Genomic DNA, 72,089 nt, shown 5'->3' with positions numbered 1-72,089 from the left:
TATTCAAAATAAACTCATGAAATGAGAAGAAAACAAATTGATTACGGAGTGTCTATCGAAAATTTCATAAAATTGCTAACTAATTACCGGAATACGTTTTAGAAATTAAAATTTTAAATTTAATGAAAAAATTGGATTCCTAAATCAAATTTGCATTTATATTATATGGCAACCCTTTATTTGTAGATAAAATAAAACAAATGTAATTTAAATTCATAAATATCAACGTACATACATACACAGAAAAAAAAGAGTAGAACATTTAGCTAAAACAATAGTATAAATCACCTAATGAAATGCTTGATTTTCAGCCTCCTAAACTATTTAGCTACATTGCCTAATTTAAATTAGCTGAATTTACTTTTTAATAATTAGGAAAATTAACCAAATAAATTTGCTGATTTATCTACAATACTAGCTAAAATACCTAAAAATTTAGGTGGATTGCAACTAAGCAAATAGTCGGTTCACCTAATCATTTAGTTGATTTATTTTAAAACCTTTTTGAAATTTAACTAAAGAAATAGGAATTTCACCTAAATAAATAGTTAAAAAATATTCTCAACAATAGATAATATACCTAATTATTTAGTTAGAGAATAGAAAATATAACTATTTTTTAGTTAATTATAATAGGGTTTTTACCTATTATATTAGAAAAAGTATCTAAACAAATTAGGCTCTTCTCTAAATTTATTTAGATTTAACCCTGAAAATAAAAGAATGTTATAAATTAAAAATTAAGTTTTGCTTCATTTACGAGTAATTTTATTTTGTTGTTTATTTTTTTAGATATTTCACATTATTTTTAATGTAAAAACATGAACGTTCTTCTAAACAGCCAACAACAATGATGATAGGTTCTGTATTGTTAAATTTTTTGGCAAGTTAGTATTCCTCCTTTATATAATAAAAAATTTTCTTATCACGTTTCGTAACAAGTAATGCAAAAGATTTCTGTCCATCTACAATAAATTGAAGTTTGCCATTGCTTTTTTGTTTCGGCCACGTATGTAAAATTTTATCGTTTGTGGTTTCAAAATAGTATTATATTCTATTTATAGTATAGTCGTAGTATAATTTTTACAATCTATAAATCAAAAATAATAATTGTTATAGAACTTTTAAAAATTAGTCAAAATTTATTTTTCAAATTACCTTCGAATATCTTGTTATAAAATTGATAAAAGCTTAATGTTTTTCTGGTTCTTCCTTTGTGAAGTGAAAATGTTTTCTCGAAGTCAAAATTCAATCTAAAATACAATTGAATATTTTTGGTTAGTTAAACAAAATAACTTGATTATATAAAAACTTACCAAAGAAGCTCCAAAATTTATTTCACAAAATCTTGAAAATGTAAACTATGCTTGTTTACTATACCAATATTCACCATATACTAGCTTCTTTTCAAATACTTTAAAAATTAGAATACAAAACAAGTAGCGGTACTTTGAATTTTTTTCTTGATAAAACAAGTGTTTTTTTCTAAATTCAGCTAATGTTTCCGATATTTCAACTAATGTTTTAGTTAACTCCTTTTTAAGTAAAATAATGTGGCCGAATTAACTGAAGTTATAGCTAAAATATCTAGAAAAGTAGTTATTGAAGAAGAAATTTAGCGGTACTTTGTTTTTTTTTTCTAAATAAAACATTTTGATCTTTTCATAACTCAACTAATGTTTTCGGTAGTTCAGCTAATGTTTTAGTCAATCTTTTGATATAAAATGAAATAGCTGAATCAACTAAAGTTGTAGTCAAAATATTTAAAAATGTAGTCATTGATTAGGAATTTACATAAAAACTGTAAACTTATTTTTTTGTTTTCTTTTCTAAAATAACTAAATGTTTAGGTGAAATATCTAATTAAATTAGTTGAACTTTTTCAACTATTTATTTTAGATAATACATCTAAATGAGTAGACAAATCACCTAATCTTTTTAATATTGCATTCAACTAATTCCAAATAGTTGAGCCAGCTAATAGTGAATTTTAAAACAGCTAAAGGAGTTGTCAATACTTCTAATTGTTTATATAAAACACCTAATTTGAAACCAGCTAATTACGATTAGTTGAAAAATCTAATTCATTTTTTTCTGTGTATATGAATTAAAATTATAAAGAAGAAACAAAGGATTTTTATTTTTTCATTTAATTTTTTTTTTATTTATAATGAATTAAATGCCGCAATAGTCAGTCGCCTGACCGACCAACCGACTAAGATAAAAGTCAATTTTTTTTTTTTGTTTTTTCTTTTGTACTATTTTATTTTTTGTGCTTAAACTAGTAATATGTATATACTTATATTCATATGTAGTTTAATAATATGTAATTTTAACCTTTAGATTTCAGAGTACATAAGTGTAATAAAAAAATTATTTTCGTTCTGTTTTTTGTATAGTTTGCCGATTTTATTCCAATGATAAATTTAAAATATTCATCTATAAGTTCCCTACAATAATTTTATGTTGTTGTGTAATGGTTATTGGTGAATTTTTACGAAATTTTGCTGCCATAATTTGCTTAAGTGTAGTGAAATAATATTTTGAAATAATTTGAAATTTATTATTTTATATTTTGTACTTTAACATTATTTAACATAAATATAAACAAAAAATGAATTCGAAGAAATTAAAATTTGCACATGAAAATTAAATTGAAATCCTATACACTAAATTAATATTGTGTTTCTTATAAAAATAAAATAAATTAGAAAAATTCTGAATCACGTATGTAAGTATTTTAAAAGGAATTTCTTCCGCACTCTCATCACAAATGGATCTCTATTAAATCAACACAATTTTGACAATTTAGAAACATTCAGTCAGGAAAAATTTTTTAAGATTTTTGAGTGTTCTTCACATAATCAAACTGATTCCATGTATCTTACATATAGAAAATTTCCTCTAAAATTCCACAAGATCCAGTATAAACTTCCAGGTTTGAATCAATTTTTGATATTATTCCTATACTATTAATTAATTATTATTTTCTACTATCAATTTACTCTCATAATTTACTTAATTTTTTCCATAAATTTTGTAAAAATAAATACAGAATTAAAAAACATGTAATCTCAATTAAGTTTGCATAACTTGAGGCGTAAAATTTTAAAAATTTATAAATTTCTACAAAAATGTTTTTCTTATTGTATAATCATTAAAAAATTACTAACTTAAAAGAAAATTATTGAATTTTTAAATTGAAAATTTTTATTTATGACTTTAGAATAATTACTCCTTCTTCTAAACACACGCCACCATATGATTATTTTCACAATCACAGTAATTTACGAAAACAACCTGTTTTTTTAAGCACATAAACTATTTTATATTTCAAACTCAAAAATCATTCTTAATTACTTTAATACAAAATTATAATCTTACAATATAAAGACGATCAGAAATAATTATTTTTAGTCCCCGATTTTGTTATAGACTATACCTTAAAAAATTCTGAATTCAATTCAATTTGTCGCAAAATATCGTCGAATAATTTTATATAATCGTAATTAATTTCATCATAAAATATTTATATGTAAAATGATTAATGATTTTAGAAGAAATAACAATAAAACACAATTAATTTAATGATTTTTTCAATGGGTCAGCAATATTATTGCATAATAATACTTTGAAATTTTAATTAGCCAATTGAAATGAGTCCTAACTTGAATCCTAAAATTGTATTTTTTGAAAGATAATATCTAGAAAGCGTTTATAATTATAAAGTCACTATTATAATTGTGAAGTCACACATTTAATGTCATCCATAATAATAATTCTCAAATTTCAAAGTTATTCCGCAAAAATAAAACTAACTATACATACAATAGCAAATGTCTTTTGCCGAACTTTGATCTAATATACTTAAACAGTAAATTATTGATATAAACGAAGTATGAGTACATATTTTCTCTTAAATCAAATATTAAATTTAGAAAATGATGAGATCGAATTTTAGTCATTTCTTTTTTTGTTTTAAAATAAAAACAATCAATAATAATTGTTAAAATTTATTGAAAAACAACAAACGAACGAAAGGTTCAATGTTTGCAAAGTCGTTAAAAATTACCATATGAAATGCCATTAATTATTCTTTTTTAACTATTTTGTATATATTTTTTTTGGATTAATTTAAAAATCTTTCAAAAATTAAAAGTAAACTCATATTTTCGGGTCTTTTATATTTTCTTATAATAATTATAAATGGAAAGAACTTGAATATCACCTGTTTTTCTTACTGGTTTCCAGTAACAAGAATAAAAGTAAAATTTAAGTGTTTTTTTGTTTTATTTCTAGTTTTATAGTAAAAAAAAAATAAAAACGAAGCTGATCGCACTTAAAAAGTATTTTTGGTTACTTTAAACTTTTTGTGTCTTTTATTTTTTTTTAAACATTTTTAATTAATTTATCATCGCTTATTTAATGTCAATAATAAAACCAATGTGATATCACCTCTGTTGAAAAGTTATTAATCAAATATTTTTCTTATTTATTTTATTTTTTTTTGAAATATTTCTAAAATATTCTTGAGAAAATTTTGTCAATCAGTTTCATTTGTTTGTCCGGCTGTTTAATTTTTAGAATTCCTACTCCGTTCAGGATAGATGACTGAAATTTTCTACCAAAATAGAACAAAATAATTTATATATTCATCCAACCTATATACTGAAATATAACGCTAAAAGAAAAATGAAAGTTTTTGGAAGCTACAAAAATATGGTTTCTTTTGTCACAAACAAAAAAATCATAAGCAGAATGTTAAGTTCTTGATTAATCTTAAGGTCGGACCAGCCTCTCGGTAATTTATGAATTCCCTACTATCACTTTCTTTGTTTAGATCCAAAGCCTTGTTTTAATAGAAGCCCTTAATTAAAATTTTAAAAATGAAATGTGCTATTTTACAAACCCCACTCTTAATCGATAACTATTTTCTTGTTTGCTTTACCATTAATTTAAATTTTTAATCAATATATAGGAAAACAAGAAATTTGAATTTATATTTTTTAATAATTTTACATTTTATAAAAATTTACTTTAGTTGATCTTTATCTATTCTCTATAGATATTTTGAAGTTTTGAACTTTGATTTTTTATAACAAGAAATTTTGTGCGTATATTCCGGTTCAGTTTTTGATGGTGTCATGTAGCGTTGTATTTTGTCACAAAAAAAAACTAATATTGTAGCAATATTGGCGACAAGCATTCTAAAAAGTTAAAAGTAAAATTTTATAAAAAAATTTTTAAATGATTGTAACTTTTATGCTTTTATTCATGAATATTTCTCCATGATTGAAATGTTGGCAGAATATAGCTATAAAATTACGAAAAGTTCGATTAACAAAAATTCGAGTTCGATTAGCAAATTCAAGTTAACAAAAGTATTGCATATATCCACGAATTTGTTTTTAACTAAACTTTATTAGAATGCCATTTTTAATTTATCCAAACAAACCCATTTCTCATCCTGGATTTAATACATTTCTCATGAAGTCTAACTAAAATTTAATTTTTCACATATTATACAAATCATATTGAATAACTAAATTTTACTGCAATTTCCTGAATATTCATCATGTATAGTGATTAAAATTCAAAAATTTATTAAAAAATTAACTGAAACTCAGTAGACCATATTTTTTGTGTACCTATTTTCAGGTACGCCTATTCCAATTTGAAGACCTCATAAATTCATATATAGTAGCTATTTCTTTTAACTTAATTTCCTTTCATTTTAAAAAAAAAAATTATAATTAAATTTCAAACACTTTAATTATTTCCTCTATTTTACGTTTTTATTTTAATCAATTTTACAACAATATATGCTTTCTCACCGCGTGTACCTTAATAATTGAAATGATAAAAAAAAACAACGCATAAATAACATCACGTATGTGTGTATGTCCTTAAACAATATATGTACATTTACCTTTTGTAAATTATTATGTTACCTTTTGACATATTGTTTGTTTTTAAGCAAAAAAAAAAAAAGTGAAATTAAAAAAACAAAACCGAAATTAAATTATACAAAGTGCATGCCAGTTTAACAACCCACTAAGTTACACAATAATTACATTATTATTATATAAGTTTGTGTATACAATGTTGATGATGTGCTTTTGCATAATGATTTCACACATAATAATTATCTGACACAACAAATGCAAAAAAAAAAAATATAGTAAAGAAAAACAGAGGAAAAGGTTAAAGTACCATTTACAGATTTGCAAAATTTAAAATCGCATTTCTTTATGTTTTATTGTGAATTTCAATTATTAAAATATATGGTTATTCAATTTATTATCTATTTCCTGATTAAAATGCTCTGTGTCTGACTGATTCCTCTTATATACATAAAACATCTATAATCATTTTAGTTAGTTCAGTTCGTCATTTCATCATTATTTCAACAACATTGTTATAATTTGTATTATGGTAACGTTTTATGGAATATATAAGGTGTATATAGGTTGAGGTGATGGATAACCTGGGAACAGGAGTAATTAATCTATAGAAAGGTAATAAATTTGTACAATATGTGAAAGATATAAATATAAAGAAATCCAAAATTTGTTAAACAATTTGTGATATATTAGGAATTTCGAAAAAAAGAGCTTTTCACTTAGGATTTCGCATATGAACCTTGCTTATTAAAACTTTCAAATTTTTTTTGTTAAATTTTTGAAGTTATCACATTCAATTTGCTTATTATGAAATTATTCCATATGACGTATGTCTTTTGTATATGGTTCACGGTAGTGCCTCTGTAACATTCGTAAATTACTTTAATAACGAATTACAGCCATAGTCAAATGGTTCGACCAACAAGTAAATTCTATTAAACGTTAAATTTTTCAGAATAAAATAGATTTAATTTCCATTGTGAAGGTAAAATTAATTTCTGCGCTGAACACTGAATTTTTCTGAATATAAATTGTGTATATGATCGAATGATATTGAAAAGAAATTTGTTTGATAGCATTATTTGAGTGCGATTCAAAATTTATTTTTAAATTGAATTTAAGTATAAAGTAAATAGCACATAGTGTGTCTCGCAATCAGAGGATGGACATGACAGTTTTCTATACTCAGTTACGTTGTACTGTTACCCCATTTGTATACAAGCCTACATTCAGTATAAATAGCACTTGTAATCTATATTATTTACTGTAATATAATATGACACTCAAGAAATATTTAATTTGTCACAATTTAAAATAAAATTCTAAAACTCTTTCCAAAATGCAACCCTTGCACAAAATATAATAAATACATTTGAATGTGCACACCCACACATTATTAAAATATGTAATTCCATTTAATCCGCTTTTTACTTTTCTATGTAAAGATTGAAATTTTACTGAATTCAACAGAATTTTGGGATATATAAAACCTTTTAAAGGATTACCTTTGCGACATTTTTCAGTAAATTTTTTTTTTTGTACACCTCTTGGATTTTATTATTATTTTAGTTATTTATTAAATCTATTTAATTATTAAATATTCTTTAATAAAATTCAAAAAATTATCTTAAAAGCGGCTGCACTTAATTAAAATTTATATTTTTGTGGTTTGTGTGTACGATTTAAATTTTCAATTAATTAAACAAATTTCTTATTAAAATCTGGTTAATTTTTAATTTACATTTAAATTTATAACAAGAAAATTTTAGATTATAACATGTTAAAGGATTAATGAGCGAAAATAATTTTAATTTTAAGAAATTTAAAAATATTCTAGATCTTAAACTGTCACAGATGACAAATATTAGAAACTGAATCAAGGTATTGTCGGAATTCTGTTGAAATTATTTAAGACGTAAGCTAAATATTATAGATTGTGGTCAAAAAAAAAATTCTTTAATGAAAATGGTGATAACTTTTAATAAATTTTTTTTTTTTGGGTGTATGAAAAGTCCCTTAAAAAAGATAAATTCTCTTAATATGTCTCTTAATATGTACTAAGAGACTGAATGAGACAATGGATCTAACCCAGGCAATGATAGCCATCTTCGAATCATGTAGCCTCTTCGCACTCCCGCCTTTAATATTCCTGTTCCAAATATAAAGCTGGAGATATCCCTAAGGGAATTGAACAGAAGCTCCCGAATGCTTAAGAAACACCGTCCAAAACAGTTGAGGCGGGCAGTCACTGTTTCCACAAAATCTGCCCAAGGGGTGCCCGATTTCCTCAACTTGTGCGGCTAATGTTTTATTGGGCGTTTGCTAACTATTTACATACTAAGCATTTACAGTAACTATTAGCGTTATTTTAAATGCAACACGAGTTTTAGCTATCAACATTAAATAAATTGTGTTTCTTTTCGAACAAAGTATTTTAAAAACATTCATTTTTACTGTTATTCGAGAAAATTTAAAATTTTACATCCAAATTTTTATTTCTTATTTAAGTCAATCGTTTTCTTTTTTCACTAATAATTTAATTTCAATGAACATTAAATAAAAATTCTCTTCATACTTTCTTTGAATATGGTTGAAAGATCCTTAAGAATAATTTCCATTTAAGATTAAATCTTTTGAAGATTAAGTTTTTTTTTCTTTTTATTTAATTTTCAGTCAAAAACAACAAACATCTTCTTTAAAAAGACAATCAGTTAACTTTTCTCAAGTGAAAAATTTCCAAAAAAAATAAAATAAAATCTACAAAGAATAATAAAACAAACTTTTTTTGTCAAGTACAAAAAAAAAAAAAAATAAAAGAAGATTAAAGTAAAATTAAATTTTTTCATAAAATGCAGTTAAATTGTTTAATAAAAGAATTCCCTATTGAATGCAATCTCTTCATATTCTTATACGATATATAAGAGAATAAAAGAAATTCTTGGCATTTTTGCCACATTGCAAAGTTGAACTTCACCATTTTAAGAAAAAAAACTTTTTTTTTGGGGTATTTCTTTATTTTTCTTTCTATTTTGTTGTTTCTGGGTTGTTTGTACCTGTTTTACGTTTAATTTAATAATAAAATGATCAAATTTTCATTAGTTTATACGAATTTTAATAAAAAACATAGCCATGTTGGTCGATCTTTATACAAAATCATAAAATTTTAGGATTACTACTCATATAGTAAAAGCACTTCTGGACAATGCGTATTTGTAGTGGATTAGATTTTCAAAGGTGGCAATTAGTTGAGGCAATTGGTACTCATATCCGGAAGCCACAATGAATTCTCTTTTTCTATCCATCGCTATCAATACTATGTCATCCTAATCTCACAATCTTGAATCTATAATCTATTCGTCTAATCTATATAAATATTCAAAGCGCTATGATTTAAATCACTATGACAACAATACGATATACTTCGAGTTTCAACAAAATATACCCAAATGGATCAATTCTTAATCAAAAGTATGGCCACACTTTTGAAGCTCTTCAAAATTCTAAGTTACATAATATGCAGTTGGGCGAAAGTTTTTTTGGCTGAGTTCATAACTGTTGAAATCGTAACACCCCCTTCGAACCTACCCTTTTATGTAATGATGGTGAATTGTTTTAAATATAATACTATGCCTTCTTCTACATGACGGAATGAAGAATTTGTACAATCTACAACCTCATTCTCTCTTTAATAAACATTACTGAATTGGAGGACCATACTTTCTGAAATATGTGTTTACATATTATATAAAAAAAGTACAAATATTATTATTTTAAATTTTATTTCAAAATTAAAAAATACCTACAAACAATATCTTGGAAGCATTTTAAATGTAATCATCATAAATTAATCTTATTTTTCAACATGACATAATAATACCATACCTCGTAAATATACATGTATGCATAACCAACTGCTTTTAAATTTTCTCACAATCAATATCCTTAATATATGACTAAACTCTTTAAATTTGCGTAAAATAAGTAGGCATGTACACACATAATATGAATTTGGTTTTTATATTGCGAAATTTACGATTAATTTCAATGAAAATAATCCTAAACCCACGAATTCAATGTAAAATTCTACATATTTTTACAATACATATGTAAGTGCCTATACTTAAATCCAAATTATGTATGTGATAAATAAAAAAGAAGAAAAACAAAACATAAAATTCAAAAGGAATGCATAATCTTTAGTATTTTATGAGTCGAAAAAGAATGTTTTTTTAAAATAATATCAACTTTGTATGCCTTTTATTTGCGATTAAAATTTTTTTTTTGTTTGTTGGTATTAAAACTATTCTTAAGAGAAATTCATAAAGAAAATATGCATAAATTCTTTTTGTAAAATTTCTAAAATTTTTCCTTTTATGAATATTTATAAAAAAATAAAACTCAATTTGGCAATGAGCATTCGATTACTCCTATTAGGTATGCAATTAATCAAATAAAAATTGTAAAGTTAAAAAAAAAATTCTTTGTTACTCGTACTTTCAAAATGTTTAAGAGAAAATCTTATATTAATTTAATGAATAATATTTAAACAAATTAATGGAATTTTTCTAAAAGAATTTCTTTAAGAATTTGTAAATTTTGAATAAAGTTTTAAAAGCAAAACTAGTTAGTTGTTCATAAGTGAACGCAAAAGATAAATGCGCATTAAGGCTGCATAATAAATCTTGTTAATAATTTTTGTACTGGAAACTAGTTTTGCATAATAAAAATTTAAAATATTTATTAAGGAAATTATACAAATTTTTTTTTTCACAAAAACACAGTTTAGAAGCAATACACAAATTAAAAAATTTTTAAAATTTTATAAAATATTTCGTTATCATTCATAATTTTCTTAACAGTACTAAGACTATAAGCGAAATTAAAAATTTACGCTAACATTTTTAATATACTAAAATACTTCTCTCAAATTCAATATAATTGCAGCAACAATTATTATTTAAATACAATTCAGCTTATGCTTTCTAATTGCTGAATTGTACATTAATACATTAGTATTGTAATTTTGTAATAATGGTTTGTTGCTGGACAATTCAGCAATTACAATTTATATGCTGCATTTTGAATATTAACAAAAATATTGCAATAAAATTGAAAAATTTAGATTATATAAGGACTAATATATTGATTATCATATGAATAGTTTCGAGTAAATTATTTTAAGACTAAAAATGTATTAAGAAATTTGAAGTTGACAATTAAAATATTTGAGGGCTGCTTTGTAATTATAACCCAGTTCACAAATGCAAATCAGAAATTATCATTTTAACTGAATTCAGCAGTTCATTTCAAAGCTGAATTTGATTTAATTAAGATATGGCGAAATGTTTGGAAACTAAAATAAATTTTAATAATTTATTAATATTCAAAAGTTTTCAAAATACAAAAATTTTTATTGATGCGATATGAAAAATACCAAACAATTCAATTTGTACTTGAAATTATTATTATGCAACTTTTATTTTCTATCTAAAATTAATTAAGAAAAGACAAGAAAGAAAATTAATTTTTTTTTATTGCATCATTTAGATCAAAAGAAAAAAATTATGAATTAAATTTACATTTTAAATGAAATTTTCATAAAAAAATTTTTTAAATTATAAAAATTGAAATGCATAGCATCAAAAAGGCAATAAAATTCATAAATACAATTCGGTCGATTTTTTCAAAAATCTAAAAATAAAATATAATGGGATCTCTTTATATTTTGTAATTATTATTGTTGTTGTTATTGTTATTTTTGTTTTTATTACGATGAATTTAATGGTTTTTTGTGTTTTCTTGTATTTTGCATGCAAAATTTTAATCTAATTCTAAGTACCTATGTATTACATGAACACACATTTATCTCTTTGTATATAAAAATTATTTTTCACCATTCAATGTCAAATCAATCGTCAGACTTCATAATGATATTCTGGAGATGATTTTAATGTGCCGTTTCAATATCTATATCAAGTGCAAAATAAAATTATTTTTACATAATTTAATATTTACGTATTTTATTTGCTGGAAATTCTTACATAAATTCTTAAATTTTCATTTGATTTTTGTTATATTTTCTTCTGTAATTTTCAATAAAGTTGCCGATTGTATTAAAAATTTGGTAGTTGCAATAATTCTTTATTTAGTTCCCACTCTCTATTTTGAGATATCTATTTATATGCTTTTAAAATGTTCAATATAACAGTTTAATATAACAGTTTTTCTCTAAATTTTACTTATTTTTTTTAAAATAAATTAATTAAATTTTTGTGTTATTATTTTTTATACTCTACAATCAAAATCCTCTCACTTATAAATGTCGTGTATAGTTTGAGTTTCTCTTTAAATCAAATTTACTCTTATATTCACTCTCACATTGATTATAATTATTATTTCCCTGAGATTGTGATTATTATTTCCTCTCTTAAGCAGAATTCTTGCATTCAATTAGTTTTTGATTAAATACCAAAATTTCTCTAATTTCTGTAAGATTTTTCTCTCGGCGAATTCAAATTAGACTTTTACACGGAATTGTACTAGTCGTTCTTTTCTTAAAATATATGAAATTTAATTTAAATATCAAAAATTTTTCTGATTTTTTCTTACAAGGCAGTGAATTTCTGTATTTTTGCGAGAAATCAATTCAATCACTTAAAAATAAGCTTAAATTAATTCGCTTCAAATCGAAGCAACAAATTCAACATTTTTGAGTAATCAGACAGAGAGTTTTAGTAACTATCAATTACTTCTTTTTTTCCCTTTGTGAATTCATTGCAGGTAATTGTGTCTTGATCATACTAAGACCGGAAAAGCAAAATAATATAAGAATTAAAGAGCTTGGCAACTCAAATTCTGTTTATAATGCAAAAAAAAAAGTTTTTTTTTAATATCCAAAACATTGACGTAATTATTATAAAGGCTATAACGTCAGAATTTTATTAGCAGTAAAGTAACCAAACCTATAAACAAAAGCAAATAATTTTTTCCTTCTTAACATTTTTAAAAACAAAAAAGAAAAAATGAAATTTTTGCCTGGAAAAAATGGGAAATAAAAATTTTAACAACAAAAATAGAACATAAAAAGTAAAAATCAATGGGAAAAATATGAAAATTAATTTCTAAAAATGAACTTGTAAAAAAAAAAAGTAAGAAACAAGTTCATCCCAAGGCGGTACTTAAAAATTTTTGAATTTTACAAAAAAAGATTATTAAGATTTCTGATTTTTGTTTTTCTTTTTTATTGTTTTTGTTTCTTTTAGACATTTTGTTTATTATTTTAATTTCGCTATGTTTAACTCAAAATGAAATTTTTATACACATTTTGGTTTGGACTATATTTGAATTGAGTGTTTGAAAGGTTTTATTCACTGAAAATTTACAGAGTAATGCAAAAATTATATTGAAAAAAAATTAAAATAAAAATAATGTTGAATTTGCAAATTATTGAATTAAAAGTAAGAAAATATGTGTGAAATAATTGAAAGTATAAATTTTTGTAGAATAAATAAAGTTTTGAAAAAAAATTTAATTAATTAAAGTTGAAAAACTTTAATTTCACGTACGGATTTTGCGAACAGTTTTAATATACACTTCAGTCTGGTATATCAGTTTGCAATTGTTGAATTGTTTAACAAAATATTATTAATCCAATTTGTTTATCATCATAATCCTAACCAGAATAATTCACAATTTTGAAGCAATTCAGTGATTTTAAAAGTTGGTCGCGAAATTTTATTTTTTGTAAATAAGCATGTAAATCACCTAAAAGCTCTTTTATATACTGTTATATTTTTATAAAATAAATTCTTAATGAAATTAAGACTTGTAATACGAATATTCAAAATTATGAGCTTCTTTCAAAACCGACCCTATTATTGAGGTTAATAAACCCATAGAAAATAGTATTATTCTATTTCTGAGGATTTAAACCAAAAAAAATTAAAGCAATTAACGTCCAAGTTATATTTATTTTAGCTTCCTTTGACACTATAATTTACAAAAAATAATAATTATGTCCACATTCATGAAGTCATCTTCTTCAAATAGTGAGATCCAAATATTAATTTGATTTACATAATTAATAATCTTAGTATTTTCTCAGCATAACGTGAAATGGTTAAGTGATATCAATCTGATATTTGCAACTGGATCCCATATAATCTCCAAAATAATCAAGAAATGATAGCTATTTCAATCGGCTTCATGATTGTTAAAAGTTACGCTCGTCGTAAATATCGATTTGCAATCATACCTTTTGTGTTTAAAAAAAAAATTCACTCTGTACATTTCATTCATTCAAAAATTTTTCATTCTTTTGGCAAAAAACAAAAAAAAAAGGAAATAATAAATTTGTTTTTTTTCTTTAAAGAATTCAATTTTAATATTCAATTTTTATTTTAGAAAATTAAAGAATGAAAAGAAAATTTATTCGTCTTTTGCAGATTTTTCCTGTTTCTTTTTTGAAAACACAACGCGTTTTACTTATTATTGTGTAGGAACATATTCTTTGTTTGCTCAGACTTGTTTTCAAAATTTTGTAATTTTGAAAAATACGAAGAAAAATGAAATTAAAATAAAAAATTTAAAAGAATTTTTCATTCATTAAATTTTAGATAATAAATAAGTTTTTTTTTTTTGTGATAAAGTTTATTTTACATAAAAATTCTTTTCTTCACATGTTATACTTTTATTTAAAGCAGACATACTCGTACTTAGAATAGAAACGGCAACTCATTAAAATATTTAAATTTTTCGCACTTTTATTTTTAGTTTATCTTTTATTAATAGTTTATCACATCCTTTCCTATTAATTAGAATTTTTGAAATTACTTTAAAAATATCGAGAAAAAATTTAATTATTTTTTAGTAAATTTTCTATGTAGTTTTGAAATTTTGTTTACAAAATGTTATTCTTGCAAATTAAGATACAACAGTTGTTCACTGAAATTTCATGTGGGTGAAATTTCTTAAAAAAAAACTATATTTAGAGCATAATATCTGCAATTTTTAATTTTTATAAGTAAATCAAAAGATTTTATTTAATTAAGATTTTAATTAATTAATTATTATCATAAGGTGCTTAAGATTGGAATAATTTGCTTTATACAATTTAAATATTAAAATGACTGCTATTTATTGTAGTGTTATATTTTGTGTAGCATGGTTATTTACAATATACAGCTATGGTCAAAATAATAGAAACAGTTTTACATACGTTTTTAATTTCTTTTATATCTTTTGTAAATTATATTCGTATTAAATGCTATCTTTTGCAAAATTATTTTGCTATATTATGTTCTATTGTGAATATATTTATAGTCACTAAAAACTGTAATCTGCGGGAATTCACCATTTGAAAGTAAAAATACCGTATTTCATCTGGTCAAAATAATAGAAACACCCGACGAAGGTAGCTTTATTGATGAATAAAACTAATTTCTTTTTAAACTATATTTAAGCAAATATTGAACAATATTTAAATTATAATAATCAAATAATTTAATTTTTTGAAAAATGTTGCATAATTAGGGGTCGATCGAATCATTGTAGTGTTAAGGAAAAATAAATAATTAAAAACTTAAGAAACCAAGGAAAAACTGTAAAAGAAATTGCCACAATTATTGAACGTTCAGTACATTTAGTTTTTAACGTTTTAAAAAGTAATAAAAGTCCTGAAACATGAGGAAGAAAGCAATAAACAAGTGAAAAACTGAACAGAAAAATTGTAATGATATGTAAAAAAGACCCATTCAAATCTTCAAAAGCAATTTTAAAAGAATGTCAGGCTAATGTGATTGGTAGAACTATACGCGGAATATTGAACAACAATAATTTATTTGATCGCGAAGCTCGAAAAGTTCCTTATGTCAGTAAAAACAATATTAAACATAGAAAAACTTCTGCTAAAACTCATTCGGAGTGCAGTGGGCCAGAGGTGTAAAGAAGTGGCGCAATATCCTTTGTTCGGACGAAACAAAAATTAATTTATTTGGGCCAGATGTTCCTACCTTCGTTAGACGATCAACAAATACTGAATTAAACCCCAGGTTCACGCGCAAAACCGTAAAACATGGTGGCGGAAATAGAATGATTTGGGATTGTTACGAACAAAAATATTAGGTGTTTCTATTATTTTGACCATAGCTGTAATACAATATCAAACTGCCAAAGAGTGTACTAGTTACTTCGAAAACTAGAACTACAAAATGAAAATTTGATAAATACTACAACTATCAAGTTTCAACTTTAAAATCGCAAAATATTTTATATCACATAATTATATATACATATACTACGTATTCATGCGCAATTTCCCGGTAAAAAGGAATATTCATGTGCAATTTCCCGGTAAAAAGGTATTCCTGTGCAAAGTGTTACGGATCCTGTTTATTGAAGAATATTTTATTTTACAAGGTAAACGCATACAAAGTATACAAAAATTGTATTATAATGCATTCTTCTAAATTTCATTCAAACGAACTCTGCACGATTTCTATAATACAATAAGAGAAATTTTCATCCGAAAATCGGGATATCAATAAAAACGGTGCAATTCCAGTAGAAAGGTGTAACTTGAAATTTTCTTTTCTAAAATTATATAGTCATTATATAGTATAATTTAGCTAAAACGACAACGATTGTATAGTAATCTTAATCATATAATTAATCTAATATTCTACATGTTATTCAATATTAAATTTAACGTACTTAAAAATAATTTATAATTACGCACTGTGGTATCCACATATTAAGTATATCAAAAATATTCAAAATATCCTTAGGAAATAATCCCATAATTAGATTTATTTATTTTTTTGTTGTTCTGCCCCAAATTTTTTTTTATATCCAAATTATATTAATTTTTCTTCAACATATATAGACAAGTGAACATTATTAATCAATATTTACATAGTATATAAGTATAAAATAAATATAATATTAATTCATTACTCTTAAAATATATAACATTTTATGCATAGACATAATATACATATGTAGCACAGACAATAATGTGTCGTATCTGTTCTCAAAATAAAATTCGTGGAAAACCTAATTTTCATATACTCTATATGAAATATAGCCTTCATAACCTAATAATAATAATAATAGTAATAATTTTTATTAGGTTACTAAACTTTCTAGCTATCTCAAGTGATTATGTCAGATTTTTCACTTCTTATGTAAATATTATTTAAATGAAAATAAAATTACAATTTTTTGTTATATTAAATAGATCCGCACTTCCTTGATTCAAATACAAAATTTTCAATATATCGCGCATTAAAAATAACAAGAGGGTAAGCTTGTTGTATATACGTATAGGTTTTACGCAAATTAGATAACAATATTATTGATGAAATCATATCTAATAAATTCCAAAAAAAAAAATAATATTATAATTACATTAATAAATAAAAGAAATAAAAAAACAACAACAAAAACTAGTTTAGTTGATAACAAACTTTTTTTTTTATTTTATTTTACGCATTTTATTTATTTCTCGCTTCTTTTACTTAAAAACTAAATTGATTTCCTTATTACTAGATTTTATAGAAAGCGAAAATTAAATAGAAAAACCATTATAATGACCTGAAAGGTATCTATACCATTAAGGAGAGAAAAAATAGAAAAAAAAATTGAACGATTTTTAAAATCTAAAATGTTTCGTTTTTTTTTTGTAAAGCAAATAAATTACAAATTTACATAAAACCAACTATAAATACTTTTTGCACATATTTTCGTTACATACATGTGTATATATATATATATGTACATATTTACAATGTATTTTATTTTTTTGTTTAGTTTCCTCTTATATTTAGACTTTCGATAACAAAAAAACAACTCTTTTTTTTTTTCTTTTTAATAGAATTATGCAAATTTTAATCCGAGTACAACACTAGATATAAAAACATTTTTGGGCTTGAAAATGCTTACAAATATCTATAATAGTGGTACATAGCGCGTATCAAAAATTCTGAAATTAATTAAATAAATTGATGACAAACTTGATGATTTTACTAATACTTATACTTTGCTTATGTGGCAGCTGGAATACTTTACTTGAAATCATCTCGAAACTCACTCAGTCAAGCTGTGTTTTTATGATGTCAGCTTGAGATTCCGAAAATTACATTTAACTATTTATATTTCAAGTTATTATTAAAATTTCAAGTCAAGTAAGTAAAATTTGTTAATTAATTAACTTGAGTGAATTGCGGCTCCAAGTCAAGTAATGTTTTTGTGGACATATGGCTTCAAGTACGCTTGATGGTGCCATATAAACGGGATAACAGTTGAGATTGACTACAAGTCAATTAAAATTAATAATTGTGTAAAAAAAATTAATAAATAAATTTTAGTGTTACCGTAGTTGTAAAATTTTAATGTTTTTTAATCATTTTCGATTTATTTCTTTTTAAAATTTGTAAGAAATAATTAATTTATAAAATATAGGGAGAAAATATATTTTACAATTATAAGTAAAATCAATCTTTTCCGTCACAATTAATTAATTTAGAAAATTAGAAAAGTAAGGTTCTTTCTTGGAATCACATTTGATTTTCTCACATCATAATATTTTGATTCCACACTATCTGATTCGAATGCAAGAGAAAAGTTCAATTTTAAATCTAAAAGAACATATTAATATAATTTATGTATAAACTTATTAAACACACTGCGTAAATCTATTAAAAAACTATGCGTACATACACATACATACTCGTACATATGTATATAATAAATTTCATTCCAATCTAAAAACAAAATATGTAAAAAATTAAAAAAAAAAAAAAAACAAGAAGTCAATACTTTTTTTTTTAATCAATTCCTTGTCAAAATAAATTGCTACCGATTTGTTATGATTAAAATTAAACTTTTAAATTAAAAAACAAAAAAAAACAAAAATAAAAATAAAAGAATAAAGTGAAATATTTTAAAAATTAGATAATAAAATAAATATGGTGTCAAAAAACAAAAAAATTAAAATAAATTTATAGAAGTTTAATAATTTATATTTGATCAATACAATTCTAAGATTTTCAAAACAATTTGGTGTATAACTATAAATCATAAATTTGAATTGCATATTATAGAACAAAATTTCAATTCTCTGATTTCAAAGTATTTGGAAAGGTACTGCACTTTTCAAAGTATTTGAAAAGGTACTGCACTTTTAACTCGATTTGAATATACTGCGGAATATTTGACGGGATTTTCAGTAATTTTTTTATTCAAATATTTTATTTGTTATTTCAATATTATAATATTGAAATGCCTCATCTTTTTCAATCATAATTTATCTACATTGACATTTCCAAATTTTTGCTTCTGAAATGAATAAAACTAAAATTGTAAAATGAAAAATTAAAGAAATTGTAAACATTGTTAATATAAGGCTTAATATTCGTTGCGCCTTAAGATATGCAAATTTTCATTAATTATTTTTAAAAGTTTTCATGAACTTAGCCTTCACATCAGATTTTTGAAATGATTTATAGATTTTGCAATTATTCCTACGTTAAATTCTAATATTTTATACTAAAATAAGTGCTTATTTCATAGAGAAATTATGTGAATCGCAAAATTACTCAAATATTGTTGAGTAGCACTTTGAAAGAATTATTGTGGAACTGAACTGAAAAAAATATTTCTTATTAATCGTACTAAAAATATTTTTTAATTTGTACTAAAAATAACTAACTATTAAAAATTTTCCCTTTTAATAAATCAAAATCTGTATATATACAAAAATTATGCGTGTGTATAAAACGAAATAAGAAATTTATAATAAAACTTTCCTTATACAACAATTATTTTAAAAATAATTCTTTCTCATTTCATTTAAAGTACAAGAAATTAATGATTTTCCTTTCAAATTCATAATAAAATAAATCGTATTATTATTTTTTTTTTCTTTTCTATATCATCGTCATAATAACAACGTTTTACAAATTCACATATACATACATGCATACATTTAACATTTATATTTTTTTAATAATAAAATCATTTTTTAAAATAATTTTTTTTTTTTTTTGTTTTGTTTTAATCACAAATAGTAATGAGATATTTTATAACTACCATAAATAACCATTATTATAAAATTATGTATAAAACGCAATATATACACTACAAATCAATTGGAATGAAAGAAAAAAAAAATAAAATAATAAATAAAATAAAAGAAAGAACAAAAAATTTAAGACAAATGGACGGACTTATGTCGACTCTTTAACTATAAAATGAGTTAAAAACAAAAACAAGTAATAATAAAAAAATTAAAATAACAATAACAACACACAATATAACAAAAACATCTGATTACCATAGTCGAAAGTGAATTTTAATGTTTTATTTATCAGAACTTGCTTTTATCACGTCAAGAAAACCAAACAACAATCGTCGAAATATAAAAAGAAGAAGGAAAAAAAACAGAAAAAAAAAGCAGTGAAGTGATCAAATATAAACTCATTTCGCCCATTTTATATTCATTCACTATGAGTAGACTAAAATAAAAAAAAAAATAAAAAAAAAGTGAGAGACACTGTTCAAAAAAATAAAATATAATTGTGATTTTCATCTCATTATCTTGCAAATGCGTTTTATTCAAACGATAGTTTTTTCAACATTTTTTATTATTTTTTTTTTTTTTAGTATTGCATTCATTTTAGTTATTTTTCATATTGTTTTGCACACTCTGTTTACATAAATTGTAATCGTGCAAATGTTATTTTTACGCAGATAATTTTTTTTTTTGCGGTAATGAGCTGCTTGCCATACACAATATAAATATAATAGAAATGTAACGGAATCCGTTAACTTTATAGAAAAATGAAAAGAAATAGTAAATATGAAAAAATAGAAAATCAAATTTAAATAAAATAAGGCACTTGAACAATTATAATCGTGTATGAATTTTTTTATTTACATATATATATATACAAACTTAGTTTACCTTGTAAAAAGTGTAAAAATGTTAAAGATAACATTCATAAAATAGGAGTAAAATTATGGAATCGTACAATATGTAGACAAAATAAAAAAAAAAAAACATAAAAATAAATTGTATGACATTTTACTTACTTATCTGTACAAAACCAAAAAAAAAAAAAAAGGTACATTTGTAAATTTTCTAATTTTATATAAGTATGTATGTATGTGTATTCTATTTGGTTTTAAGTCGATTTACTACTATTAAGAAAGTTTTGAGTAATTGTATTTGTATTATTAATTAGAATGGCGTTTATAATACAAATAATACAATTTATACAACATGGAGCGACACCTTTTAATTGGGATTCAAAAATCATTAACTTTAATAATAAAGTTAATGTTAGTTAATGCTTAATAATGATTAATTTTACTCACAATTTTAGGTTAAATTAAATTCATTTCACAGATTATTTCTAAAAAAAAAAAACTAAATTTTGTGGGATTAATTTATAAAAATCAAAGAAAATAAAAATAAAAGTGAACAGTGTTTGTTTTTCCTAAATCACCTCATATAGAAAATTAGAAATAATAAAAACTCTCTATTATAATAATTCTAACCCAAAATCTATAGTTACGAGTATGTATCAAATGCTATAAAAATTCGTATATGAAAAATTTTAATAAGTTTTCTTTAGTTCCATAATGCAGTAAAATAATAAATTTTTAAATATCGACTTCAGTTTGATCATAAATTGAAGAATTTAGTTTAAATATAATAATGTAAGTACTTAAAAATTTCTCGATTGAATTTAAAAGTAGTATTATTATATTAATAAATACATTATAGAACTTGATATTTATTTAATGTTCTCAGTACTTCATATACTTTTCTTGCAAGTATTTTATGCTTTTCCGATATACGAGTCATATGGATTCAAAATTAATTACTATTTCTTGTTATGTGGGAAATATAAGACCTCATGTTTTAAAAGTATCATCAAAGCAAGTCCATGCACAATGTCTGAATTATGCCGAATATATATACCTTAAAGAATTTAAAATTATATTAAAGTAATTATAACTTTACGGTAAAATCTCAATCATACTAAACAAAATCAAGTATTAGCGTTGCATTTATTTATTATTATTTTAAATTATTTACATTTGCATTGTATACTGGTTTATTTAAATTTTTCTATTATTATAATAATATTATACTGTTAAACTTTTATAATATCTCTTTTTCTTTTGATAGGTTGTCATTTAACTCTTTTTTTGTGGTCAAATTTTAATGATGTTATTATTACATGTACTCACTTTTTCTTTTATTAAAGAGTAAGTGTAATATGTTGACAACTTGCAATAAGATTATCTTAATTTATAATAATGTATATATATATAAGTTGATATACATATAAAATATAAATATAATACTGTTACTATATTGCCTGCCATCTTTTATTATAAATACAAAAATGATTATAATGCTCTCTATACAATATGTATAGTTTGCTTGATATAGTCGTTCTGTTGTCGCTATTGTCGTCACAGAAATTCCAAATTCTGAGAGAGTAAAATGCATTGGATACTTATGGTGCATTGTTTTCCTTTTTTTTTACATAAAAGATTGTTGTTTGATTTTTTTGTGCGTTATTTCTTTTTGTGTTTTTACTTTATTTGATATTGAAATGGAAATTGGAATGAATTTTACTCTTTTTTTTTTTTTAGTATTATTAAAATATGTCCAATAACAGCATATGTATATGTACATAAATATTTTGTGTATATCATACGTGTATATTTTTTAGGCCGTCTCTTTATGGAATTGAATTTGACCTGATTTGGCATTGAAATGTGAAGCACCTATGAATGAATGAATAATATTCACTTTTTCTTATAAGTATATACTTATATACTCCAAATAAATATAAGTATGTAATATCATTAAGTATACAAATAAAACATAAGAAAAAAATTGGAAAAAAGAAGGAAAAAAGTGAATTGAAATTGCGTTTGAAACAACACTTTCACTATTTCTCATGTACAAATACACAATATAAAGTTAAGTATGTGCGTTTGTATCCATCATTGATGGGAAAAAATGTGGTTTTCTTAATCAGATGAAATGATGAAAATGTGTTACTGCTCTTTTTTTTTTTCTTGTATTTTTTTTTTTTATTATTTCAAAACATCGTTGATTATGTTTGTTATTTTGCTTCGCCTCATCGTTGTATATTTTAATTTGATTAAACACATGAGTACTTGTTTTATTAAATTGTAGAATTTACATTGATTAAATGTTAAGATATATTGGTATTTTTCTTATTTGAACAACAAAAAGGAGTAGGATGTTATTCTGGAAAAAAAAAGAAAATTTTCGGTACAAATTTTTCTTTTTATTTTATTTCTGATTCTCGTTTTTAAATATTTGACAACACCAACGAAATTTCAGTATTATTAATGAAAATAATCGATAAAAAGGATATTCGATATTCAAAAAAAATATTGTTATACATTGAACCTTTTCTTTTATATTAAATTTTTATTTTATTTCAAAATTTTTATCCTGCATTTGTTTGTGCTTTTTTTCTGTCTTCTGGTAAATAAGCAAAAAAATGAAATTTACTTATTCACCATATGCATGTGGTGATTAAATTTTTTCTGTAATGCCTATGTGTATTTTAAATTTTATATGCAGATTAACAGAGTGTATTAAAAATGATGCCACATGAAATGATTTATTTCTTATTTTGTTTTTTTTTTTACTGCATTTTATAGAACACATGCAAATATGCAATCGGAACACAAAAGATTTAAAAGATTGCTACCATTATGTGTGTTTTTTTTTTTCAATTTTTGTTTTCAGCTTTATGGAAATAACCAAATAATATACAAAATAAATTTTATTGACATTCAAGTTATATATTGTCAATGTACACGTTGTTAAAGGATAATAATAAAAATATAATTTTAAATTTGTATATTAAAACTTTTTTAGCACACAGTTTGATCCAAAAATCCCTAAAACTAAATTTAAAAATTTATTTCAAATTTGGTTGAGCATTTAATTTATTACTATGATTTCCACGAAAGAGCCGAACGTACACAATCGACTTACAAACTGTTCTTAACTTCTTCGGAATGGTTAGGAAATGCTTAAGTGGCATGAAACCATATTGAGTTTTGCCAATGTATTATGATTATTCAAGGATAATATCAAAATATTTACAATTTTTGGGAACGTAATCAGTAATTTTATAAAAATGAGTTTAGTACAGGCCCTTGTGAATTTTTTACGAAACTTTTTGTTCCTTATGAAATACCTTTTAATTGATCAATGCCAAATCTTAATCAAAAAGTACATACTAATCATTTTTAGAATTTATGTACTACACATTTCCAGAAAATTCCACTTTGTACCTAACATACACATACGAACAATAAAAGTCTAACCAAAAAACAAAATTTGTTTTGAATGAAATTAACCCTATATAAAATTAATATTTTTTATACCACACTTTGTGATATTATGCATATTATAAAAGTTCATTTCACTAAAGTAAAAAAAAAACTGCACTGTGAATGAATGCTGTGAGTGCTGTTTTCTCAAATGCACTGTGAAAAGAACTGCACTGTGAATATCGATGTCATACACCATAAATTTGAGTATCAATGTACATAATTGTATTTTTGAAGGAAAAATTAAATTATGGCACGCATATTTTTTTAACCAAAAAAAAAATAAAATTCTCATGTTTTTCACATTTCAAGATCAATGATATTGTCCAGGATATAATTTATTCACAATATTTTTTTTTCAATTCTATTGTCATAATATTAAATATTTTAAAATATTCCTCATGTTGATTATTGTGTCAGCGAAAGTTATGTAGTAAAAAGGAGTGTAAACAAATTGAATTGTGCACGCTAGGATTGTGTAAGCAAAAACAAAAGATTAAAGTGTACGATATTCCAATTAAATTTACTTTAAACCAAATTCAATACACTTTAAAGTATTTATTATATAAATTTGTAGCACAATTTATAAAGTCTTGTCAATTTAAATCAAATCTGTTTCCTTTAAAATTTAATATTTATTGTTAAGCAGAAAAATATATTTTTGAGATTTTTAAGTTGGTATTTTTTGTATAGGAACAAATATATGATTTCCCTCGTTACAATGGCTGTTCTATTGAAAATTTACAACAAAATTCTATTCTATTGACTATTTTTGAATTTTATACTAAAATAAATTTTATTTTTTGTTTAATTTTGCAGATGAAACAAAATTAAATCCAGGCTCCTGGGAAGATCCACTACCAATAACAAAATCTTCTAATGTCCATCATCAAACAATTACAACTGCACAATTACACAATTCATCTTTACGTCGTATAGATCCATTGAATACACGTGGTTCATATAATAGTGGATTACATCATTATCGTTATCAACATAATCAATTAATATTATCACATCATTTACATAGTAAACGTATTTTAAATAAAAGTCCATCTACGGCATCATCAATATTAACAGGTACTACTAATACTGGTAGCGGCGGAATATCAACATTACAACAAACTCAAACAATAACAACATCAACACCATCTTCTACAATATCTGTAACAACAACTGCCGCTCTGGGTGGTAATAATTTAATTGGGGTTGGTGGTGGTAATATTGGTGGTCTTACATTTGATAATCAACAATTATTAAAAATAGGAAAAAATCATAAAAAACTTGAACATACACCATCAGCCCGTACAGTAAATAGTTCAGACGGTAGTTGGTGTTCAGAACGTGACGAAAACGATATAACATCAGAAGACGACGATCTAATACACGAAGAAGACGAATTAGATCTTGATAATTTAAGTGATCGTAGTAGTACATTATCAGCAAAAGTAACAGCTGCAATTATCACAACGGCAGCCAACGCTCAACAATTACAACAGCAACAACAACATCATCATCAGCCACAACGGAACAGCCAATTACGTTCAACATTCAACAAAGCAAAACAGCATTTGTCCTTTGACAAATGGCGTACAAGTGTAGGCGGTGGCGGAAACAACAACATCAATCAAACCACCAACAGTGCCAATACCAGCCCAATACATCTTCAACAACAATTACAACAGCAGCAACAACAGCAACAGCAGCAACTAAAAAATCAAGATCAGCAACAACAGCAATCGCAACAACAACAACAGACATCATCACCCCATTCACAGAATTCTCCATTATTGACTGGAGATTGTGGTGGAAGTCCAAGCAGTACAAGCAGCAACAACAGTATACAAACAACAATGCCTACAGCTGCAACAACAACACATCATCCACATTCAGATACAACTACACCCGGTGAAACACCAGGTGGACGTCTATCGCGATGGTTTTCAATACGTAGAGGCTCAACACATCAATATGATATTGGTGGACGCGATGGTCGTCATTCTTCTTCATCAAATAATAGTGTAGATACAACTGATACGGTTTCATTATGTAATTTTCCAGGTACCAATGATAATAGACATAGTGAAAATATATCACCGAAAGGTACATTAAATTCATCAACATCATTAGGTGTGAAAATGCCTCAATTACCCGAGGTAAGTATTAACTTTTTTTTTTGTTTGGTAATATTCTTTACTTTATTTTAATGGAATTTGATTACAAATTGAATATGAATGCTATTCCAACTTCTTTTAAAATCATTTTTGCATTCACCCAAAATCATTACACTATTCGAACAGAGCATGTTCTTTTAATACAATTTTCTTTCTCATTATATTAATGGTATTTATAACACAATGTAAATATAAAAAAGTGCCTATAGTGTAAAATTTTAAATATATATGAATTCTTTTCTTAAAATAAATATTTTATACATATAATGTCTATTGATATTAAGACAACAAATCGTTTTTCTTATATAATGACTCAGTCGTATAATATTACATGTAATTTTCCTATGAATTAAACATGAAAAATCATAAAAATAATCCTTTTTTTTCTATTTGAATATCATCAATAATATTTATTTATAGCTAACCTTGTGAATTTACATTAGTACAAATATAATTTTATATATAAAATATTCATAACTCACAAAAGAGCTATAAATGTCCGATTTCAATGCCAAATCAACTATATATTATGAGTTTTTTTTTTCTTCTTCTTGCAACTAAACAACTATAATTTATAAAAGAAATTGACACGACACTTATAATATGTGTATTATATGTCATACACATAAGCATATCAGTATGAGTTGTTCACATATTTACATGTTGTGTATACATCCCGCTCTACTCCTTCTTATTTTAATATGATGATAGAATTCTTCAAGAACAAAACTGTTATATTAAAAACATATTGGTTAAATGGCATTGGCATATTTGTATTATAAATATAGAAAAACAACAATAACAATATTATAATAAGAAGAAAAGAATTATCACCATAATTTAAGAATGGGATCGTATCCTTTCCTGTCGCGGTTTCAATTCTTTATTCTTCATACATTTTTTACTCTTTTGTTTATTAAAGTGTCATTAATCATTGTATTGTCCGTATTGCACAAGAGTTTCTTTTTTGCTCTTTTTTTTTCAATTTATTGATATACATAAATATCAAAGCAAAAAAAAAATATTATTAGTTCCCATATTCAATATTCAATCCCTAATCTTATTCTTTAGAGGCAAAATTAAAATGGTGTTTTGTTTAAAAGATTTTGTTATTTTTATTTAATTTCATTATTCATTCTATTATTTTTAAATATAAATAATATACATTGTGAAGTATGTATGTAACATATTTGTTTTTTTATAATTTTAAAATATGTTTTCCCCCTCCATTATAAATATACATACATTTCTTTTTCTCAGAATGAGGATGACACAACTCATGGTTTTGATATAGATTTAATATTACCACCTGGTAGCCGTGCCAATGGAACAAATCGACCACACAACAGACTGATAACACCAACGCTACCACCAGCCCCTCCAGGTTTATCACAACAACAGCTTAAAAGACGACATATTGTTGCGGCTGTTGTACATAGTGAAAATTCATATGTTGCCACACTTCAACGTCTAGTCAATGTAAGTAGATACTAGTATACAAATAAATTAGCTCTGAATGGTATTTATATTAATTTTATTTGCAATAAAAACAAAGAATGGATTCGTTATATTAAATTCTTAGGATTCTCTTACAAAAACTATTATGCACAGTATAAGTAAATATATACAAATAATGTGTGGTATTTGTAATACAAAGAATTATATTACTCAATTATTATTTAAACCCGCATGTATATTGTTATGTGAATGGCAATACTCGCACGCATTTAATTAAACTACAACCACAAATTCAAAGCTGCGCATATTGATATTTGATGTGATTCTGCTGTATTTACAAAAATTTGTATTTTATAGGTGTCATAAATTTATAATGCGTATATATGTAAATGTATCTAAATGCTTTTAGTACAGAATTTTAAAAGATGAATAATTAGAAATTATGTGGAAATTATCGCGATAACCTTGAACTATTGTATTTTATTTTATTATAAACAAATCAAAATTTTCTTAAATAAATATACAATTTTCCTGTTATAAATAAATAAAAATTATGTTTGTATGTCTGCTAAGTAACACAAAAATTTCCTTTATAATTTTCAAATGATTAAAGAAAAGTTCATAATGTTCAATATTATTATTACGTAGCTCTTTATTAATAACCTTACTAAAACATTTTGTGTATAGATACAATTTAGAAATTTAAGGCAACAAAATGCCTTTTATTTTCTCCTTGTAATAAAGTCAAATAATTTCTACGCAGATAGAAATAATTTCAATTTCAATTAATTCAATGATTAAATTTAGTTATTTTGTAATTGAATAAATTTTGGTGAATAATGTGAATATACAGAATAGATGTTAACATAAAGTACTCAATTCTAATTTATTGTTTAAGGGAATGGAAGCGGGTTGTAGTATTTCGAAGAAATCTGAATAATTACGGTAAATTGTGAAATTTTACAACGAATTTAATGATAATATTCCACTTTATAACTATTTTCATCATAATGTAAAATACGAAAACCAACTTATGATCACTTACTTGTTTACAAAGTTGCCCTATATGAATACATATTTATAAATACCTAAACTTAAAGCAACTAGTTTTGGAATCCTATAAATCGCAATTATATAAAAAAGAATATAAAAATATTATTAGAATGAATTTTCACACGGTATATTTAAAGAAACAATCTGTTCTTTGAATTTTTTAAAAAATCCCCATTGAATAAATCATTAAAATCTATTCAGATTATTTCAATAAATCACAACTCATACATGTGAGAAACCTTTAAAAATTTACAAAAATTATGATTTAGCGAGAATTATTGAAATGCCAACATTACTCCGTCCATTTCTGTAATGATTTTATTCGCTAAATACCTTGACTATTCATAAATTTAAGATTTTCCCATACTATCAAATTTAATCCCACAATATGTATTTAAATAAATGTTAAGTATGAACATAAAAAAAAGAAAAATAATAAAATTTAATCCTTTTTTGTCATTTTTAAATAATCTTATATTTTTTGTTAAAAAACTTTTCAGAATTATAAAAAACCTCTTGAAGAAAGCAGTCCACCAATATTAAATAGTTCAAAAATTGCAACATTATTTCATCGTCTTCCGGAAATTTTACAAAGTCATAAATTATTCCGTATATCATTGGCTGATGCTGTACGAAATTGGGATCGTGATGAAAAATTAGGTGATGTATTTGTAACAGCATTTAGTAAACCACAAATATTAGAAATATATAGTGGTTTTATAAATAATTTCTCAGCTGCCATGGAATTAGCTAAAATGGAAGCAAAACGTAAATCAGCATTAGCTGATTTTTTTAAAGTTAAACAAATCAGTGCTCATGATCGTTTATCATTTTTTGGTTTAATGGTTAAACCAGTACAAAGATTTCCACAATTTATATTATTTTTACAAGATTTATTAAAATATACACCACAAGGACATCATGATCGTATGTCATTACAATTAGCATTAACACAATTAGAATCATTAGCTGAAATGTTAAATGAAAGAAAACGTGAAGCTGAACAATATCAAGCATTTAAAGAAATGCTTGGTCATATTAGTGGTACATTTAATACACGTTCATTAACATCATCTGATAATAATCGTCAAAGATATTTATTACGTGAGGATAATGTTACACAAATGGAATTTAATCAATCTGGTTTTATTGTTAAATCAAAACAAAGACGTTTATTATTATTAAATGATAAAGTAATATGTGTATCAGTTGCACCAAAACAATCACATGATTTTGGTGCTACAGAAAAATTATCATTTAAATGGATGTATCCTGTTACTGATGTTGAAATTGTTGATAATAGTACATCAGCAACATTATCAAGAATATTAACTGCTGGTAAGTATTTTCATTACTTCTTTATTATTAATTCTAAAATAAAAATTAAAACACATACAGAAAGTTTAACGCAATTTCATTCGATTTTAAATAATCTTTTCAAGAGTTACCGAATTATAAAAAGTAAAATTTGAATGACAGCAATATAGAATCTATCAAAATTCTCTTCACTGTGTTCTAATTGTTGCTCGTTTAAGCTTAGTTAATGACATATTAAAATATAAAAAAAAATTTAAAACAAACAATATATTGATTGACATTAGAAGAGAAATTGCAATTTAATTGTTGCAATATAAAATTGTTGCTCAATTGTTTTAGAATAAATTTATTAATTTGCGCTCACGTTTTTCGATTTTCTCGCGTGACATACATAATTTATACATTTTTTATTCAAGTTCTTGCGATTCTATTGTACATTTCATTTAATTATTATAGCTAATGTTTTCTTCAATATGAATCAATATAAAATTTTTCTTTTCATTTACATTTCAGAAGATCAAAGAATTTCTAATTACGTATAATGTTAAGATCAAAAATAAATCCTCAAATAAATGTACATATTTATAAATTCAAGTCATTTTGACATAAACTCTTAATAAATCCATGCTCAATTACAAAAAAACTCATACAATTATATTTCAACATTAAAAATATTCTTGCAATAAGATAGAAGTGAAAAATGCCAATTAAATTTATTTACAAAAAAAAATTTTTTTTAATATTCGTACAAACGACAATTATATATTTGTACAGTTATTAAAAACGTGTGTCAACTTTAATGATGATTATCGTTATCGTTAAAAATACAATATAAAAACAAAGAAAATAAAAACGACATAGAAAAAATATCTCTTTGTCTCTTTTTATTTTACTGTCACTCTCTCTAGTGTTTTGTTATTCCGTACTCCTCTCTTCCTTGGTACATGTTTCATCTTAACTTCTCATACAATTATTATGTTTGATTTGGACTTTACTGGTTTACGTTTTTAAATTTAAGCGTATGTCGCCGTAATCATTTCAAATACTTAGAAAATATAAATAAAAATAAAAAAAAAACAAAAATGAAAATGTACTCACGTGCTTTTCTATTTTTTTTTTTAAGGAAATTTTCCTTTTCTTTTATTTTTTTCTTTTTCTCTTTTGTTGTTGTTTTCCTTATGATTTTCTTCATTTCATATTGAATGCTTTCTGTTTCTGTTTTTGGTACCAATTATCCATTCAGGTTGCCTTATTAAAATAAAAAAAAAAGAAGGAATAATAAAAATAAAAGCAAAAATATATAGAAAATTTTCAAAAAAAACAAAAAAGAAGGAAAAACAAAAAGAGAAATTTTAATAATTTTCATCAAATGTACATTATTTTCTTTTTCTTATACAATTTACATTTACATACATACAATTTATTTCAGAAACAACTAGACATTAGACAAATAAAATAATTCAAATTCATTAGAAGGAAAAACAATTTTTTCTATTTCTTTCTGTTGTTGTTGTTGTTATTTTTTAGTAAGAGATTTTGAAAACACGTGCTGATATTTTTCCTTTGTGTCTTTTTGATGAAATAAATTTTATTTCTGTATGTATAGTAAAGTAAAGTAGAAAAACTCCAGATTTATATCGAACATAAATATAGATATGTACATATTTATTAAATTACTGTACACAATTATTGTTTTACATTTTATTGCATACAGGGTTAAACCAAATATCTTAAAGCATTAAAAGAATCGAGCATGTGTCAATTAAATGAAGACCAATGTCTAAATTCAAAAATGTTAATTAAAACTTAAACAACATTGGAACTAAAATATTATCGTTTATTTTATTTGATTTAGAACTTCATTTCAAAATTCAATTTTTTTATATCTGCCCTAATTTTCGAAAAAATATGTGATACTCAGATTGCATTTATGAAAATTTCAGATATACAACAATTTTATAAAAAAAATAAAGGAAATTCCTGAAAGTACGATATTTAGTGAAGTAAATCATAATCACAATTTTAAGTCAATATAATCAAAATTTTAAAATACGTAGCTATAAATTCAAAGCGACGTAGTGATTTCTACAGTACAGTATTCATGGAATATAATACATAAATTAGAGCTTTAAAAATGACATGTAAGAAAAAAAGTGTAAGCAATTGATCAATAATTTAATAATAAAATCTTAAAATATTTCACAGTTTGACACTTTGATGTTAGCCAAAGTAACTGTTTGTAATATAGTTTCTGCTAAACAGAATGTGCCTAATCATAAATATATGCTTATTTTTATGCTCATTGCGTGTAAACTTTTTCAGAATTTATTAATAACCCTATGTAATCCTACACTTATTTGTATTATGTAAATAAAAATACGCAAAATTTATTTTATTGATGCAAAAAGAAAGAATAATATTATATTAATTTTTTTTTGTTATTTATTTAATTATGATTTATTCATAATATGCTGATTGAAATAAAAAAAATGTTGTATAGCTACAATAGTTCGGTACTCATTTTCAATTAAGAAATTTTAAATATAAAAGAAAGAAATATCTTTATTCATTATATAATTGGGAAAATTGCATTTTTATCACAATATTATATACAAAGTATACAGAATACAAAACAATTGAATTCAAATGTATGATTATTATCAACAACATAAATTAGTTTTCATACATTGTATGAAAGCACATACAATATGAATGAATGGATAAATGAAAGCATATTGACATTTAGATTAAAAAAAATATAAACATTGCATTTTAATAATTCTCTTACATCATATAAATTAATTAATTACTTAATATCAAAAAAAAAAATAGGAAGTTTTCTAGTAACATTTTGTGGCAAAGGATGGTGCTGATGACTTTTTACTGTTTTATTATTTTAAATTAATTATGCGTGTTACGTACTCTTATAACAACATCACCCTTTGATATAGTAGGTTACCACTAAATTCTAAGGCTATTCTCGCTAAGGCTATGACGGGAGGTCATACACGCTATGAGATCTTCTTATTATTGTTAAAAAAACATTAAATTTTTGATTATCAACTTAAATTTTTAAATGTTTAATCGGTTTTTCATTCTTGTTAAATCAACAATTAATTAACTATTATTTTATACTTGCACTCTTTTAAATTATTTGCGGATTATTGCAATAGAAAAAATTGAAAAATATTAAAATTATATTTCAAAATTTATAATCGTAATTTATTAAAAAATTTTTAATATAATAATTTCATATAAATATATTTGCAATAAAATATTATATGAAATTACTTATAGCGGAAAATTATTGTGAAAAAAAATTACTATAATAATTATAATTAAATAATAAAATAAAATAAATTGTTATTCATAACTGTATATTATTATTTTATAAATATAATTAATAACTATCATAAAAGTTATTGGTACATAATATAATAATAGTAATTATTTTTCTATAAAAAAAGTATTAAGTATTACCTTCATGCAACTATTATGCAACATATGTACATTTATATGGTTTGGTGTACTATTTATGGTACGCGTTCACATAAAATGTTTTAAAGAAATTTTCATGTTTTAATAAATTTAAACTTTCTTTAAAAATAAAAAATTAAACTATTTTTTATTGTTGAAATTTTGTTATTGTTTTATAATAAATTTAAGTCATTTTTTTATATTATATGTATATTAATATATTTCAACGTATGTGTATGTATAACTAGTAGTTATTGCTAACTCAATTATTTTCTTGACTCTTAATCTTACGATAATTCTTGTATTTCCCACAAACATTATACATTTACAATATACTTAAGCATAAATAGATTTTATATAAATTATAGATTTTAAAAAATCAAAATGTTTATTATTAATATAATAAAATAATAATAATAATTATTATTATTTTTATGAAAATTATGATATATGCAATTTGAATATATTTTTGACAAGTTACAGAAATATTGTAAAATCAATAAAAATGTTTATTGTCAAAATTTATAATTTTTAAAATTTATTATAATCATTTATTTTATTCAATGAACAAAATAAAAATAATTATTATTATTATTTTTACTTGCATTTTGAAAATCCTATGTTTTTTTTTTCAATTTCAAAACTCAAAGAAATTGAGTAATAAAATTTTAATATTAAAATTAAAAGTTGAAACAGAAAAAAACGAATACACATTTTAACATTATTAAATTATATACAGGATTCTACAAAAATGATTTCGCTCAAAAACACTTAATTTCAAACGCAATACCTAATATTAAAATATATGACAAATAGTAATAGCTTTGTAATTAGAATTAAAGTACAGAAATACAGATATGAATTGCATTAATTCGATTGCAATATAAAATAAAACTGTTCACAATTAAATATTTTCGAATTAAGGTAATTTTAAAAATTTAAATTCATTCTCTGGAGAATGTGTATATTTGTAGAACCTAATACAAATTGAATTTTGAAAATTTGCATAATATTTTTAATTAGCAGTTTGGTTCAAAAATGCTTTAATATGGCTTATTAATATTTTCTGCAAGTTTTGGCAGATTTCCGAAATTTTTTAAAAAAAGATAATTTTGTAAATTTTTTTTACACTTTGATTTAACCACTTTATAATAGTTCTATTTAATTTAAATGCTGTGAAATCACAGATTCAAATACGGATAACTTAAATTTTTTAAATATTTTAGTTTAAATATTAAGTGGTTCAAAACGATTTTCCCTTATAATTGCGAAATTAATGTTTCTAAAATGAAATAACAATTTTCATTATAATTGTAGAAGAAAAACCTAACTCATAACTTAAACTCATTTTATTTTTCTTAATTTTTTTCAAATTCTTCCATCTTATCCATATAGTCGCCATTTCTTCACTTAAATATATCTTCGTTTCCAGACTGTATATTATACTCTACATATTTTACGCATCTAACCAGTTGATAAAAAGTTAATTTATTAAATATTTCAACTTGTTAAAACTGATTATCATTTCGATTTACAAACGAATATCATAAATAAATAAAATAGTATACATATTATATCGTTACAATATTGTAGTAATAAAATTACCAAAGGATCTTTTTTTAGAAAATCAAAAGAAAATGCTATAATTTAAGAAAGAAATATGCAATAGAAAATGTTTTGTTGTTTTTTATTTCCATTTTGTACAACTAAATATTGTTAAAATACAATAATTTCACTTAACATTTATTACATTTAATTTGATAATCATGACTATAAATATTAAATTTCTTCCAGATTTTCAAGGAAAACCAAAAAAAAAATAAAAATTGGAAAAATAAAGCATTCCTACTATGAAAATGAAATCAAAAAAATGAAAATGAAATTTTTCTTTTTTTTTTTCTTCTCTCTAATATTATTCTTGTTGTTTTCTTTTTTTTTTATTGTGTTAAACTTTTATAATAGTTCATGTTCCGAAATAATTTTCTTTTTAATCTATAAATTTTTTTTTTTTGGTTTTCTTTTCACTGTTAATGCGGCATTTTAATCTTTTGGCAAGATGATTGTGTCCTAATTTTAAAAACATGTTTCTTTTTTAAGAAAAAGAGTTGAACATGAATTGTTATATATATATATATATATATATATATATATATATATATATATATATGTGTATATATTAATTTGAGTATATTATTGCGTTTACATATATGTAAATCGTACAAAATTAAAATAAACTTTGATTTACCTATATAAAATATCGTTTATATTTGAATATTTAGGTGAGCATAGAAAACCACTGCACAATATGCAAATAAGAAAAATAATACGAAAATATAGGGAGATGTAAACTCCCACACAAACGGTTTTTTTTTTTTTTTCCAAGAAATTCCCAAGAAAAAATGGTATAACGTGAAATTTGTAATGTTCTAAGCAACTATATAATTGAGACCAAAAATTAAAATCAAGATTTCCAAATAAAACTTCATTGTTATTATACGCAAAATCACATTGAATTCTTGAAAATCACATTCCTTATATTGTATTTGCACATATCCTGACATTAAAGTTACTACATATTTCAGGAATATTCAAATGGTGCATTTCAAAAACAAGTTACAGTAATTTCAACAATTTCAATTTATTAAGTTTTAATAAATTTGTATAAGAGTTGTATTTAAATGATGTTGACATCTAATTTGCTTCAATATTGCATATAACGCAGCAATTAGTTACAGTAATTTTAGTTATTATAATTTATAAGCAAAATTTTGTGGTAAAATCCGTTTTGCTGTCTTGGCCTGGTTCTGTCTCGTTCGACGTCCTACACCATTTTTCAAAAATTGTGTGCCTCCTCTTTAAAGGATCAATATGCAATGAAAATTGCCCATTACGCATAATAATTTTACATATCCGGCGCTCATTGCATATGCAATGATCCGGATCCGGCACTTATTATTGTACTTCTAATTTAGGGATACGCTATATGAAAATTGAGTATATATTTCATATGAACACAAATATACACATATAACTACTTGTATATTCTCTCATTTAATTTAAAAAATTAATGATAATTAAATATGTATATATTTTTTTTGAAGATGAGAATAAAATTTTTTATTAATTTCAATCTTAAAAATATTATGTAAATAGAGTCAGGCAGGCAGGGAGCTATATACATTTATGGTATGCCTAATTTCTATTTAATATTTATATACAATAATTTTATTTATGATTATAACATTTTAATTGCAATTATTGTAATATGAACAAGTTAAAAAATATTTAAAAAATATTTTTAATAAGGTATGCGCAACTTGTGTACATACTTACATTTTACAAAATAAATTTTATAATAAGACAAGAAAACGATATAAAATTGAAAATGTTTTCATTTTTTTTTGGTTTGAATTTTTAAATGATTTTTCATTTCTTCTTCTTCTGCTTGCTTACAACTTTCATTTTCTTATTTTGCACAATTAATTTATTGAAAACATTTCAATTAAAAGCAGCAATACTACAACTACATATTATACAAGTTTCTTTAAAAAAAGAAGAAGCAAAAATTTAGAAAACAAAAAAATAAAAAAAAAAATAAAAGAAATTTTATAATAAAGATCATCTCTAACTGAATTTGAATGAAAAATAGTTAAAAATGAATAAAATTAAAAAAAAAAAAAATTTTTTTTAAATTAAATATATTTTTAATAAATATGTATATTGTATAATTTTTCATACATTCTTACATATACTTGCATGTGTGTGTGTTTAAAACCATTGCGAGTTGGGTATCTTTAATTTAAAATCTATAATATAGTTTTAATATTTAAAAGCTTAATTAAGGCACGTTTTTCATGCAATTATAAATATTAAATTGTTTGTAAGTAAGTTGTAAATATATACATATATATGTATACAAATTTATATTTGATTATTATTTGTAAATTAATTACATATAGGTATACCATGTGAAATTGTTTATTAATGATTTTCACAGTTTTGTACATCTATTACATATAGACATATAAAAATTTTTATATTGTTCCCAGTTGGCAATTTGTCTTATAATAAAATTTACAAAATATAAGCAAATTCAATTAGAAATATATTTTAATTTTATATATTTAAAGGTTAAGGGTAAATTTTATTGCATGCACAAAAGTAACATGCTAAATGACTTATTTTTTATATAAACAAATTGATCTAAGACATGAAATTCATTCAAATTGAATTAAATGATAATATTAAATAAGATTTTAATAATAAAAGTAAAATAAAAAAAATTGGTTTGTAATGCAATTCAAATGTCAAAAATAGAAATGTTATTGAAAATGATGACAAATTTGTTAAAGAATTATAAAAATGTGAAAACTTTCTTTTAAGAAATGGAAAAATTTTAAAGTAAAAAATTAATTCTATAGTTAAAATTTGGAAATAATATCTTATTGTTACTAACCTGCCATCTATTTAGGAATAGAATAATATTTAATATTTCTTCGAAACTGAAAATTTCCTTAAGAAATTTTAGCGTCAATTTTCACCCAGATTTTATATGTGGTATATGAAAAATTTCTTATCAGCTGAGTACTGTGCTTTATTTAGTAGGAACAAATTAAAATTAACGTATAAAGTAAGTAGCTTTGAATGATCTTAATTGATTTATGGTTTTAAATTGCCTAAGTAAGTTATTGTCTCGCAAAAATTATAGGCAATTCAATTTTCAGAAACTTATGTTCTTAAAATTATATTTTGTTAAATTTTCACAATTGCAAAGACGGACGGTAAACTCGAAAACTACAATATATTTAGTGATACACAGATATATATACCCACTTAATTTTAACCTCTTCCTCTCTCTTTGTCTATATTAATGATATTTTCGCCTGAAAAAAATATATGTAAAAGGGGACTGTGTTATGATTGGAAACGTGCTACTTTATAATACTTTTTTAAACAATTTATCGTAAAGCGATAAAGTTAACCAAACCATTCATTCGAAATAAATGATTAAATTACAGCTCTATTCCTTAAACAACAATAAAACAATGTCAGCATCAATTTGATATAAAAAAATTTTTTTCAAATCTTCTTAAAATATCCAACTGGGTAAACTCTTCTATTTACTTATTTAATTATATAAATACTTATATCTATATAATATATATCTAAAATAAACAAGTATATATAGGCACGCATTAAAATTATTAAATACTTAGTTATAAAAAAAGCGAAAGATAGGTACTCTATAATGATTAATGAATAAAATAATTTAAAATAAAATAAGATATTGTATACAACATTGCAAGTATAGTAATAACAAGTCAAGAATTTTAAAAATTATTTTCATTCCCATTTAACATATAGGTAGCACCTGCATATACAAAATATATAAATATTAATATTCCATGTAAGAGTTAAGTATGCACGCGCACACTTTAAACTTGTTATCGTATAGATTTTGGGATTTTCATCTTAATTAATAATTAGTTTTTCTTTATTTTTCAATAATTATCTTGACTATTAAATTTATAGGTGTTTATATTGACCTCTTTGGAATTTTATTCGTTTTTTTTTTCAATATTCCAAAAGCAATCAGTTTTTTTACAAATTATTATTTTTTTTTATTATTAACGAAGTAACTAAGAAAACTAATCTTAAGACGGTTGATTTAAAAGAAAATAAATAAATAAATTTTTTTTTCTGTTTAAGAAGGTGGGTAAGCAATTAGTAATAATTATACACAAAATGTTATGTACATAGCTAGTTAAGTTATTTACACATATCTGTTATACTGATTATAGTACAAAAAATATTTATCTGATTCTAATATTAAAAATATAATAAAAATCATAAAATTTAAGTATTAATTTTCAATTTAAATTTTTATTTTATTAATTTCAATTGTTTATTAATTATGAATTTAAGTGGAAACCGTGCCGTTTACACAATATTGGTACATATTTATTCAATGGAATTTATTAATGAAATTTACCATTGAATAGGAACGGCAGAGTATTTTGCAACTTTTGGTTCAAAGGGAATTGATATAAGCATTAAGTATTTTGAAAAAAATTTGAATAAAATTGATTTGTAATAAAGGTGGCATTTCTGTTTTTTTTATTCATTTTGCATACTTTTAGGGACTGTAAATATGTTATAATAATAGGAGTATTGATATATTTACGTTTATGTAACAAATTATTTTAGGAAATTAATTTTGTTATTTTGCTTCATAATTAAAACACTTTTTGTTCGCATATCGGTAAATTTTGGAAATAGTTGTTAAAAAATTTCTTATTCTCGTTCTATAATTTTTAGCATGAATTTACTATAAAATTTCTCTAAGTGAAATCTTTTCAGCATTTAAGAATTTTGTTATGTAATTTCTCTGATATTTTAATTTTTTTTTAAATCAAATAATTTTAAACTATAATGTGTATAGAATGAAAAATTATTCTAATGACATTCTGGAATAAAAATTAGATTTTTTAAAACTCTAACCAATACAAAATTATAAATTTTTTCTTTCTTTTTTTCAAAATGTACAAATTGTTTAATAATGATATGCGACGCGTGTATTAAAAAAATTGAATTTTTGCCAAAAAATTCAATTTTAGCGCCATACTAGAATTTTTTTTTGACATTTTTCTTTCACTCATTTCTGTATATATACGTATGCATGTATATTTTTGTTGCATTGTCAACGAAACAAATATGATCATTCAGAATTTATTTTTAGTTATAGTTGACAATAATAAAAAAAAAGAAAGAGATATTAAATAACATTAAAAATTCTAGAAATAATAAGAAATATAAGAAAATTTTTATTAAATAAAAGAATATTTCCTATAGAACTAACTTACCTATTCTTTTACAGTTAATTTTTCCGTTAAATAAAATAGAATTTTATAGCGTGAGAAAGAGATAAAAATTATATGAAAATTGTCACATTTGGAATAGGTATAACTACACGAGTTTTTAGTATTATTGTTATTCTTTAATTTGCAACTAAATTAACGTTGCAATCAAGCCGATAATTAGCTGTAATTCATTTAAATACATGAATAAGTTCTTGGTCGTTCTATACTGGTTTTCTCACTTCTTGCAAATAATGTAAAATCCTGCACAGTTTCAGCATCAGAATCTATAGAACTATATAGATCAGAATAGCATCAGAACATAGAACTATACATAATTCGGTTTTCAAATTGTCCCTAACCGAGATTCAGTCAAATATTCCATATTTTTGCAAAAAATTGCTGTTTCATCAAGCTAATTCAAATTAATGATTTTTGTTGAAAATTCGAAATTTTTTAAGAGAATGTTGCCACAGATTACTAAACACGGTATATACATATATAATTAAATATTAAAAATAAAATCATTTTTAATTCTTATAATTATATAATCATTTTTGAAAATTAATTCACGTCTAATATATTTTGCACAAATAATTATTTAAAATTTCCAATTAATTATTTTTGATTTCGTAATCTAACACATTGAAATAATTGAGCAGAAATTTGATATATCCATATAATCTGAATTTTTTGACTAAATCAATTAAAAAAAATCATTTATTACTATATCAAATTCATATATTTTCATGAATAAATGATTTGAAAATTAATTTATACAAATTTTATTCAATGAATATAAAATTACAAAACATTTATCACTTTTACTTTTATTCAAAAAAAAAAATCAAAAGTAAACCATTTCAAATCTATACACAGTGGCCGGCAAAACTATCAAAATTGTCGACATAAATCCCCTGATCTGCCAATCATATCAATCATATTATATCATATAAATTTGAATTGCATAAATATATTATAGGAAGAGATTAAAATTTATAAATACAGAAAAAAATATATAGGATATACTCCTATATAACACTAAAAGTACGTTTAATACTTAAAAATATTAACGATTACAAACTGGACTTTTATTTTTTTTACAATATTTACCAGTGAAGAAACAAAAAAAATTAATCACCATAATTTTCAATTTCTATTCAGAAAAAAATTCATGTCAAAAATCTTTTCAACAACATTTCAAATAAAAATTCTTAATTATTAAATTCAATTAATAAAAAAAAAAATACGATTAGATAAAAATCACTTTCAATGCACATTTTTATTTATTTTTTTCTTCTTCTTGTGCTTGTTGTACTTAAAAATATTTTCTCAATCAAAAATAAAAAAGTTTATTATTAAAACTAAATCTCTTTTAATCTTCATATTTCTATCAAAAAATCATAATTTCATGATTTAATAATATTTTTGTTTTTTTTTTTTGTATAATTCCAATGAAAAGAAAATCCAATACAAAACTACATGCATTGTGAATAAATAGTATAAAGTGAAATACTTATAAATATATGTACATATATGCTTTCGCCTTGCATATCCTTTTATACAATGCAATTACTACCGGTATACAAACAGCTTGCATAATATAAACAACAAAAAAAAAAAAAACAGAATGAAAATCAAAAATCATTCATTTCTTTGAATTTTTTTTTTCTCTCTGTGTATCCAAATCATAAAGTCCATCTTATTTGAAAATAAGAAAAAGATTCTTATCTTTCATAATTTTCATATTAAATAGGAAAAACTCATTCAATAATATTTTAAAAATGAAATTATGCCACATACATACCTAGTTAAATTGTTATTTATATCTTTCAAACCTACATTTCTCTTATACATCCATATACTATTCATATAAAGTAATTCATATTTGTATAACACCTATATGTTTATAAATTCTTTGGCTTATTTGCTATTTTCTCGTAAATTAATTCATAGAAATTTTATTTTTATTACAAGATGTTCCGTCATTTTGAAATGTTAACAACATCAAATTGAAAACGTAAACAAAATGACATTTATTTCCCTTGGGTTTATTCAATGATTAAAATTTTTGTAAATATTGTAAATTATTTTAATAAATTGTAAACTACTGCTTAATATGAACTAACATAATTATTATATAGCAATGAGATTTCGCACTGTTCTCAGTTTTTAAATTAAGTTTTTTCGAAATGCATTCATTAAAATATGGAATTGAGAAGAGAGTGTAATTAATATTTTCAATTTCTGCATAAAATAGTGATGAATCGATATCGAAATGTTAAAAATAGTTAACAGAATTATCTGGAAATTTTGTTGAAATTTAAGAAAATGCATATATAGCTATACAAAATAAATTTGATGGGAATTTTTAATATTTATGCATGTGTCTTTTAAATGTAAGCTCACAACTATAATAAAATGTTGATTATTAAAATTTAAATTTATCATAATTATAATTATAAATTTTTGTATTCGAATATTTACCCATTTATAATAATAGCAATATCATAATTTTTTTCCGGTTTTATAATATTATTGAAATATTTTACTTTATTCCGTCTACGACTCTACAAATGTGAGATTTCAGAACTATTTTCTTCCAAACTTTAATATTATCAATTTCAAAAATATAATTGCTAAAGTTGTGTTTTATTAAACTTGGATTTGCAATATACCTTGTATATATGTAAACAACTTTCTTATTCTAATATAATTATTCACTTGTTAAATAAAAAATAAATTCACAAACAATAAATAAATTTAAAAATATTGAAAAACATCAAAAACAAGACATAATGTTTTTTTTACCTTCTTTTTTAACTATTAAAATTCCCATAATAATATTGCACAATTGCCTTATGAACGTAGATTTTTCTATACGAAATATATTTACATACAAACATTAATGAAATTTGGAACAAACAGTTTGCCACAGTAAAAAAAAAATTTTTTTTAATTCATGTTAAACTGATAAAGGCTATAATTTTAAGTATATTTAGAGTGCAAAATTATTTTCTTATTCAATCAAGAGGATTAAGAAAAAAAATAATGTAAAATATTTTGTAAAGGCGTAAAATGAATTGGTTATTTTTTTTTTATTTATTTTAATATTATAAAAAATTTTATGTAAAATAATCCTGATTTAAATTAAAAAATTAATTATATTTAGCTTAATTGTGTTTTAAAAAAATTATGTAAATACGTTCGAAAATTACTTCAATTTGTTTAATTTAGTTTACAGATTGCGTAACAGAAATTATTGTGTGTATAAAAGTTATTGTGCAGGATTTCTTTATTCTCGTATATAATTTAAAGCATATGTATGTATTTTTGAATCATGTATATTAAATAATATTTTCTAAAGTATTGCAGAATAATATGAAAATTATTTTTTCAAAGTTTTAATTTATTTGAAAAATTAATTAAAAATTTATTGTAAAATTCTTACCAAATCTTGTTCATAATTGTAAATATCAATCACGTTAATTCTAAAGTGTATTTGACTTTCTAGCAATAAAATCTGCCAAATATAGAATATATTGCGTACATTACAATTCATGGTAGTTGCTATCATAGTATTTAACTCTCAAATCTAATTTTTACTCTATTATCTATAATTAATACTCTACAGATTATCTGACCTGATTATCTAATTACTACTTTAATCTAATGTTTACGTTAATCAGTAATTTTTTTACTAATAATGTTGAATATTGAAAACTTAGTTTATGTATTTATAAACCAGGGTCATTAACGCCACTGAAGACTGCTGGATCAATTGCCTTAATGATGACATTAAACTGGCTTAATTTATTCTATTTTTATATTCTATATATTCTATGATTAAATAATTTTTGTTATAAAAGAATATTTTTTATAATTTGCTTTAAATTTAATTCACAAAACTTTTTTATTTCCTTAATATACTAATTACTGAGGTGGAAATATGGTTAAAATCAAATAGAAATTTCAAATTTACATTTTAAGAATATGTGCGTTTTAAAAAATAATAAAGTATAAAGGAAAAATTTAAGTTGAATTTTCTTTTTTCAATTTTAAATAGAAATTTTCAATTCCCTACATTTATATATAAGATTTGAAATCACCACTGTAAGGCATTAAAATTTTTCCTAATCTTTATTGTTTTTGTGTCTTATTTTTTCTCTTTTATTAAATTTTTTATTTTTACCTTTAGCATAATTTTTAACAGGCAGCCAATATAATAACTTTCATACCAGTTCATGTTGGCTTGATTTTCCATGTTATTATTATTATCTTACTACTCATTTCTAAAATTAAAATATTTTAGGATAAAAATTATTTGGAGCCCCCCCCCCCCCATATCAATTTGAATTTTTGAAATAATAGAGAAATAAAGAAAGAGAAACGAGAAAAAAGGAAAATTTTATTAAGGATTTTATTTTATTTTTTTTTTTGCTGTTTTCTTGTCCATTGTTATTCCTTCAGGGTAGATGAATTGATTCTTATAATTTTTTTTTTGTCGTTTTTGAGATTTGCTTTGGTGGTATTATGATGCATTCATTACGGTAAATTTGAAGGGAAAAAAATTTTTTGTTTTTTCATAAATTTTTCTTGCATATTATTATTAAATTTGTTAAAATGAGAGTGTGACCATTAAAATATTTAAAGACATAGATTAAAAGAATAGTATGAAAAAAAAAAAATAAATCGAATTAGTTTGACATGCAAATTTTTGAGGCGTAAGCACGGCTTCATGTTTATGAAATTTATAGAAAAAAAAATTTTTAATTTCATTATGTTTTTAGTTTTTTTATTTTATTTTTTCTTTGATACTTTTTGACTTTATTGCTTAAGGTGTGCAGAATGCTTTTGAAATTGAATTGAATTTTAAACTTTTATGGATTTTTTTTGTTGCAATTTATGATTATTTTCAAATTTATGAAAAAAGAAAATTGATTGAAATGCAGTTGTTTAATAGTTTAATTTTGTTGCAAATTTAGTTTTTTGATTTTTCTTTTTAATATTTAGAATATATAGTAATAATTTGTAATTTTTATCCTGACTGTCCAGGTTTACGAATTTTTCATTTACGAAGAAAAATTTTCAAAAATTGTGAACTAAACCCCCAGAATTTAAATAACTATGCAAGGGAACTTATACAAGTTCATGTATTCCTCTCAATATACTCATTTAATTTTAAAATGAAGCAAATAATTAAATATTTTCCAAGTATATCTAACAAAATAAATTAAATAGATTAAATAGATTTTGTAAATAATTTCAAAATGTTGTATGGCTTTTAAATTTGCGCTTGGAAAATTAAAAATTTTCAAAATAATATTTTTTTTTTCTATTCAATTTTCCGATTGGTTTATACATAAACAAATTGGAATAATTTTTGAACGTATTTACATAATTGGATATACATAAAGTAAACTGCTTTACAATCTTTATAATCTGAAAGTAAGAGTGAATTATATTGCTTACATATAGTAGAGAGGGTGTGAAATCAACAAAACACAACAAGCATTAAAAGGTGTATGACAGTATGACATTATATCGCAGTTATAGTGAATAAATTTCAAAACACAATGACACATTATAATTATAAATAATTTTATGCCACAAGTATTTGATACACTTGCATACTTATAATTCTTCTTAAAATCTCTCCTTTCTTATATTCTCCTTAATATTGTCTCCTCATTTTTCAGCCCGTATAATGAAATGTGATAATATATTTATTGATCAACGTCTCAAACATCTGCATATTAACAATGTAATTCAAAATTATCACAATTTAATTTTATTATAGTAAATCGATAATACGGTATAATTGTTTACTTGATATACCCAATACATTACTACATTGTGTATAAATTTTTATAGCCACTCAATAAAATTAAAAAGGAAAAAAATTATTTTTGACATAACGAGGGTAAAGTTTGTTATTTTTTTTTTTTTTATATAAACTTGTAAATATTTATAAACTTTTTAAAAGCGAAACAATGAATTAAGTAATTTGAGAACTATAAAATTTTGGAAGAAAAAAAAACATAATAATTTTTTTTCTTACAAGTTGACAAGCTTATTTTGCTTGATATTCTTGTACTTAATAGATTATTTGTGTTATTAAATGAGACAAAAAAAAAATAATTTGTGAATGGAAATGAAAAATAAAGGGATAACAGAATTTATGACTGCCTCAATTCTTCCAAAAAGTGCCTTATATAATGACAAGTCACGAAAATTTAAACAATAATCTGATTATCAATCTATAAAATATTTGTTGATTTTTTTTTTGTATTAAATTGTGTTCGTTTTTTATTAATAAATCATAAATAGCGACAAAATAAATCATAAAATGTGCAAATTTCTTAAAATATGTTTTAAGATTTTATCTATGAACAAATTTGGAAGAAAAAATCAATTTTAAGTTCCTTGGGAAATATTTAAATTAATTTTTTTTTACAAATATGGAGCAAATTGTCTTCATTGCTTTTAAAATCTTCAATTTCCAAAAGTGTAATGACTCGAAACGTTCAGTAGTGTTCGCTAGCTAGTTTATCATAAACGAATATGCTAACCCAACATAATTTAGAATTTTTTTTTAATCATTCCGATAACAGCTCTAAATAAATCATATATAAAAGAATGCATTTCATATATTACGTACTCTTATTTAACTTGTGCTATATTTCGTGTTGTGGCATCACTAACTAAATCACCTATGTAATTGTATGTAAATTTTAAAACGTTTACTCTGTATGAGAACTGCTATTATTATTATTGTTACTACTATTACTAACAATTAAAGTACATACATATATAAAAAGACACCTAAATGCAATTAAAATATTTTGCATTTTATCAGTTTATATAGATAGAATTAATCGGAATTATTCAATTAAAATTATTTTAAAATATAATCTGATCAAAGAATTATCTGTCAAAACTTTTGAGATGTGTAATCTGTCAAAAAAGATGTTTATTAAAATGGCCGACCCTGTAATATTTTACAAGCAAATATGTATTTGATTTCGAAATTATAATGATTCTCTTCAATAATATTTATATTTTAATTAAAATATTTTCACATATTGATTTATTCCGATAAAAATTTTCAGCATGAAAAGTGTATTCGCTTCACAATATATGAACGTATATACTTACAATGTGCACATGTATGATAAAAACAACGTTGAAAATAAAATAACGAATTAATTATATAATAGTTTTAAATACATAAACAGTACAAGAATCCCTCGGAGATTATAAGTATAATTAATTCTGTACTACTTGCAATTGCTTGCACTATTCCAATGTTACCGAAATGATTCCTTACCGAAATGAAATGTTGCCATAGCCCCTGTACATATACCCCTGCACATATGCAATATTCATATTTCATCCAATAAATTTAATCATATGATTTAAATTCCTTACACTATTCGAGAACAAATTCAAATTGTAATTATAACCAACTTTCTGGTTTATCATTTAAATGCTAAATGTTACGCGTTACATATGAATAATGCCTGTATACGTTCTATTCAATTTTTCATTCATTCAAATTCTGTGAGCAATATTTCCAATATATTTATGTATAAATAAATGTATATTATTATTTTATTTACAATATTGAATTATTGTTTAAAGTCGGTATCTTTTATAATAAATTTAATTGTAAAATTAAAATAAATGTAAAAATGTTTTTTTTTTTTTAATTTATGTACATTTATTGCGGCTTGTAACTTTATATACCAAATAAGTTAATATATAAGAATAATAATAACAATATATAATAAGAACAATTTATAATCGCAAATTAATTTTAATCATAAAATAAAATTAAAATTGTATCTGTGCTCATACACACATACATTATAAATAATATTCATTTATATATAAGAATACATAAATAATATTGCGAATTAAAATGACTGTGCAAAATTTTTATTTTGATTCTGCGATATTACATACTTTTATATACACATGCTACACACATGCATGTATGTACATAAATATATTACTTGATTCTTGTTTACAATACCATTATAAATTTTAATTTTAAATTAAATTCCTATGTTCACTCATCAAATAAAACAATAATTTGTTTTCATTCGTTTTTAATTTAAAATTTTATATACTTAAATACATTTAAAATAAATAGAACAATAATATCGGTATTGTATATGAATAAGTATATATTACTTGTGTTCTTTAATATTGTACATATTGTAAAAATGATTCTTTGTAATTAAAATATAATATTATAATACATATGCATACATACATGTGTTATACTTGTTTGGGTAAACTTTGAAAAAAGGTTAATATAAATAATTAAAACGTACTTATTCATTACTAGTTAAAAGTTATAATGTGCACATTTTGAATAATTCCAAAAAGAATTAATAGCAAATACAGAGTGTAACCTTAATTTCATTAAAATTTTTCTATATGAAAAGAATTATAAACTTTAGTACCCGCCACAGGTGTATAACATATTCTTTGAATACAATTAGGGTTGTTATATAATGGCACAAAATTTCACATGTGGAGTTTTTGGCGGAAAAACGTTTCTCCATGTTAAGGAAGCGTAAATAAATTTATTTTAGAGACATGTCTGTCGGTGTGCCTGTCTGTCTATCGGTACGTCAGTCTGTTTGTGTATCTTAAGTTCGGCTGAACCGATTTTGATGAAATTTTATGTATGTGTTTATTTTAAGGGTGAGACGGTTTGATCAACTTTTGTAAAATCTCAGGTCTAGACAATATAAGAAATTGAAGATCTTATACAAAGATTTGTTAAAATTTTTTAATGAATTCCACAAAATATATATCAACAAGCCAGCTCAAAAATTGTAATTGCAAATAATAGCTCGACAAATTACTTTACCAAAATTAAAAACATTATCGTAAAATAAAACGAGAATAGATTTTGTTTGTTAAAATCTCACAAAAATTCAGTGAAATCACATAGAACCCGAAGAATTTTCAATAAGAGTTGAAGTTTTTTTAAGTATACGTATTATAATGCAGTACAAATTTACTTAAGCATACTTTACTTTACATACAAGTAGTTACCAGAACAATTTATTCAATTATTAAAGCTATTTTTATTTTGGTCAAATTCAATGAACATTTTAATTTTACAATAATAATTGTGTTTACTTGATTATCTGATGGTACACATTGTGTTTTTGTCAAGATTTTATTGATAGAGATGAAAATCTACATACAATTAAATATACATAATATAAATTGTATAAGCATGTCCAAAAGATTTATACATATGTAATTCAAGTATAAAAATAAGCAGATAACCGAAAATCACATCTATTTTTTATATAGATCTATAGAATTGACAAATAGAGGGTGATTTTTTTTTATTTCTTTATTCTATTGTAGATTTAAAAAAAAAGGCGAGCAAATACAATTATAGAAGAAACAACAATAATAAAAAAAAAATCATTTGTATTGCAAAAAATTGTCGGAATTGGGTCAATATATTTATAATGTTTTATTATTTATTACTCTTATACACTGTTATATTTATAGTTTTGTATTCGCGTAATATGTCATTTACTGTGTTCTTAAAAGAGCGATAAAACAAAAAAAATATAAAATAAAAAACGAATTAATTCTAAAAGTATTTTATGGGACGAAATGACTGTGACAAGACTTTTTTTTTTATTCACAATGTGAAAAAAACGCTATAAATAAAATTAATTATACTAAAAATATGTAAAGAAAAAAAAAATATTTAAAGTTTACTGACATTGAAGAAAAAACAAAAAAAAAAAAATATTTTTGCAAGTATATGAGAACAAAACACCGCAATTTTTAAAATTTAATGCAGAAGCAAAAATTTTTATTTTTACAATTAATTTAATAAAATAAATTTTGATTTCGAAATTAATAGTCGCTTTTAAAAATTTAAAAAATAAGGCGGAGGATAATTTTCGGCTCATATTTCAAATAATTATTTTTTTTAATTACCATTTAAAGTCATACACTTAAAAAAAAATTTAATTACAATGATCGTCAATTTCCTCAAATTCGCACTTACCACATTCGCAGATATTCATATAATGCAATAAACAGTATGTAAAATTTACTAATAAGAATGCATAGCGCTTTAATTAGAATTATAAATCATATGAGGGAGTCACATTTTTTTTAAGTCAATTTCGTTTCAAAAACACCCTAACTGCAGATCAATAATTATAAAGATATATGCGATATAACTGCAGTACAATTTTATTTTACTACACATGTAGATAAACTGGAATCCAAATTATATTTATTGACATTGTCATATAAAATTCGTGAGATTGCGAACACCACACTTAAATGACATTTTATATTCACTGTTTTTTAATTTGTTCTAATTTTATTAGAAAATATGAATATAATTAGTTTTGTTCTAATTTCTTTTTTTTTTCTAATATAATATATTTTCGTTACTGTCACAAGAGCAGTAACAATTTTAAAATAAACATGTAATAATGAATTTTGCACTTTGCAGATTTTTTTTCACATTTTGAATTCTAAATTTTATTACATTGTAGTGTATTTACGATCACTTTGCAATTGATCCTGAGAAAGTCAATTGCAAAATTAATAGAAATATGGATTCCGGAAAAAATTACAATTTTAAAAAGTAATATTCAGCTGTCAGGATTTTAATAGTTACCTCATTTCAAATTATAAGGCCTTCTAGCAATCACTAATTGTACAAACTTAATTTGTCTTATCTTCCGAAATGCTGTATTACGGTATTAATACACAATTCAGTACCTGAGTGTGAATTTCTGTAATGCATATTAATATTGTATTACTGCATTTTGGAAGTCAAGTTTCCAACAATTTAATATTTAAGTAATTATTGCATCTAAAAACTTTTACTTTATTATGAAAATTACGCAAAATTGAATATAGTGTAAAAAATAACACAAATTTTAATTTTTTTTATTATATTTGAATTATAACTCTTGATTATTTATTGAATTAATTCTTGATTACTTTAATGTGATTAATCATTTATTATGTTATAGATAGTGCTAATGTTACGGAATAATTGTCTATCTCCCATCATTAAAATTAAATAGAATATTTCAAGTCATATTTTAAGTCATTTAAATGAAATAAAGGCAAGAATTTAACCAATTCTTTTATTATTTTTACAATATTCTTGATCTACTTGTACAATATATGTATATATATTTTTTTTAATATATTTTATCATCAAAATCCTTACATTTTGTCAAATTACTTTTTAACCTAAAGGCTATAAACTTATAATTTTTTTTTTTTGGTTTTATTCAATATTAATTTTAAATACATACACATGTGCATATAATAATATGCCTGGATATTATTAAACAAATAAAAAAAAATTATTCTAGAATAAGTTCAAAAAAAATTAAGAAAAATTCAATATTTTGTTGCATTTGACATTCAATAAATAAATTGGAAATAAACTGAAAAATTGTTATTATTTTTTTTTTTTATATTGTTGCATGTGATTTTTTATATTTCAATATTTACATATGATTTATATCTTTATTTCCATAATATGATGCTGATGCAATAAACTTTAAAATAATATTAAAAAAACAAAAAATCAAAGAAACAACAAAAACAAATGCAGCAACAATAAAAATAATTTTTTTTTTTTTAAATGTGCAAATATTGTAAATTGAAAAACGTGATATATGCTCATTTTGCATAATATTTGATCAGAACAAAAATATAAACACAATATTCGTATATTTATACGTATATATAGAACAGAATCAAGAATTAAATACACAATATATATGTGTATATGTACAAATAGGTATTTCCGATGCAATGATTATGTTATATATACATACATTCATACATTACATCATAAGTGCATAAGAACAGTTAACAATATTTTTTTTTTTGTCTTAGAAATATGTAGAGTAACTCAGCATAACATAGATTAAATGATATATTTTGGCGGCAATATTTTAGGGGCCAGTCAATAATTTTATTGTGATTCTGATTTAAACAATTCACAATTGTAATAATAAAATAAAAAGAATGCAATCGCGAAAAAAAAAAAAAATTACAATTCTAAATATAAATCGATCGTAAGCAAAAAAATTTTTTTTTTTAAATTCACGTTCTAAAGTAAAAAAAAAAAATATTCTCTCTTAATATAATAAAATAATGATTGTGACAATTATTTTATAATGGGTGTTTCCTGAATTGATCTATAAAAATGATATTCAGTTCCTTTGCTTTTGTTTTGTTTTGTTGTTTTTTCTTACAACAATTTGTTATAAATGGCGCGCGCTGTTTGCTATTTTTAAAAGGACAAAAAATAAGAATTAAAAAAACAATAAAAGCACATATTATTAAGTTTGTGATTTCAAATAATTTTAAGAAAAATATATTAAATAATATTATATGGGTTTGCCTATATATTAGGCGAGCATAAATTTATAAATTATGTTTACTCTTAAAATTAATGATTCACATCAAAAATTGGAAGGTCTTTTAATTTTATTTTATATGCTATCAATTTTGCAAATACAATGAACCTTTTTTTTTTAAAAAAAAAAAAAAAGATTTTGTAATTTATATTCTATTTAATTTATATACCGTTAGAATTAATATACATTTATAGATGTCGCTAATCGTAAATAATTAACTATGAGTTTATGTTCAGCATATAGATGCACATATATAGAATTATCAAGAGTAAATGAATAATAAAGCAAATAATATAAAATATATAGGGTGTACTACTTTCAGTATTTAAATGCAATTTGGAATATTCACGAATTTAATTTCATTTTTTTGATTTTCTAATTTATTGAATATTAAAAAAAATTATTTAATTTAAAACCAAGGGAAAAAACAATTAACACGTGTAAATATTTATATGATATTTTTATTATAAATACAATTGTATGTGTGAGTTTGTATATGGGTATATAAAGGATGAAAATATGAGTAAAACAAATTTAATTTTAATTTGCAAAAAAATTATGAAAATTCCAAATTTTTTATATACGAGATAGTGGTGGTTGTAGCGTTAACCTTTTTCACATTTTGGTTTGTTTGTTTGTTGTTTTTTTTTTTTATAGGTGAGTTTAAAAGTTTATCAAGTTTATAATCAAATTCTAATTTTTTTATTTTTGTTATTTATTTATTTAAATTGACCTTTTTAGTTACACTTACAAAAAAAAAAAATGAAATTGATTTATTATTACTAATAATTTATTGTGATATATATATGTATATATGTATATATATATATATATATATATATATATATCGTATAGGTTCTACATAATTATGGTAATATAAGGTTTGTGTGTATAAGAAGACATAAAGAAAACGCGAGTGTACAAAAAAAAAGAACTTCAACTAAAATATTGAATGTTTTTGAATTGAACTAAAAACCTTTGAACAAGACAAAAGTTTAAACAATCTTCCAAATAAGAGTTTCATTTGCAAGCGCTCAATTCTATTACATAATCATACCTAAAACTTACTCATCTGTATTTAACCACCATTCTTATTAATTGAAAATATCCAAAATATGTTCGTGTAGGTCATAATTGTTTTTTAACTTTACACTTAATTAAGTTCTTTTTACAATTTCATATAGTCATAAGCAGAAAATAATTTTTTATTAAATTCAAAATATAGAAAAATTTAAAATACAAGTATTTAATTCTTATTAAATTAAATTCAATAACAAAAATCTCTATATTTTTTACAATAACTCGGTTGAAATTAAAAAAAAAATTAATCAAAAGTAAATTCTATTGAAATTCTAGGCTAATAGGTATGTAAACTGTTATGTAAATGTAAAATATTTCAAAATTTAGTCGACTAGAAAATTTTTTAATTTTATAAATTTTATAGCTGGCGATTAATATTAATTTTTTTAATTTAATCTTAAAAATATTTAAAAATCGTTCAAATGAAATAGAAATCTTCGTAAAAGTATGATACTTTTTGCCCATAAACGGTTTTTTTAGCACGGAAGATGGAAAGTGACGATGCAGAGTAACATGAAATATAAAAAAACATACAGGGCTTGGCAAATATTTCATATTATCTAATATTATTTTGACGCACAATTTTATTCATTTCTGTGTTAAATAATAAGTTCTTATATTAAGCTAAGCTGCTTTGAATTTACTATGCTGCTTACATTTAAAGAAATCCTAAACTCACACAACATGTGTGCATATATTCTTTTATATCATGTGTTGTCTTTGTGCTAAAATTTTTTTTATAAAATAAAATTTTCTATAATTTTTTTTTTAATATTCTTTTATAATTTTACCACAAAATGGTCAATTCCTTTAATACAACAAAACGAATAATTTAACCTGAAAAATGCTCTCTTTTTTACATCTATTTTTTTCTTTGTTTGATAATCGATATCCTTTTTTTTTGTTAGCCATTGTTGGTTTTGTATATGTATAAATGATATGATTCTATCTTAAAAATTTCCTCTTAAAAATTTTGTATTGTGATTAATCAATACAATGGATAACATATGTTACACCATAGAAAATATAATAATGATAATTTGTAAAAAAAATAAAATAAAAAAAAATTAAAAGGACAAAATAGAATAAAATTGAAATAGATATCCTTAAAAGTTCCTTTTTTTCATAATACATATATGTTAGGATAATTCAAATGATACCCAACCCATATCCTGTAAATGTACCCATAATATATATACATATATGTATTATTTACTATATAATATAAATTTTGTATGTTATATACTCGTGTGTAAATATACATATGACATATTTTTGATCTATATATTTTAACTAATCATATTGTTATATTTTTGTATTGTTGTATATTCATATATATTTCAAACTAATCCTAGAAAAGTTTAAATGTCGTCGATGATAAAATATTTGTAGTATTTGTACATATTCATATGTATACATGTAAAATATATAAAAAAAAAGAATTGTCCTTATCGTGTTGTGTCTCCCTTTTTATGAAAATAAAAAAAAATATTTTTTTTTATTTTTAAACATTAAATTTAAAGAATCGAAATCCACTTAATTTTCAAAAATTAATTTATTATTGTACATCAGTATTAAATCAAGATTCAGGAATATTATAGTATATAATTGTAAAGCAAATTTAACATGTTCCACTGAGCTCTAACTCTAACTAATAACTCTGCAAGAAGATTGTGAAAATTATATTATAAATATTAAGGTTTTAGTAGAGTTTCAATATCACAATAATACCCCTTATAGAATGCAATACAGGCAGTAAAAAGTCAGAGTTACGATAAACGCTTTAAGAAATTAAATGAAAGTATGCAATAGATCCTAAAAGTATCCAAAATTATATTGCAAACGAAGAAATTGTCTTAAATTTGAGTATATATACAAGGTGTATCGTATCTAAACAGAGTGATATACACAATTGTATGAATCCTCATGAGTAAACAAAACAATATTGCGTGCAGACAATATTTAAAGTCAATATCGGTGCCTTAAAGTCCATATCGGCTGTTTTTTTTTTCTTTGCTTTTTGAAATTTTGAGTATAGATCCCGTTCCTGTGTTGGACATGCGGTACTTAATTATGATTTGGAAACCTCGGAACAAGATGTTTTCTCATAAATACCTACATCATATGACTTTGAAATTCGAAAAATTTTAATTTTTAACATAAATGATAGTAAATATGCACATATATAATATGTTGAGTAGGTAATTGTAAAATACGTGCAAAAAATTTATAAATATTGAGTAATTACGTGAATTATATTATTATTCTAAATTCTATATACATATATGTAAAAATAATTTCTAGTGGCTTAAATTTTACAAGCGTTCTTAAATGAACAAATTTATATTTTCTATTCATTACTCTCTTTTTTCCATATATATTTGTATACGTTTTCAAACACTGGTGCATAAAATTTTTAAGACAATAAATTTTTTTCTTACAATAAATTACCTTTATACCATAATACGTAATCTAACTCTTCTCATCTATATAAACTTCCCTTTTTTTCTTGTTCATATATTTGCATGCAAAATATTTACATTAAAAATAATATTTATAAGAGCTATTTTGTATTATTTACATAATACATCAATAATATAATATGTACATAAATTTTCCAACATATATCAATATATTATAAGAAAATTTATTGATCTCTGTATACTATTTAGTATATACATATAATATTTATAAAAAGCATTTAAAAATATTCAAAAACAAATCTTCAATCACTTGACTTCTCTTAACTTTTAAAAGAAACAAAAAAAAAAATAAAATATCTCATCCTTATTGTCCTTATATACGCACATAAAATATGTTGTATATTTAACAAATATTTTTGTATATTTTTGTATGTGTATATTATATTATGTGTATACAAGTATAATTTTTTAAATGAATACTAGTATATTCCGAAAAAAAAAAACAAACATTTGACACATTATCAAGATTATATTCCATTCAAAGTGCGATCAATCAATCTATCAGCAGCAGCTTTTAAGACCAACCAGAAAATCAACAAACCATTTTAATGTTAACATTATTGTACTACATACGTATATGATTTTGAGTATTTGATTTTGATATCTATCTATGCAAAATCTATAAATATGTACATATTTTTAAATTAAATAAAAAAACAATCTATAATAAAGAAATGAATGGTATATAATGTTAGACGCAACAATATTATTGGAACAAAAATAAAAGAAGTCTCTAAATTTTTATTAAAAAATTTATAAATGCACGCATTTTCATCATTTAATCAATTCGTCAATAAGTTGTTTTTTACATATATGTATATATTTTGATATATGCAAGGGATATACGGTTTCGAGTATAACATGAGCACAATGTCTACTCTAGTATACTCACATATGGTATAAATGCGCATATGAATAGGTATATGTAAATAGAATTCTGTCATTCTTCTTTTTACCGACCGTATACAATATAGGTAGGTTTATTTTTTTTTTTTTAATTTCTCCTATATGTACACAATATATACATATTGGACATTATATATTTCCTAATATAAAAAAATTATAGTGGCAATATTTTCTTTGTTACCAATAAATGTCAATTTTGTATATACAATAAGTTTTCAAAAATTACCACTGCCGCCCTCCTTATATATTTTCATTTTGCTACCGTGTAGTTTTATTAGAAAAATTCGCACAAAACAAATTATTTTTAATATCATCATCAGCATTGTGAAAATCTTATATAGTATACTGCTCATGATGATTATAATGATTATAGTGATGATGTTGATGATTATGTTAATGTAATCAAAAAGCGAAAATAATTTTTTTTTCGGAAAATAGTTAAAAAATTCAATATTCAAGGAAAAAAAAAGCACACGTTGCCTATATCACACCATATTCCCAAACTATCCCAATACACAGAGAAAAAAGAAACAAAACAACAGTATCGGTAAAGAACATAAAAATTATAATGTAACAATTGAAAGTGTTGTTTTGTAGTATTTTTACTATTTTTTTTGCCATTTTTTTTTTGCTTTTAATGTTGTTGCATTTGTTTGATCACAAAGATATGATCTCCTTTTTAACATGTTTTTTTTTGCTCATTTTTATTTGGTAACTATTCCGTTGATTTTTTTTTTATAAAAAAATATAGGCTTAATGTTTATAGTAGAAAGAAAAATGTTTTTCTCATCATTTCCATAATTTTCCTTTCAAGTAAAAAATCTTAAATGTTTTTCACATTTTTTCCCAATAAAAAAAAAAAAATTAAAATTGTATCTATAAAAAACATGCGATAACATGGACTCCATTGCCTTTTTTCTTATATACTATTTTGCTAATTTTTTTTTTTTTTTTATAAATTTTATTTAACAATTTTTTTCTTTTAAATTAAAATGCACGCATATAACCTTTTGATTTTTTCCACAAAAATCGCGAAATTCACTTTTTGGTTTTGTGTTTTGTTTTTCTATTTGTTGCTTTTATTTTAATTTTTTGTTTCTTTTTATTTTTTTATGTACACAAAAGTCATTTTAATATTATTGTCCGGTCCAGATCAATATCAAAAAATTCTGCTATGATCATTTAAAAAAAAGAGAAAAAAAAGCCGCTGGACCCCCGATTATACGGTTACTGTTATATTGTTACTCTATTATTATTTTGTATATACAAACATACATTCATATTGATATTGTTTTTTTTTTTATATTTTTGATGTATAAGGTATTATGTTACTTTCGAGTTTATTGTAATAATATTTGATTAGTATTACCAATATTAAATATTAGAATTTTTCTTTTTTTTTTTTTTTTTTTCAAAAAAATGAGATTTCTTTAAATAATTTTTGAAAAATTTTATGATTTTAATTACCTGCAAAATTATCTAAGTGTAGTAATAAAAATATGCAAATTTATTTAAATTGCATACTTATAGGGACTTACAAAATTTATTAAATATTATTAACTAATTTTCCCTCAGTTAATTATTATTGTGACAAAAACTCTTAAACTGCATCAAAAAATTATTTTTGGTATGGGTTTTTGTACAAATATACTATGTGAAAAAAGAGGTTAGAAAAAAAAATAATATACTCGTGCATATAATTATTCAACCCGGCTCAATAAGTTATGAAATCAAAACTTTTTTTAAAACTTAAGTCTGTCAAGTAATCTGTACAATCAAAGATTCTATTACAATGTATGTGAATGAATTCGCCAAAATAAAGTTTTGATATGAAAAAACTTGAAATATTACGCGTAAGCTTCGCAGGCGCTCAATTGTCAAATACTATTTTGACAAAAATTCAAACAACCCTAAAAATAATATAGTAATAAATATTACAGTAAATCAAATTTCATTATACCCTCATTTTTATTAATTGGAACTAACAAAAAATGATTTTGTTATAAAATAAACTCTAGAAAATATTTATATTTCTAATTAATATTATTTAAATTAAATAAATCACAATATTAAATTAAAACGGCAACTCTATTTTTTTTTTTTTGATATATTATCATTTTTACAAGAATATAAAGTTTAACCATCTCTTTTCCTTTTCTGTTTCTTTTTTTTATTATTATTTGTATATATATATTTTTTTTTCTTAAAAATTTTCTTTCCTTTTCAAATAACTATCTGTGCGGTTACGGTTTATAAATGATCATAGAAATCAATGTAAGTAAAATAACAAAAAAAAACACAATATATTATTTTAAAATGCCTTTATACTTAAATTAACCTCCTCCAACAACTAAACAATAATAGTAATAACAATAATAATAATAATGATAATAGAATAAGCGAGCAGCCAACTAACTTTTAAAGGCAAAATAACAAAAAAAGAAAACGCAATAGAAAATCATAGAAATGAACTTTAAAATGCGCGTATAAATATCGAATTTCATGATATTTAAGCTGAGATAAGTACGATTCAATCACCTCTTTTTATATTATTTTCTTATATAGTTATTATTTGCCATCTTTCTTATTTGAAAAGCGTTACATTATTTCGGCTTATAATTTATGTATACATACATAATATGTATACGTACAAATTTTAAATAATATTTTCTATTTAAATTTTAAATAGATACATAAGTAGCTGTCTGTATATAAAATTTTTGAAAAAAATTCTGTGAAAAAAATTATATTTTGGTTTTTCACAAACAACAAAAACTTTCCATTTTTAAAGTAGGTATATATGTATATATGAGAAAGGAATACTAAAATTGGCCAAAGAAAAATTAATGTAAGCAAATAATGCAATGTAGCAGTAACACCAACAGTAGGTTATATCAGCAGGAGCAATTGAAACTCTTCATAATAAATATAAATAAATGGACAAAAATATAAAAAATAATTCAATAAAACTCTTTTTTTTTTTTTTTAAAAGACTCCATTTTCCTTTTCTTTTTGTTTTCTTGAAAATTTTTCTTTTTTATTATATTCTCATAACAGTTTTTAATTTCTGCATGAATTGTTAATAGATTTTATTTGTTTTCCTATTATAATTTTATTTTTATTATCATTATTATTATTTTGATTAGTTGACAGTTTGCTGTCATAAAACTGTCAAAGTATTTGGTTGAGGCCTACGCTAAATTAAAATCATGTACGATAATTATTTATGTGTAGTATATACATACATAATTGTATACATGTTTATATTATGCTTATGAACTAACAACTTACGCATACATGATATATCCATTATTATTATTTTTTTTATAATAATTACATTTGTATATTATTAATACATTGTGTATTATGTTAAAATATTTGACATACATATTACATATGTACATATATGTACACACATATAGATATTAAACATATGTATGTAGTAAATGTACTTATTTTGAAAAAAAAAATAATAAAATTTTTCTTATAATGTTATGTACGACATATTGCAATAATTGGTATGCTGGTATACACGAAATAAAAACATTATGTGTATATGATTTTTTTTTTATTTTACTAAGGATTACTGTTTATTTTTAACTTTAACATTATCGTGCCGATATATGTATAAAAACGTACATATACATACAGAGTCGGATATTTTATAGGGTTTGTTGTTAATAAGTTGACAAGATTATTAAAAAAAATTCACTAAGCATGAATGCAATGAATATGAAAATTTTGTTAGAACTGAAGTTGGAGGATAATTCGTACCTATTCATTTTGGAAGGAGTCCTTTACTTAAATTTTTATTTTTCTTTTTAAATTTATTCTCTTTTCGTCATCTTTTATTAAACCGATTAAAGTGGGTTATTTCTTTTGCAGAATAATATTTCCTTTATCCGTCTTATCATATTGTTATGCAATATATTTTGTTAAGGGGAACCACCAATTTTGTTCATAATCTATAATGTTTCAAAAAAAAACAATGTATACTGCCTTTATCAGGTTGTTTATTGAATTTCAATGAATATAAATAAACAATTTTGTTGTTTCCCGAATCTCTTCTTTTTAAAATAATAATCTTTTTGCTTACTAAACTGGTTATCTTAAGATATTTTTTCGTATAATAACATGTGCTAGTCATCAACTAAATTTATTTGCGACTCTTCAATATCAAAAAATACCAAATTTACACCAAACATTTTCAAATATGATATTGTCACAATAAATACATTTCATCCTGTACCTTAGACGCATGTATGCAAATTTCAAAATTAAAAGACAAAGCAAAAAAATTACAAGAGAAATTTTATTTTCAATTCTTTTTTTATTATTTATAAATTGAATAAATTTGATTCCAATTTAAATAATGAATACAAAAAAAAAATATTCGTACATTAATGTATGATGTACTTAATAAAATATTTGAAAAATAATAATGTGGGAAAACGCACTTTAAAATGCTCTTTACTCACAGTGCATTGCATTGTGTGTATACACATAAAAGTTACTATCTGCCTCCATAAACAATACAATAATGGAAATTGTACTTGAAATTGCTTGAAATTTTCTAATAAAGGGCGAAATCTTTTTAACATGTTTCCTTTACATAAAAAATAATTTTCAAATAAAATTATAGGAAATAATTTAATTATTTTATTGAACTTGATTATAAAAACAATGACGTTTTTGTATAATGAAAAAAAAAAGTTAAAAAAAATAAAATGTTCTATTGTGTATTAAGTGTACTTTAATTTTATAAAATTATATGACAAGTACAAATTTCACTACATTAACTTTGTGTATTATTAACATAATTAAATGTGCATAAAACAATATAACTCCATGTTGATGTTTTAATAATAATTTATTAGAGTGATTAATATTACATTGACAGAAGTGAAAGTTGATACGAACAATATATAAATAATTATATTTTATGTGGTAAAATATGTTACAAATGTCAACATATTGAAAAATTAAAAATTTCGTATTTTACGTCGACAATACCAGCAATTTACATTTATATGCATTTAAGATTAATTCTCTAGCATTCAACTTTATTAGTTAATTATTACTTATATGAATCATAAGAAAAGGCATATTCTATATCACTCTATATCTGCTAGTTTTCATAATATCTCATATACATATACAAATTTTACGTTACACTTGAAGGAAGATATCGTAAAATCGGCTTGAATTTAATTTTAAGATTCTCGGCTGAAAATATTATTGAATTCTTCTCAAAATCTGATCGCAATATGTTACTGTTGTCAAAATCATATAAAAAAACAATTAGGACATATTAAGTAACCAAATTTAAAATAATTATTTTATAGTTTTCAAAAAATCGACATTTTCTGAAATATTTGTAGTATGTAAAAAATTTCCCTAAATGTCATTATTTCAATTTTTGATATATCGAATATAATATTTCAACTTTTTTCCAAATTTCTATTTTTTTTTTATATAACAAAAACACATTTGTATGTACATTTAATATTTATAGTAAAGAGGTAAAGTAGGAAGTTATTTCAAATAGATAAATTGAATTTCAGTTGCTTAATCATTTTACCACATTATGCGAACATGTTTTAATGAATAAAATAAATATTAATCTTAGATATTTAGATATTTACTATTTATATTTATTAAGAAAAACTAAGTTTGAGTATATAAACATTATCTATTTATACATATATAATCTTTATTATCGGCCTAAAAAAATCATTATTATAATATTAAAATGTTCAAAATATCAAAATCGATTGCAATACACAATCGATCTTTTTATATTGATTACGAATTATTTATTACAAATCAACAATATGTCAATTTTTTGTTTTTGTATTTATTTTTATGTTTTATTTAATTCCGCATAAAAAATACACCTTTCAATTTTATATTGTCATTATTAATAAAAACTATAATTTATTTTAAATTTTATTACATTTTCATATACTATATATAAATATTATGGTATACTTATACAGAAATATGCCAAAACTGATTTTAAAATCGATTCCTTTTAAAATATATTTTATTTTAATATCAGATTTTAACAGAATCTCAATTTTGAATAATTTTTATATTTATTTAAGGTATTTTTTTTGTAATTTAATAGCTTTAAAAGAAGAAAATTCATAAGAAGATTAAATAGTTGGTAAACATAAAGATTAATTTATTAAAAAAAAACAAATTATGACGTTACATAACAGAAATAGCCATAAAAATACTCATAGTTTAAATAGCACATTTATAAGTTTATACATAGTAGTAGCAAAAGACATAGTAGTTATACATAGTAGTGCATTTTTTTAAATTTTATGAGAAAACACACTGTCAACATATAATATTACTTTCTTGGCTTAATACTATATAAATAGGTACACAATTCAGCTTATAAATTGTAATGGCTAAATTATATAGCAAAAATACAATCAAAATGTTCCAGAATTCATTAATATACTAATAATATCGTACAATATATGCCGAAACAATTGCGAAGGTACCCTTAATTAGAAAATTGAATAATAAAAACAATGTGCATATTTTATTCTTTGGTAACTTTCGAAAGTCCAACTAAATTATTATAAGCAATGTACAAACGGTAGTCGAAAAATATATTAAGAGAAATGACATTTTAAAGTGGTGAATAAAGTGGTGTTGTATTGTCCGGAAAAAAAAGAATTCTCAAATTTTTTTCCCCTTCTTTACATTGAATATAAAAGTGATATTGTGAAAGCAATAAAATGTGAACACGAAGCTTCACCACACAATGAATTTCAAAAATTTAGCTCAGAAACAGTTCTAAAAAATTAAATGGGCTAATAATATTAATGAAAAGGTTAAATATTTATAAGCAAATGATTTAAATATGTATAAATTAAAATTCTCTTCAAAGCATTCAAATGTACAAAAAAAAAAAGCCGCAAAAAGCTTTAAGAGAAAATACTTCCACAAAGTATTTTCTCTTAAAGCTTAATTGAAATTTTAAGTAAACACATTCAAATCTATAATATCAACTTTTAGAGAATTCGGACAGTGAAAGTTAACAAAAACATATTTATTATTTAGAATATTAAAGAAGATGAAATTGAAAGTAATTATTATAATGTAATCAATTTGATTCGATATTATTAAAAATCGATTTTATCGATATCTGATAATATAAAGGCATATTATCATAAGCATAATTAAACATAACATCAATTTTCTCTAATATAGGGAAAAAAAAATATTCAAAATTATTTCTAGTATTTTTTTATATCTTTTTTTCTCTTTTCTTCAAGAATACACGCAAATTATAGTGTTATTATTAAAAGGATACTCATATATAATGCATTAACTTAAATTTATATGTTTATATGTTATACTTATTGGTATATTAATCAAATTTACCATCTGGAAATCATTTGTTTTAGTCAAATCTTATAAGTCGTAAATATAAATCACATTATTTATAAAAATATTTTTATGTTTATTACTATTATAATTACTATCATTGATGGTCTCGTTACAAAAGTTCAAAAGTATAAAACCGCTAAAAGATAAAAAGAAGTATAATCTATAACCTTTACAAGTTTTAATATTTTTCTTTTGTGTTATCACATTAAACACAATGATTAATTTTCATTTTTTATAAATTTTTTTATAGATTTTTTGATACTGTTACACTTTTCTTTTTCATACTTATTTTTACCAATTTACGGAAAAATTTTTTCTCACTTTCGAATTTAAAAATAAAAAAAAAAAACTTATATAATATACAAACAAAATATAGGAACCTTATATTTCATATACTCGTATGTTAGCAAAATGTATATAAAACCAATATTATGTAAATAAAACATAATATTTTGTTGGGGGAGTGCGGCATAAGGAAAGGAATTATCTAATATTATAATATTTTCATAATATATAGAATTACATAATAATGGTACTAGGCACATATGCAAAATATATACACATATATGTATAAAATAGATTATATTATCATGATAGCATTTTGATTTCCTTTAAATATTTTATACAAGTGTAAATAAATATTTCTATATTTATGTATTTATTTCCTTTAATATTATTATGTATAGGTAAATTTATTTATAATATGATCTATATATTTATTTTATTGATTTTTTTTTTCTTTTTATCAGATGTCGGTAAATGCCGGTCTTTATATAATATACATATATAAAGCTTTACAAGTTAGTTAAATCAACCTGCATACCTTCCTGTCTTCCTGCTTGCCAGCCCGCCTATATCTATATAACTTCTATATATGCTTTACCTGACCGTAAAATTTACACTTCTTTTCCGATTTATATTATTAATGATTTCATATATGATTATTGTTGTTGTGTTATTATTATTATTGCTATACTTTTTTGTACATACGTACATAAATAAGCATATATTTCCAATCTTATAAAAATATTAAAAATAACAAAAAAAAAAATTGTAATACACAAATTATGTGCATATTATTAAGGTTAACGATTTATATGTAAGATTTTATATACCTACATATTTACGTATATAAAAATATAACATAGAATATCATTTTCCTTACTAATGCAATAAAAGTTAATATAAAAAAAATAATAGTGCATATAATAAAAATAACAATAACAATAACAAAACATAATAATAAAATAAATATGCAAAAAATTTTACACAAGAAAAGAAAAACTTAAAATAAAAACAATCTGACAATGGATTGGTGCGCTTTTAAAAATATCCGCAGATCGACAAGATACAAGATACTTTTAGGAAAAATAAAATAAAAAATTAAAAATGTACTTTGTTGTTTCAATTTTTTTCCTCTTTCCTTTTTCTGTTGTTATTCAATTTTTTTTTTTTAATTTTATCTTCTTAAAATACGCGAAAATACCAAACGGAAGAATGATATTATAAGAAAAACAAAAAGAAATTAACAAAAATAAAAAAATGAAAATATATGAGAAAAACGCGAAAAAAAACCAAAAAAAAAAAAATACCATCAAATTTATCGCACAATTGCGATATTCTATTTCATAATTTTTATTTATTTTCTTTTCTTTTTCTTATTTCTTTTTTATTATCTTTATATTTTGAATATTTTCCTATTTACCTATATATAGAAAGTGAAAGCAATCAATACAATATTCAAAAAGGAATCAAAAAATACCCTATCGATACATACTTACATAGGTAATATAGGTACATATATAAAAAATAAAACTAAAAAAAACAAAATTAAAGATTCATTGAATTAACACGCTCGTTGAACGCTCAATAATATTGTTTATGGTTAGTACATTTGGTTAGTTATGGTTATGGTTTGCTTGATATTATTCTCTCTCTAGATATACACAACTTACATATAGGATATCTTATTGTATGCTATAAAGAGATTGATCTCATATACTATGAATATATATATTTATATATACATACATAATAAAGTATACATATATAAAATGCTTACATTACAGAAGAGTTTTAAATTTCAATTTTTATAACTTAAAGGCTTTTGAACCTTTCTATAAGAAAAAAAAAAACTTTATATGCAATGTTTAATTTCTTTTTAGTAGTTTTTTTTTTTCTTAATATGTTGTACATAAAAAATAGTCTTCTTTCTGATTTATTTTAACTATTTTTTTTGTTTCTGGGAAAAACACAAAGTATATAAAAATGAAAATAATGAAAATCGAGGAAATTTTAAGTTAACAAAAAAAAATGAAATTGTGGAAAAACCTACGTATTATGAATTACCTAAATTGGATTTTTAAATTCTAAAAGAACAATAATCCTCTAATATATAGGTCACATTTAAAATTAAACACTATACGTTAATAATACAAATTTTTATATATATATTATGTAGTTCTAATATCTAAATAGCCCCGAAATTATATTGTTGTATCTTACCAAATGATGGAAATAGAACTTAAAACCAAGTTCAAACCTAAAAATGCAATCAAATGTAAATAATTTGAAACAAAATATGCAAAAAACTGCGATTCAATTTAATTTTCAAGCTAGACAAATTATGTTTTTGTACAAAATTATTTTTGTATAAATAACTCAGAAATTATATTTTTTGAGATATGTCATTGTTGCTGCAAGTTTATGACATAGTTGTCATTTAAAATGACATGAGTTTTCACTACTTGAATCATGTCGATTAATTAATAAAAAAATAATTAATTTAGAAGCTTAGTTTACTCTAGAATCACATAAAAAATTTAAATTAAATATTTTCCATATCATTTCAAATCCAAAATCAACTTTGACTGACATAAGTCGAAAAAAATTGCTAAAATCTTTTGTAAGTTTCAACACTAAAACATCTTATCAAATTTTAAACTGTTTATATATACACCCATTTAAACTAAACGACCAGACTAATGGACAGTTAAAGCATTTTGTAATTATTTGAATAAAAAATTATTTTTAATAGGAAAATTGCGTTAAACTTAAAAAAAAATTGCGTGTTTTAAATTTATTTTCTTTTTTTAATTTTATTTTTCATTGATCATTTTTGAAGATTTTCTTCCCTATAATAATGTTTTATTTTTATTTTTTCATTGTTAATTCTAGGATTAAATCGTGGCGGAAGTTTAAAATCAAATAGCAGTTCCTGTAATAATGATTCACCAGCAACGATATTAACAAATGGTGCTGATAATTTATGCAATGAAATGTCAACATTAATGTACGATTATGAAGTGATCTCCAGAATAAATGATTTAGTGAGTACATTAAAGGGAAATTATAAGGAAATCAATACAAATATAACACGTAATTTAATGAATACAATACAAAGTTCAATACAGCGTAAAGATGAGGAAATGGCATGGGTTGATTCATGTTGTTTACAATTAATTGCACGTAATAAATCTGGCAAAGAAGAAACCTTTACATTCCAAACGGAGAATCCAATTGTTAAAAAAGAATGGATAACAGAATTACGTTTGGCACAATTAGCCTTAGATCCAAATAATTCACCAGCATGGGAAATGACAGAAAATGACCAAAGACCATCAACAAAAATGCCATTATTTGTTAAAGCACAACCTGTTTATAAATCACAGCATCAAAGCGAGGTACTTAATAATTTGTAATTTTTAAACAAATAATTTTTAAAACAAAAATTATAATAAAAAAAAATATATTTTGTACATAATTATTAATAAATCTAATTTTTTAGGTGCGCTGTGGCTGCTATTATAGTATAACAAATGATAATAAAATTGGTACGGCACGTCGTCGTTTTAAACGTCAAAATTATTTGTGGATATGTACAACAACTGGTCAAAGTAGTCATATTGCGGTATTATCACAACATCACCAGCAGGCTGGTAATTTCAAAGATGTTGGATCATTTGATTTAGTTGAAACACAAGTCACCAGTATGGAATTTATTAAAGGAATAGATAATAATGCAAATAATATAGTTAATATTAAAGATGAAAATTATAATGGAATTCTTGGCGATTTGATATGGATGGGTACAGATAGTCGTAAAATTTTAATTTACTCGGCAACAAATCCAGAACAAGAAGTACAAATTGCTGTTTGCTCTGTTACAGGAATAGTACAAAAAATCTTATATCATCTTGATTCAGTATTTGTTGCATTATCTAATTCAACCATATTAATATTTAGACGTTCAAGTGAAGGTGTATGGCAAATAAAGGAACCACAAACTATACAAATGGGCACTACTGGTTTAACAGTATCCAGTATATTACCAATAAACATGAGCATTTATGCAAGTTGTGGTAATAGAGTTGCTGTTTTAAATGCAATTACTGGTGATATACAAAAAAGTTTTGATGTTCAACGTGCTAATCAACAAGTTAATTTAATGGCCCATTCTGGTATTGGCTTATGGATTTCTTTAAAAAATTCTAGTATAATTTGTTTATATCATACGGAAACGTTTAAACATCTACAAGATATTAACGTGGCTGCGAATGTTTTACGTGTTAAGAATACTCAAAAAGAAAGTGTTAATAATAGCTCAATTCATGTGACATCGTTATTGGCTTGTAAGGGTTTACTGTGGGTGGGAACAAATGTTGGTATTGCATTAACAATACCTTTACCAAGATTGGAAGGTGTTCCAATAATAAGTGGTGGCGTTAACATATCATGTCATGCACATTTTGGACCAATTACATTTCTCTTACCATTAGTACCAAAATCATATCCATCTGGATATAAACAATCATCACAAAATATTATACAATCACCTGCCGTAACTATACCACCTGAACAAACAATACTGATCACTGAAAATGCAGATGAAGCATCAAGAAAAATAGAAAAAGAAACTACAAATGGAACCACAATACAAAGTAATAATGAGAAAAATATTAAAGATGATGAAGTAGTTTTGCGTAGAGATTTAAAAGAAGCACCAGAGGATTCATCAGCAATAAATACAAGTATAAGCAGTAATGAACAAGAATCGCCAGCAAGATCCAAATTAGATAAACAAAATTCACTAGATTCATTTTCAGCTAAAATTAAAGCACAATTAGCTAACAGTCCAGCTTTAAGACGTAAACGTTACCGAGACTCTTTAAATGATTCAACATCTACAAGAATGTCGAAAACTTTACCAAGAGGTATGGGTTCACCAAGTTTCTTTACAACAAATTCAATAACTTCGCAAGCATCTACAATGCAGCATTCCGATCATGGATATTGTGACGTATACGGTCTCTATGGTAAATTAATATTTGTAAAAGAAGATTACGATGCTGAAGAAGGTACCCAGGGTAATTTAATTGATATGATGTATGAAGGTATGAGACGTTCAGATCCAGAACTAGCAGCAATACCCGGCAAAGTAAGTACGTTAGATAGACGTTTACGTATGAAAGCGAGTAGACCACGTTCATTAGATTTATCAAATTGGTCAGTTGATTCAAAATCATCAAGTTTATATACATCATCGGGTAGTGAAGAAAGTATGGGTATTAGATTATTTGGTGGACGTTCTGTATCACGTAATAGTAGTAGTGCTAGTCATAAAACTTCTGGTAATGGCAGTGATTTAGGTAATATATCAGAGAATGGAACAATAACGACTGCTGATATACATCAAAATAATACATTAAATACAAATTCAAATCAACAACAAACATTACAACCAATTGCTCAAAATAATTGTAACAATACAGAAATAATTACAACAATAACAAAATCAGATGACGTTAAAACAATAACTATTATAAATGATGGTGAAAGTAAACAATCACAGCAACAACCGCATATAACTAATAATAAACAACAAAATCAAATAACAACAACTGTATCGATGACACCAGCGACAACACAATCATCATCACAAATACCTGCTGCTGCTGCTACATTAAAAAGAAAAAATAAAAATGCTGCTAATAAAAATGCATCACAAAATAATGATGGACCAACGACTTTATTAACTTTAATGGGAGGCCGTGGATATTGGAGGCATGTTTGGTATACAAATACATCTCCAGGAAATAAAAATAATACAATGAGTGGTGGAACAATGTCAAGAGTTGCTAATTCAAATGATGCGCATATCGTTATTTGGGAAAACAAATTATAAAACATATAAAAATAAAAAAAGGAAACCGGAATATTATATAATATACATTGTGTATATAGATATTATGTTCCATATTATATAATGTATGTATACGATATACATATTATATGTTTGGAGGATATCTTGACATACATACTATTATATATTATGTATATATATACATTTTTTTTTGTACTATTAATATTGAGAAATTCTAAAATATTTACATATGCATATTCTTTAGTTATTTTATTTTATAAGTTATTACTATTCTACATTTTATTTTGTTAATTTTATTTCAAAATTTTGTTTTTTTTTTAATATGAAATCCCAGTTGTCAGTGAAGATGAAGTGTCAGTGAGGTATAAAAATGATCATAAAAATTCTTTATTTTTAATATTAATTTCTCGTTTTTTGTTCTTCATAATAATAAATGTGTTTTTATAATAATCAATTAATTAATTTTTAATTATTTTAAATTTTATACATAATTATAAAAAATATATAAATTTTTATTTTAAAAATAATATTCTGTAAATACTAAACTTAACTTAACTTAAAATAAAAGAAAAAAACTAAGGTTTCGGTTCATTAAGACAAAAAAATCATTTTATTTTTTAATATTTTTTTTACATAAGAATTTTTATTTCATATAAGAAAAAGAAACAAAGAAAACAATCAAATAAATGTAGACATTCATATCTCACCGACGGTCCATAAATTAAAAAAAAAAAAATTTATAAACTTATTGAATAAATAATTTAAAACAAAACATAAAACATGATAAATATTATGTTTAATTGTAATATGTTTGAAATTTTCTAAATAAATTTTTAAATATGTATGATTATGTAAAAAAAACACAAAACTGAATAAATTTATGCAATTACAATTGCAGATGAAGAAAAAAAGAAAACAAACCAATTTTAAATGTTAAAAATGAGCAAA

General features: G+C 22.9%; 1 protein-coding gene across 1 annotated transcript; it reads left to right on the top strand.

Moving 5' to 3' along the window:
* Positions 1-15,633: 15,633 nt before the first annotated feature.
* Positions 15,634-71,287, top strand: LOC129618855 (uncharacterized). The gene is made up of 6 exons (XM_055533877.1): positions 15,634-15,842; positions 25,111-26,458; positions 27,737-27,955; positions 29,488-30,325; positions 68,156-68,661; positions 68,766-71,287. The coding sequence occupies exons 1-6, from the start codon at positions 15,634-15,636 to the stop codon at positions 71,160-71,162; spliced, it is 5,517 nt and encodes a 1,838-aa protein (XP_055389852.1). The 3' UTR covers positions 71,163-71,287.
* The last annotated feature ends 802 nt before the right edge of the window (positions 71,288-72,089 follow it).

This window comes from Condylostylus longicornis, unplaced genomic scaffold (genome assembly GCF_029603195.1).
Source record: "Condylostylus longicornis isolate FDR11 unplaced genomic scaffold, ASM2960319v2 ptg000010l, whole genome shotgun sequence".
NCBI lineage: Eukaryota > Metazoa > Arthropoda > Insecta > Diptera > Dolichopodidae > Condylostylus > Condylostylus longicornis.
Note: the sequence above shows the minus strand (reverse complement) of the source record. Positions and strands in the feature narration are given on the sequence as shown.

Coding starts and splice junctions, on each gene's coding strand:
- LOC129618855 (XM_055533877.1), top strand. CDS start 15,634: ATGATATGTAAAAAAGACCCATTCAAATCTTCAAAAGCAATTTTAAAA. Junction 15,843..25,110: donor GAGTGCAGTGGGCCAGAGGT/GTAAAGAAGTGG, acceptor TTATTTTTTGTT/TAATTTTGCAGATGAAACAA. Junction 26,459..27,736: donor AAATGCCTCAATTACCCGAG/GTAAGTATTAAC, acceptor TCTTTTTCTCAG/AATGAGGATGACACAACTCA.